The sequence below is a fragment of the Sceloporus occidentalis genome, unplaced genomic scaffold (assembly GCF_023333645.1).
Source record: "Sceloporus occidentalis isolate IW3139 unplaced genomic scaffold, rSceOcc1.0.p SCAF_15, whole genome shotgun sequence".
Lineage (NCBI taxonomy): Eukaryota > Metazoa > Chordata > Lepidosauria > Squamata > Phrynosomatidae > Sceloporus > Sceloporus occidentalis.
The window spans coordinates 17,076,667-17,148,755 of NW_028316995.1; the positions used below are offsets into that span (position 1 = coordinate 17,076,667).

The window sequence follows — 72,089 nt, forward strand, 5'->3', positions numbered from 1 at the left end:
AAGAGGCTGACAAAACCTAGGCGCCAGGACAAAATTCTCTGTCGCCATGGCGACCTGGCGCCTGGGATTTGTCGAGCCCTGAATTAAGAGCATTAAACCAGTCCACTATTATGCTTAAACCTTAGCCCTATATATTTGACCCTCTTTCTTCCATCCATTGGTCTCAAATTCCCTATTGAACGTCTATGCATTTGTCCTGTCTCTATGGCAACTGGACAAACTAATGGGATTTCCAAAAACTAAATTGTTGGATGAATTTTGTCGAATCTCAAGATCACCCCCCCCCCCCCAAAGAAAACATGAACTTTCCACCGGTGCCCATGTCTAATTTTAAGATGTTTCAGACACACAATGTATGGAATGAAAGCCACATTATTATAGTTTGCGTACATAAATAATGTGAAATGAACACAGAAGACTTTAAAAAGTATAGTAATATCATAAAAAATAACAGTTTATATTTGTTATTCACAGATTTGTACACGATTGATAAAACCAAAAGGCACACAGATATTTTTGGATTAGAACAATTTTTTTTTTTGCTATTCTGTATTTAGCTCACGTTCAATTTCACATTAATGTTCAGAGCTGCCAATTCAGCCACAAAATAGCGGAATACATAAGGTACAGATATTGTGTCAACTGTATCAGAACGATTACAAAATGTACAGTGATAATTTCTATTGCGCATAGCAGACCAAGATGCAGATGGCTTTTCCAGGAAAGGAGACAGCAAGCTCCCACATTCCACGCACACATGTGCCACAGACCGATCAGAACAGTTAAAGAGTCTGTCGTGTAGAAGGAATGACGTACCATGGGCCAGCAGAGCATCCCGTTCCATCTCTCCAAAACGTATACCTCCTTGAATATTCCTGCCACCTACAGGCTGGTTTGTTACTTTATCCCTTGCACCAGTTGTCCTGACTTGAAACTTATCTGAAACCATGTGGCGCAGACGTTGATAATAGACAACGCCAATGAAAATGTCTGCCTCCAACTCCTGGCCGCTAATCCCACTGTAGAGTTTTTCTGTACCATAAAAGTTATAACCTGCCGCCTTCAGCATCTCACCAAAATATTCCAGTGCAGAGTTGTCTTCAGAGAAAGTGAAAGGAGTAGCATCGTGGCACAAGCCATGAAGAGCTGCCGATTTGCCGGCCATGCTCTCAATCAACATCCCGATGGTCATTCTCGATGGGAAACCATGTGGGTTGAACAAGATGTCTGGCACCATTCCACTTTCCGTGAATGGCATATCCTCAGAGGGCCAGAGTTTACTCAGAATGCCCTTCTGGCCATGTCTACTGGCAAACTTATCCCCTATGGTAGGATTACGGGGGACTCTCATAGTGATGCAGACAGACTTAAATTTTCCAATGCCAAGGTCATTGCTGCACACTTTGATGTTATCAACAACACAGTTTTCTTTGCTCCTGAAACAAGAGAGAAAATAGGTGTTTATTTGAGCACAACTATAACGATAAATAAAAAAAGTCCCATTTATATGTACAGCTAAAATGGTTGGCGCTCATGGGTTCATTATAACAAGCTCCTTTGTCTTTGGAAACATATGTACAAGCTTGGCACACACAAACATATCTTCTATATACAAACATATCTTCTATAATGCTACTACAGAGTGTTGCACAAATGTGGTCCACAAACTATCATGTTTGATTAGAAAGCTAGATGGGGGGCACGACGAGTGTAAATAAGAATCAAATCATAAATGCCAGTTGCTATGTGGCAGCTTTGTAAGAAATGATAAACACTAGGGCTGCAACTAACGATTATTTTAATAATCGATTAGTTGGCCGATTATTTTTTCCATTAATCGGATTTTTTTTATTTAAAATAATGTAATAAAAAACTTACAATTTACACTTTCATCTCTTTATCACAATGGCATTTCTCTATTCACCTTCTTATTTTACTGACATAATAATAAAAGCTACAAGAACCCAAACAGTGTTTCTCAAACTAGGTTTTAATACAAAGTTATTAGTAAATATTAATTCATGTTAACTATGTTTCATATTTAATAAAAACTATGAGAAAAGCCTTGTTTATATTTTCTTTTATTTACCAAACTGCCCCCAGTTATGCACATCTGACCCCCAGCTTGCCACTCTTCCCCCATATATGCCTTATACCTCCTATATGCCAGAGATTCCACTGTGCCCCCTGATATGCCTTATACTCCTTATATGCCAGTGATATGCAACTGAACCCCCTGGTATACCTTTTACCCCCAGATATGTCTTATGCCCCCCTGATATGCCTTATACCCACTATATGCCACTGTGCCCCCTGATATGCCTTATAATTTCCAAAATGCCACTCGCCCCCATTTATGCCTTATACCTCCCTATATAACACCGTGCACCCTGATATGCCACTCCGCCCCCCATAAATGCCCTGCACCACCCTGAAATTCATTATACTCCCTGATTCACCACTCTGCCTCCCCCAGATATGCCACTCTGAAATTCATTATACCCCCCATACACCACTCTACCTCCCCCTATACACCTCTCTAACTCACCCATACACCACTCTGCCCCTCTGCCCCCTCCCATACACCACTCTGCCCCTCTCCCCCCTCCCATACACCACTCTGCCCCCCCCCCCCAACAGCCTCTGTTACTCCCCTTCACTTCCCCACTGGGGCTTCTACAATATGTGATGCTGGCACTGCATCGTAGAAGCCCCAGCGGAAGTGGAGGGGAGAGACGGAAGCTGTCCGTGCGCATCGCACGGACACTCACCGGCTGACAGCGAGGGGAATCCAGGTCCCCTGCAGTGTTGTGGGGGATCTGGAATCTAGTGTTATAATCCGATCTCTGTTTGAGGTCAGATTATATAAAGAGAGGAGTTTTTCTGAGCATTTGATCTGAAAAAAACTTTATAAATCGATAAAAATCGATTCGACTAATCGATAATGAAAATCGTTGTCAACGAGTTTCATTATCTATTATCGATTTTATCGATTAGTTGTTGCAGCCCTAATAAACACACATCCCATTTACCACCAGAGGAAATCAAAATTTGCAAAGACCACTACTCAGCTTGAAATAATCATCACGGGGAATCATTGAGTTCAGGTGTTTCAGCTGCTAACATGTATTTAAAATCAAAGACATAGGCAGCCATCTCCATAGACAAACATTGGCAGTAGAAGTTCATGAAAGTTCTTCCCTGCAAAATCAAACCCGGCCACTGTAAGCACTATTATTATGAAGTGGAAATGTCAACAGCTCAGTCAGAAAACGGCAGGTAATGGTCTACAGCTGTTTTTCAGGGTTTGGGCTAGGCCTCTTAATTCCAGTGAAAGGTAATGCCAATGCAAAAGCATACAGACATTTCAGACAATTGTATGTTTCCAACATTGTGGCACCAGTTTGGAGAAGACCCTTTCCTGCTTCGACATGACTGCGCTCCTGCACACAAAGCAAGACCCATAAAAACATGGTTTGAGAAGTTTGGTGTGGAGGAACTCTATTAGAATGCATACAGCCCTGACTTTTTGTGCCACGATTGGGGTGTCTAGCCTATTACCAGAAAATGGAAGATGTAGTAACCCTGCAGATAAAATGACAGAGCACGCTATCTTTATATCATGAGACATCGAGAAATTTTGCAAATCCTACTTGTAAAAGATGACAAAGTTCTCTCCTGTGTTGAGGTTTAGGTAGCCATAGTAGGGTTCTCCAAATTGCAACACAGATCCCACCGGGGGAAGACCATCCTCATCAAGCTTGCCCTGCACTCTTTCATCTTCAATTTTGATCCCAAACACCAAGTTGTCTTCTCCAGATTTAACTTTCTTAGTAAGGTCAATAAAGTCTGTCTTGTAGACACTTCCATGTCCAAACCCTCTTTCCCACGATGACTTGTTTAATATCTGATAAAAATGCAAAAAATTTTACAAATAAAACGAAGCAAACATCACAAAGAACAAATGAAAACATACCCTTATTTCAAGGATACTGAATATACACAGTAGTTTATAGAAATGTGTATTACGTTTTTGAAGCACAGCTGCTTACCATGGCATCTTCCATGTCATAGCCTGTATAGGAGATGACCGCTACAATTGCATTGGTGCCAACAGGGTAATTATCCATCTCATAATAATCATACATTGATGGTCTCACAAGAGGACTCTGGGGGGTTTGCAGGCGGTACAGTTTATTGTCAGAGCGATCTTGATAAGTCATAAGCGGAAAGCCCATGGTTTGCTTACCTAAAACAAAAAAATGTTCATTTAACTGTAGATATGAAGCTTAAGAATAATTTTACTTTTTTACTTTAAATAATTTAGTCTTACAATACTTGAGAATTGCATCTTTATATATTAAAAAAGGACCAGAGAAGAACATCTTTGAAACAGATTTTTACTTTAAGATACAGTGCTACTTTCTTGCATTCATATGGTTAAAGCATGTTGTGTCACTGAACCTCTCATTCCATCCCAAAGCAGCTAAATGGTCTGCAAAAAAGATGAGATGCTTTTACATTAGAAGAGTAAATAGTTAAAGTAATTTAGGATGATGCCCTTATAAAACTTTTGTGAATCAACCTCAGCCTTAGCTATAGTGGTCTTTACATCATACTTAATAAGACAAACTGTCTGACTTACCCATCTGGCACTGGTACATATTCCTGGGGCTTTGGTTATGGTCTGAGAACGGAATGAAGTTGGCTACCACGCTCATCATACTGTGAGGAAAGAGCTCCTGGTGAGTGGTGACTCCAGGCACAATGTCACCCTCATATATGGCCACATTCAAGAAAACCTAGAGAGAGGTTAAAAAATAAAATAAATTATATATATTAGCTGAAATTAAAAAGTGATATACATCATTTTCAGCTGTTGGGTGACCAACACCTTAAAGGAACCCTCCAGTCATCACGGCCCCTTTACAATATCATGTAATTCACGTGCAAATTCAGAATAAACATAAATTTGCCTCTTTCTACTGTGGTGTACACCCATCCAGTGACCAGGGGTTCAGGTGGGTTTTTAATGAAAAGTAACATTTATTTTAAAGGGGGTCCTTTAAGTAGTCAATCAGTGGTGGGAAAACACGAATGGAGGAGATTGCACTGCGGGTGTAGAGCTGCAGTTTCTCAGTTATTTTTTCCACAGGTTGTAAAACCAATTTAAAAAAAAAAAAAAAAAAAAGTATTTTAACATGCGTTCTTTGTTGGCGAGGCTACATGCGGCAATAGAATATACCTACAGACAAGCAGACCAAAAAAAACCCCCGCATATTACAGACACATTAGCATTTTCTTCACCAGTCATACCTGTTCCAAGGAACCAATCAGTTCTTCTTTCCCCAATGCGAGGTTCCTCACAGGACGTACCATCCTACACGGTGTGGTAAAAATAAAAAGCCCAGGATACAGACTTGCTTTCCCAGTCATTGGAACGAGAACAATTTCAGTCCAAGGTGGAATCTTCCTTTCCTGTGTAACCTAAATTGGGAAAATGTATTAAGACAGAGCCGTGAAGACCAACGTGGTACAAATTACCACCCGGCACTACAGAAATTCCTGATCCACAGCACTGTCTACGGGTTTGGCAGGTGCGTTCTTAGCCTTAAAACAGCTTTTTTACCTCAAAGAAATAAAACTACAGCTTTTAAAATTCTGTATGTGAAAAACCATGAAAGATTTAACAATCTCATTTTGAACTGACTGCCAAACCCGCAAACGAAAACTTTAATGTCCATTTATCTTAGGGTGTTTAGAATAAAAACAAAGCTTTTAAAAAGGAAAGAAAAATAATCAAACCTTAAAACATCTAAGAGTGTTGACGAGGATGGGGGCTAGATCTTTCTCTACCCAGCCCACCATGGCACCATCTAACATAACTTCGTAGCAGTCTACAAAGGGCTTTCCAGGAATACTATCCACTGGAGTAACACCTGAAGGACAAGACATGTCCATTTGCAATGTGACAATAACAATAACACTTATTTGTACAGTCATTATAGTGATGAAATCTGAAAACATTGCCTGGATTAAAGAGTAGCAGTACCTAGTGAGCACAGCAAGAGCAACAGGGGAGCCTTGATTGAAGTCTGTGTCACAATCTCGCACACTGTTGTCATGTGGTTCATGAGGCCACAGGGCTCACCATCTGGTGTGTGCACTGGGCATAAGAATCCCCAGGACTCTGGCAGAAGGCGACGCACACTGGTGGTTCTCATCTTGGCAAAGGCAGCACCTCTGTGTACACAACGGAAGTGTGACAGATACCGGATAAAATTAAGCTTGTCTGCAACTACGGCCATACCGGATGACTGCAACATGCCAAGGCCTGAAATATGAAAAATCTGGTATTAGATCTGAATTCTGACATTCTTGGAGACATTACATGATTGATGTGAAAGCCATCCTGCTACACCGACATAACTAATAAATATCATTCAGAACCAATGTACTGTATAACAAGCAGTTCTCATCCATCTCTAATGAAAAGTTAACCAAGTTATGATGGTTAACCAAGTGAAACCAGTTACATGTAAAAAGAGCATGCACTGGTTCACTTATACAGCCTGAGAAGGGGCAGAGTATAGCACAGAAACTCACCAGATTTAGACTGGAGATTACCAGTCGCCAGCAGATATTCACATGGTTTTGTGAGGTCAGACGTAGATGTAAATACTTTCATGATGGATTCCGAAGTCAGGAGAAATTTAGATTTCTGGGCATGCTTATCAAGATTTAACTTTGCTGCAACTAACCAAGACGCCATCTTTTCCTAGAGTGAAATAAAGTAGTTGATGTGTAAAGGAAATCAAAATAATCACAAGGCCAAATGTTACACTAAAAATAGTATTTAGCCAATAAAATAATATATTTTCACTTTTTGCCAATTATCGGAGTGGAAAAGGTAAACAGAATTATTGCAGCTGCATTTTGCAATAAATGCAATTTGGTGATCCCGTGATGACCAACACTAACCTTTAAGAACATCAGAAAAAGTTGCCCAGGCGTTAGAACCTCCTGATTCATTAAGCTGTCTGGGTTTTCTTCCATACACTCATCTTTAGCAAAAGTGAAAAGCTTCCTTGTCATTTGACACAGCATGTAAAACTTCTCAGCGTTGGAATTAAGATGTATACAAATACATTGGCTGCAAAGGTGGCAGAAGAGCAAAGTAAATACAGATATAACTGTCCATTCTATCCAAACAATTAATAGGAATAACTACAGATGTTAGCTGGCTGCTCAATGACTATCTATCCTGTATGTCATTTCATCTGTTTTATTGTTCTAGCCAGCATCTTAGGCTGGTAAAAAGGATTGTGGGAGCTGCAGTTTGACAGTCCTGTTGGTAACGTCACAATAAAAAGGTACCACCAACTAGAACTATATAAATGTACCCAATCTTGGCTTATGATCGCTTCATCGTCACTGAGTTTCTTAACAGAGATTAGACTTTTATACCCCTGCCCATTGCTTAAAGAACAATGCAAGAACCTACAGGGTGAAAACAGTCAGGCTTACTTTATCAAAAACTCTGCAGCTTGTTCATCCGTATACCAGTCCGGAAGGTAGAACTTCACTCGGAAACGCTCGCCCAGATACTTGTGAACCTGTTTTTGACTGTAGCATTCCTCCTCCATAACAACCCTCAACATCTGAGTGACACAGTCCCTGTAGAAGGAATTATCTTCTTTGCCTTTTATCAACTCAGAAAATATCTGATAATCTGAAAAATCAACTAGTGCCTGGAAAAAAAACCCCCAAAAAATAAAATTAGATTATAACCGCTACTCAAACTAATATGTGCCAACGACAGCTACAAAGAACATTTCAGACTGTATAATAGTTCCTGCAACTGATTTATCACTATAATTTTTTCTTCACAAACAGCAATAAAATTATTAGATGGAACTCACAGGTATTTACATGCAAATAGGCCATTGTATTTAAATGTAAAAAAACTTTTGTTTTTTTTAACGAGTATTTAAGTACATCTAAAGGACACTGTGAATGAGTGCGTAATATTAACCTTTAGTGCAAATCCCAGAGGAATGAAGAAGAGTTCTTTCTGATAGACGAAATTCACCATGACCGAGCCATTTTCCAAATAATGTAGGTTCATATTGACAGCAGTATGTTCATCTCTGACACATCGCAAGGTGATACCTTCACAGTGTATTCAAAAGGCACAGTATTAACGTAAAGCATTTACAAGTCCAAGACAAAGGGAACACGGATAATACTAAAGGGGTACATTGATGGAGGTTCAAAGAACTATGTCATATGCCCTGTTCGATGAAAGGAAGAGTCATGGGGAAGAGTGTAAGTATCATAGCTTAACACATTTGAGCATCAAACATAGTAATATAATATACACGTGTGTGTGTGTGTGTGTATATATATATATATATATATAATATATATATATATATATATATATATATATATATTCATATATTCCCTGGACAATGAAAAAAAAGTACTTCAAACTATACTTTCTTCCTGTTGGCTACTACTGTAATTTTTAAATGCCAGAAATTTAAATTGACTACAACATTTTGTGTAAATGGTACAGCTAACAGATTATATATAGACATATGTAGACACACTGATATACTATCCCTCAATGTATTTTTACATTTCATTGTATGGTACAATAATTATTTAATACATTATTTACCATATTGCGTGTATCCAGGTCCTCGACCTTTCCATTTGGGGCGAATCATTGCAATGGGAAAGTTTCTCCGAGGCATGATTAGCATTCGGATAACTTTTTCTATCCCGTTCATTATGAAATAGCCTCCCATTTCCTTGTGGAGAAAACAAAAAACAAAAAAAAATTGATATAACGACAATAAAATTTCATAAAACTAAAGAAAACGGAGACAAAAAGTATAGATAGTGTAAAGTTGGAGCATTATTCCTTCAGTTGTGGTATGGCCATAATAGTTTGCATTATGACACGACAAAATCTCGTTTTACCTGTTCTTCCTCGTGGTGCTCAATTAGTTGTTTTGGCGAAAGACCATACAAATTGCAAAGCTTTGATTTCACCATGATGGGGACATAACCAAAGGACTGTTTGATGACACCTTTCTGGACTCCGTTTACAGACCAGCTTATGTCAGCCTAAGAAGGTAAGAGCATAAAACAAAACCAAAATAGAACACATTTTAATTCATAACCCATTTATTCTCGGAAGAAAACTGTGATGCTAAACAGCAAATTGCTATAATGTTGATCTTTTGTGTTGTTGTCCAGCAATAGGTAAATGTCTACATAAGTTATTAATAATTACTCACGGTCAGTTTTCCGCGATAAGTGCTTCTGCGTCCTCTGCATTCGGCTGGGAAAATCCTCTGATCCTTACATATGCCTCCCTTAGGCACCATAGGTGGGTTTATAGAGGCATCCACAAACGCAAATGAAACTTGATCGTTCCTAAAAGCAAACTCTAGTGGACGCGTGGACTAAAAGAACAAATAAAAAGATGCATTTATATATATATTAATTTAGAGTAACGCAATAAGAAGCAAATGAAAATGTATGTGCTACTGTTATTCTATGACCATGACAACGATAAGAGATACATAAGCTAAAGTTCAAACATGTTTTGTATGCACAAGAGGTAACGTTGTGATTCAAATTATATATATTTATACTTCCTTTTCATCTGATTCGTGGGGGGTCTGGCCACATTTTAGTGCTGATCACCGGATTTACCAAAATCGTGTACATTTGCAACTGGCAGAAATCTAATACACACATGTATCCTTATTGTTACAATAACCTACGCGGTATACAGTTATACTGTTTTATGACTGACATCGGTAGAAACAATATATGTCATTGTATTAGTGTCATGGAATGTCATTGTACTCTGGGTACAGATGCTATAAAAACCTGTGGGTTCCAGATGTGAATATACTGCATGCATGGCAAGTAACACTATACCAGGGTATACCAGCAGCAATGGGGCGGACACACATATTTCAAGTTTGCCTGAGCATTGTGGGAGTCGGGTGGTGCAAACTTTACTGGCTAAATGATATTAGGGAGCGAGCTAGCTGGCACGGAATTAAGTTAGCCAAGAAGTTTATTTTGATAGCACAGCGCCGTTATGGTGCCCACCTGCACTGCCAGCCTCAGCCCCTCTGTCATAGCCTGGTTGAAGGAGTCAATGTGGGCCCGTGTGAGCTCCTGCACAGGAGGGTGCTGGACTTCCCCCGGCTTTCCATATCGAGGGTCAGTCAATTTCTTCAGACTGGGCTCGCTGGGTAAATGTTGCCACTTCTTAGCGATCTCCATCCCGCTGCAGCTGGGGGCAGGGCGGGGGTGTTAAACAGACGAAAGAACCCCCCCAGAGATGGATCCGCGTGCTATTCCAATATCCCCGGCTTCCAGCACTCCACAGAGCAGCACATGTGCACCAAGCAGGAAGACGTCCGTCGCACTCACATGGCCGAGTGACGCATTTCCGGCGCCGTGTCCCCGCTTCCTGTTGCCAAGCTGGTCAAAGTGACAGCTCGTTCATTCGTTTTCCGTGCTGACCGGCAGCGGCTGGGACTCTGTAAGCGAGCGGCCGGGATATGTGTATGTGATGAGTGGATTACATTGCTTAGAATTTGTCTTTATATCACACCTTGCACTGCTAATATGTTGCTGCGTGCTACATCATATGGCAAGGAGTGGGTTAAAACACTTTATGTATAATCTATCTATATCTATCTATCTATCTATCTATATATAATATGGCAGTGCATATTTCCTTCCTGTTTATGGGGCCATAGGATGACAAACAGCTCTTTCATGTGTCCTATGGGCTTTATTCGCTAATGGGAGTATTGACAGGAGAGTTGTGGTTTCAGCTCCTTGACTTCACTTTACATTATGAAGAGCCAGCGCCAGGGAGCTTCTGCCTCCAGTGAAATGGTCGGGAACCTTTGAGTTAATAAATTCAGGGCCAGTGGCTACTCTGAGGCCCCCCCCCAACACCTATAAGCTACAGTAACATTGCTTTATGGTAACATTTGTTACCATTTTTCAAATGTATTTGTCCTTTGTATTGCATATTTTGAGAGTATTTTCAGATGTTTTTTTTTGTTTCTTAGCAATATTGCCAGCTTGGTAATCAATTTTCTCCATGAAACCGAGTTGCAGACCTCAAATTGCCGACACTTCATGCTGGTGCCCACTCCGGTGTAGTGCAGTGTTGTGTTCACCTTCCGGAAAAAGTCACAATCACTCGCATACATACATATATACACACACACATATAAAGTACATGCATACACACACATACATGACAACAGCTTAGCAGATACCTTTTATTTTGGCAAGATATATATATATATATATATATATATATATATATATATTGTGGGATAAATGCAGCAATTTAAAGACTAATCTGCATTGTTTAGCCCTTATTTTCTCATATTTTAAGGGATTGTAGGGCAGTGGCAGCAGCACAACATGGGTTCTATCTGAGAAGCCAACAAACACCTTGCACTTGTCCTGGTTGATCGAAATGTGTATAAATATATATGCATGCATGTCCAAACACCTTTAATCTAAACGTATATAAATAGATTAAACAGGATACATACTAGGTATTTGGTAGTTTTTCAGATTATACTTCTTAATTCCTGTGGTGGGATCATGAGGTCTGTCTTATCTCTGTATCAGTGCTCCATCGCAGTGCGGTGTCTTCAGTGCTGAACACCGGGATATGTCATCATATCCCGATGCTCAGCTTCAATAGCCGTGGTAGCAGTTAAACAGAGGTCTGTATGAAAAGTAACTGCACCATGCCATAGCTTTGCCGTCTCTGATTTAGTCCAAGACTGAGCAACCTTAGACACTTCAGTTGCTGCAGACTTCCTGTGATGCTAAAAGACCATCAGTGGGGCAATAGGGCCAAAATTCATAGTGCTGAAATAAAGCACAGAGACGCTGATTTGTATTTTGGTGGTATGTAGCCAAAAGTCATCCATCGTTGCTCTAGATTAACATGTAGTGTTTGTACGGTGTAGTTGGTGGCAAAAAGGCGTGCTGTAAATGTTATATATCAATGATAGAGATGGTAGGATTTAAATAAAGGATAACTAGGACTATGTGCATGTAAGAAAAAAAAATGTATCCTTCATTGAAAACCTACTGTCGCTATTGATGATGCTTTGAATTACGGGGAGGGATAGGAGAACCCCTGGACAGCGGATCAAAACTTCTTCAAGGGAAGTACTATTTGGATTTTTTTCTATTAAATAAATTCCCTGGTCTGAAAAAGTAGCTATTTTCATTAAAAAAGAAACGCCTTTAAATGTGTGCTTTACCTGCTGAATTAAGTAACACAATTCATAGCAAAAATCAAATTGACAGATCTGGTAACATTTCATTTTTTTACTACATTAATACAATTAATATTTTGTCTAAGTGGAATAGCACTTTATTGTATACCCATGTCTGTATGCTGCCATTTGTAAGTATTTAGGGGCATTAACAGACGGGTACATCAAGAAAAGCACAGGAGAACCAGCAAACCTTCCGGCCATAGTGAAACCTGAGAGGTTTTTTTAATTAAATTCAGTCAGTTGAATCAGACTTTTAATTAAAATACTGTAATACAGTAATATTCTGTATCTGATATTAATTTACAAAGGAACAGTATTTTTAATTATATTTACTTTAATTCCAGGGTTATATAAGAAAGGAAACATTGCATAAAGCAACATACTGTACCAATCGTTATTCTCAAAAAATGGTTCTCGATGGAATTAAAGCTATAATATTCGATTTGGATAACACCTTGATTGACACAGCTGGAGCAAGCAAGCAAGCAATTGAAGAGGTAATCAATTTTTTGTTTTCCCACATAAAATATATGTCCATTAATTCCTCTTTGCTATCCCCAGATTTTAATAAATTCAATACCTGTGTAGTTTTGGATGAATATTATATAGTTATTTCCTGAAAAGAATACTGATAATATGAACAATTATAAAAAATGCTTTCAATAAATATGGTGTATCATTATATGTACATCACTCAATACAATACTAGACATGTGTGTGTTAGCTGTAAATGTCATATTGGATCTTGCACAGCTGCTTTCTTAGGCATTATGCTATACAATGTCTTATTGTTACAGGTGATGAAAATACTGATTGACAAGGAGCAGTACACAGAGAAAGATGCTCATATCATTTGTGACAGGTTCCAGGCCAAGCTACTGCATGAGAATCTAGATCATTCTAAGATGACCATCGATGATCTCCGGATATTGCACTGGGAAGAAGCCCTACAGTCCATCAGGCCAGGAGATCACAAGGAGGTGGCCAAAGTGTGCTACACACTATGGAAAACAAGCCGCTTAGAACTCATGACTCTGTCAGAGAGCATCAAAAATATGCTCATTGAACTTCGAAAACAGGCACGTTTGGCTCTTCTAACTAATGGAGAAAGGCAAGTCCAGCGGGAGAAAATCGAGGCCTGTGGTGCCAGTCACTTTTTTGATGCTATTGTGGTGGGTGGTGAGCATGCTGAAGAGAAGCCAGCACCTTCTATCTTCCTTCACTGCTGTAGCCTCTTAGCTGTAAAGCCTGAGGAGTGTGTGATGGTCGGAGACAATCTGGATACAGATATAAGAGGTGGACTTAATGCTGGCTTGAAAGCAACTGTCTGGTTAAATAAAAATTCATCTTTCAGCAGTAATCCCTACGTTGTTCCTCACTACACTATAAATTCGGTAGTAGATCTACCTGATGTTTTGAAGAACCTAAAATGAGAGATACTTGGACCAATGAACCGAGACCTAAACTGATTATTGGGAATATTGCAATTATTTTGTTAATTACCTCTATAGCTGTGTTTTAATAAATCATTTAATTATAATAATCAACTGTTTTTTTTGTAAGGACTAAAGCAGTAGACTCGGGAGAATGCAGGGTACTGACTAGGGAAAAATTGGAGATGGGCAGATCACAGGATAGGGGATAAGCTGTTGGGGCAAAGGACTGGAGACCACTTAAAAAAACACACAGGGGAACAAATGGGAGGAGGTGAGGTCACAGAGACATGGGGACACAGACCATGTAACATCTGAATGAACACAGAAGTATGCTATTGAGTGGGCACATAGTTAGTGAGGTCTGTGTATTTATGTGCATTTGTATGTGGTGTAAAATTACTCATTCCTAGATTTCCTTAAACATTTGGCCAGCCCCGTCACCAAGTACTGGATTAAAAACAAGTTTTTGCAATTTAGTTTAGTGCTGTTTTTTAAACCAGTTGTAGAATGTCATGTATGTTATTCACATGTACATATTCTAGTTTTTTTTAATGTATATATTTATATTAGCCCAATCTAATAGAGAAACACTCTGACTCCTTATCATACGGCCTTGTTGTAAACAATAAGATGGCTTAGACTCAATCACCCGGTCTGACACTTTGACTAATGAAAGTCTATGGAGGAAAGAATGTAATTGTACAAGCAGAACATCATTAGCATTGCCATGAAAATCGGCTCAGTGTGGTATTTGAGCAGAGAAAGGCATCCAACCGCAATGGCAGGTCTGCAGATAAAGGGGGTTTATAGGAGCAAGGCAAAATAAAACAAAATTTTCGACAATGCTAGCCTACAAATTTTTTTCCCCCCGTGAGACTTCATTTTAAGATGGCTAATCTTGCAATTTGGATCACTTTTGATGAACAGCCGAAGCTCACAGAGATATACCATCTCTCCCAACTGCATTATGCAGCCCTTCTTGATGGAGAAAGTTCTTATGGTTGGCTTTTCATAATGAAATCAACAAATTGAACATGTGAATCTTCTGCAAGACATGCTTTAAGTAATAGACCTTTAAGTAATAGACCACTAAGGGGAGTTTGCAGGACAGCTAAAAGTATTCTCCATCCATCCTATGCACTTTAGCGCATATCATCGCTGAGTTTTACCTTTTTTTTTTGCTTTTATTTCCACTCATCATTCATCATCATTGGTGATGGGGCAGTAGACGGTCCCTTTAAAAATCTAATCTCTCTGACTACTCCCCGCGTAATTAAGGACCAACCCCGGTAAGCATCTCCTGCAGTAGAGTTGCGGTTGCCATCTCGGTGATTCTATGCTTTGTGCAGGAACAGCATGCTAATTCTTTTGTTAGCTGCTGGGATTTGCACCTAATATAATGCAAATATTTAAGTTGGTACCAGTCATATATTGGCCGCCATTTCTTTTTCTCCAGCAACCTTACCATGTCCCAATATTATATTTTTTTACTGACTTAAATACACACATGTAGGATATGCATATGATTTAATTTCATAAATCAGTATTAAAAGTATTAAACCACAATGGATCATTAATCATAATGAATCTGTAATATGTTTAAAAAAATAAAACGTCTTTTAATAGGTACTTGACATTTGTATACTGAAAATAGAGAAGCAAATACATTATTCATAAGCAGTTTGAATTAAAAAGGGAGAAGATGCAGTGGATCAATACAAGTATAAATGCACGTTTAATATTAGCTGTTATGTCTCTGCCCCATTTGGTATCCTGCTGAGTTTTGCACCTTATACTGGCACTAATGTGCTTAATATAGAGAGCTGATTCAAATACATTTAGGACTCCATTGGCTGCACCATCATGAATGATGTATCACTGCACAAAACAGCTGTCAGCAGCCCCCCTCGCCACCCCGAGCCTCTCCCCGCCCCCTGCTCTCTGACCCTGAAGCTCAGCCTCCAGTCACTGGGCGGGGTTACAGCAGAGCTCCTAGGGTATAGACGTTAAAGCGGTGCAGCTGCTTCTCCTCGTCTATGAGATCTATAACTGCAGATCCCAGGGATCAAATCAGATCTGAAGCGGTGATCCAGACCATCTGGAGGCGGCACTAGATACACAGACCACACATGGATCCGAGTGTGAAACTCTAGAATGGTGGGAAGGAGAGGGACTGCTGCAGGACTGCGATCACTAGCACAATAAGAGTGCCCACAACCTTAACCCTTGTGCCTTAGACAGAGGAAGGCTCGGTGCCCGCACCGCTGCATACTATGTACACTTTCGTGGTAAGAGATGAAAACAGCACGGTGTATGCTGAAGTGTCTAAAATCCTCCTTGCAACAGGACAATGGAAAAGGCTGAAGAGGGACAATCCTCGGTTTAACCTGATGCTGGGGGAGAGGAACAGATTGCCTTTTAGTAGACTGGGTAAGGCTTCATTTATGAACCACATCAAATCTATAGCAGGGTAAAAATTCCATATAACCGAATCACCAGTTCCCAAATGGCACTAACCAAAAGTTCTTTAGGGTGTGAGTGGTGGTGGCATCTCAGAAAGTTGGCATTGCTGTGTTCTGGAAGCAGCTGCATTTGGGTGTTGCCTTCTGCAGTATGAGATGCATCTTAGTGACTGCAGATCCAGGGCTGTAGGGCACTACTTTCCAGCATGCCTTGTGTCCAGCATTCCATTTTTTGTTACATATGTATTTCTAAAGTGCCCCCCCCCCCCCCATATACTGCAACACTGCATGGAGATGTACTTGGGGAATTAATTCTTATTGTTTGTTTTCAGGAAATGCAAAAAAATTATGCCATTAATTGTTCTGATAACAGTTAAAACAAAATGATTTATTAAGACCGGTGGTAGAGAAGTGTAACAGCCTCCAGAAGAAGTGGTTGAGGTTAATACAGTGAGGAAATTTAAAAATGCATGGGATAGGCATAAACCTATCCAGAATCAAACAAGAGATCAAGAACATCTTTGCCGTTTTCTTTTCTCCTAAATCGGCAATTTGCAGTGCAGATGGCAACATCTTCAAGGAGATGCTTTAATCATCCAAGAATGGGGATAAGTTGAGTGAGTATGTATGTATGTATGTATATATATATATATATATATATATATATATATATATATATATATATAATTACACATATACAGTATATCATATAATAACACTGATAGTTATGATGGCACTTGTCAATTGGTGGGATATATAAGGCAGGAAGTCAACACTTCATCCTCAAAGTTGTTGTGTTAGAAGCAGAAAAAATGGGCAAGCGTAAGGATCCGAGCGACTTTGACAAGGGACAAATTGTGATGGCTAGGCAACTGGGACAGAGCATCTCCAAAATTTCATCTCTTGTGGTGTGTTCCTGGTCTGCAGTGGTCAGTACCTATCAAAAGTGGCCCAAGAAAGGAAAAGCAGTGATGGGCGGCCAAGGGTCATTGAGCACGTGGGGGCGAAGGCTGGCCCATGTGATGAAATCCAACAGATGAGCTACTATAGCTCAAATTCCCTAAAAAGTTAATGCTGGTTCTGATTGTTGGGTATAGGGCCATGTACCTAGTCCAGTCAGGGTGCCCATGCTGACACCTGTCCACTGCTGAAAGCCCCTACAATGGGCACATGGAGAATACATGGCACAAGGATGCGTCCATGGAGGCCCCACTTCGCAACTTACAGGACTTAAAGAATCTGCTGCTAACGTCAAGGAGTGTACTTAAGTAAAATGTATATTGTTCACAGCATTTTACTTCATGCAAATCAGCATGTCTTCTATTGAACTTTAGGAAGCATACGTACAATTTGCTGCCGCTACTTTCATTGATGTAAATGGCAGCGCTACAGGACTTGTGCAGGGAGTATACGTAATAATGCTTCCTGCCTTTTAGTAGAAACAGACAGGCAGAATTCTCATATTTAAAATCCTAATGGCACGAGAGTACATAAACCAGTTTGAATGCAAAAAAATACATTGGGGCCTATGGAAAATGGACTACAATATTAATAAAAATTGGGACAGAGATGGCCACTTTCATGAAAGTCACTTTTTTGGTTTCATGTAACACTTAAACCTAAAATTCGAGTACTTGAGTACATGTTTCGGCGTTTCCCTATTCATCTGATCATTTGCACAGCCTGTTTAGTTACGTTGCAGGGCTGCCATTAATGGGGTTTAACCAGTACTTGTGTATGCCCCCCCCCCCATTGGCCCTTACGAACTTCTGTGCATTGGAGCCTGGTGTGGTGGCCTTGGCCAGCTTTAAGGCATGGGGCATGGAGTACCATGAGGTGGAACAGGGCAGCCCTGTACAATATTTTCTAATGGTCACATTGTCACTCTGTACGGGGCATAGGCAACATTCTAAGGAAAATTTATGTTTCGTCTGAAGGCGATGTGCATTGTTTTAGAGTGCCTCATTATCATAAACAATGACCTTTTTTTATACTATACATGCATCCCTGAGCCCAAACATTTTTTTAGCACAATTAAACCTGTTCTGCTTATTGGAATTATGCAGAGCGATTGATACCGTTTGCTGTAAGGTATTGTTGGAGAATACAGTTAACAGCTGCTAATTGTGTCCTGTAATTACATGGTAGAGATCAGGACAGTGCACCATATGGGTTATTTTCCTTTTTTTCAGGTTTCTGTTCATACAGATATAATGGTCATGTCATGGGGCCTGTGACTCCATACGGACACACCCTACAGCAGGAAATGTGATGTGTGGTGCTCAGTCTGCTGCAGCAGGATGCACTTATTGGATGTACAAATAACCTATTTTTTATATTTTTATGGCTATGGCTTCTTTCCATTCCATCTGTTAACCCTTTAGCTGTGGCTTCCAGTCTCGCTTTTAGCTGTAAATTGTGCTATAATTGGAAGGCTGAGGAACATGCAACCTCATGTGACCCTTCTCATGGTTATTCTTGAAATAATTTAGCGCTGGCAAAGACATCTTATTGTGCTTATGAAGATAAAACTCATGAAAAGACACCTCTTGTAGAAGGAATACATGCTTCAGGGTTCTGTCTGATGAATGTTAAGCCTGAAGCATTCATTATTATAAATCACCACAGTAATTTCAGGTAGAGGTGCTTGGATATTATAAAAATAGCCTCAGCAGATCCCTTGTGATTACTTATATTGGCCCGGTGAATGTTAGAGAGGTGCCTAGAACTATTTTGGTATGCTTATTCACTCCTCTGATACAAAAAATATCAATTATTAGTCTAATTGTGACCATTCTGCTTAGTCTGTCTATTTTTCCCAATGTAAAGACTCAGAACTTAATCAGTCCTTGGTCTTGTCTTCGATTCAGAACAGAATTATGTATTCTTGTGTGGTGTGGGGAGTAGACTGACTTTTTGAATATCTCCTCTTAAGCACAGTTATCTCAATTGAAAATTGTAATTCATTGCTGCCCAGCACAAATCCTAAAACAGATTTGCTGAACATTAGTTCTTTGTGCTTTTATAGCCATTTCTCATCATACACTTGACCTTCTTTTCTTTAGCCTGTTTTTGGTATCTATTATGTACTTGGCATATGTTATATAAACAGACATTTGGAAAACCAATAACCATTTTAAGGTCCCTCCTTAATTCATAATGCACCTTACTTATAGATATGCCACTCTGCCCCCAGATATGCTTTATGTCCCCTAGAAATGCCCCCCCCCGAGTTGTCAGTGGACATCCGGCGCGACATAACCTTCCGGTACTCCACCATAGAAGCACCGGCGGAAGGGCCGGCAGCAGAGGGTGTCTGCGCGCATCACACAGGCGTTCACCGGCTGCCAGAGTGAACGTCTGCGTGATCCGCGTAGAGAATGAAGCGGGTTAGAACTGCCTTTCTATTGGGCATTACACGGCCTAGCATTAATGTAACATACAAAACATCCTGTGGCGACTAATTTAAAATTCTTAGGTGAGAACTCACTTTTGTTTAAATGTGCAAAAACTTGACTTTACTTTGAATAGACCAGATAAAAAAATGTTATGTTTTTTCTGAAAACTATTGATCTAGTGCGTATCTGAAGATTGTTTTACAAAGAGTTGTTTGGCGGCCAAGTAGTCGCGTCTCTCTGATGACACATCGGTTATCTTTTATTTGTTTAAACATTTTATTTATGTATACTTGCACAACTTCCTTACTGGCTTTCTGTTTTGTTTCTTGCCACAGGTCATGAGCCTGGACTTGTACAGCTTGTAAATTATTATCGGGGTGCTGATAAGCTCTGTCGGAAAGCTTCCTTGGTAAAGTACGTTGATTTTCCTCACAGAAACACTCCCTTTCGCTTCTGTGGTACCTGGTACTTCCTGATGTTAGGATTGTTATGTATTTATTACATACACCGTGAGCAAAGGGTGGATGGTTGAGTGTTTTCCCAAGAAATGTATTTAGTTACAATGCCACCCTTGCTAAAGGCAGCATCCCCCAGCCATGAGTCTACTCCCCTCTAACTATTCCGTCCTTGTTTTGGTTCTTTCTTATCCAGATTAATAAAGACTAGTCCTGAGCTTTCAGAATCCTGCACATGGTTCCCGGAATCCTATGTGATTTATCCTGTTAATGAAAAAACAGCAGTTGCACGTGTAAGAAATGGCCTCCAAGACCTCATGAACAACTCTCGCACAGATGAGAGAGAAGAATTCCTGGCCTCGTTCAATGAGAGAAAAGATAGTGGAAAAGGAAATGTGTGGATTGCCAAATCCTCCTCTGGTGCTAAAGGTTAGTACTTTGCTTCAAAATGGTGTTGACACACACAAAATAATAATTGTCTACATTTTGAAATAATATCACAAATGCATCTTTCAACCATAGCCTGATGTAGTCCAACATTATACCAAAAGTTGACTTCCAGAACCTAACTATATTCGAGGGACCTCCACACTGCTTATCTTTCACTCAACTTTACGACTCGGTACGCTGGGTCCACAGCAATGCACCCACTGACAGGGAGCCACCACATCTGAGATTCCTGCCAAACAAGACATAAGTCAACCCCTAGTCGGAGAAGGTGCATAGCAGCTAGGCCTCTGGAACTCTGGTTGCAATGGCAACATCTAAGACCTATTTTGCCACTGTAAACATGTAACAGACCTGCAATACAGCCAATTTTTTTCCTCTAGGAGAAGGGATTCTAATATCCTCAGATGCGAATGAGCTTCTCAACTTCATAGACAATCAAGGCCAAGTGCATGTTATTCAGAAATACCTAGAGAGCCCTCTGTTGCTAGAGCCAGGTCATCGCAAGTTTGATATCAGGTATTTATAACCTTTTCAAATAGTCATATTAATTCTGCATGTGAAGGTGATTGCACATATCGGCTCATCTTATTTTAGATGTATTAAAAGCTAACCTTATACACCCAAAATTTGTGGTTTGAAAATGGAAAAGAATACATGTTCTGCTAACTTTTTTGTTTTTGTTTTAGGAGCTGGGTTCTTGTGGACAGTCAATACAATATCTATTTATATAGAGAAGGGGTGCTACGGACTTCCTCTGAACCTTATGATGACTCTAACTTCCAGGATATGACCTCTCACCTGACCAACCACTGTATCCAAAAGGAACATTCCAAGAACTTTGGGCGATATGAGGATGGGAACGAGATGTTCTTTGACGAGTTCAATCAGTACCTTGTAAATTCCCTTAACACCAATTTAGAAAATAGCATCTTAGGACAGATAAAGCAAATAATAAGGTACTATTTCAGTACTCCTTTTTTTATACTTCTTTGTCGGCATAACCTGCTATATTAAAAACCTTTATTTAGGAAATCATTTTGTTTAACACAATTTACTACTGAAAACAACACATGCCCTATCATGTACCTAGAAAGCAAACATACGGTACTTTCCCTAAGTTGACATGGTTGTTGCTGTCACATGGTGTCTCGCAATGCCCTTACTGATTACTAATTTTACTATGATTTTTGAGACCACTTGTTCTTCTCTCCGTACAGAATCTGTTTGAGCTGCATAGAACCTGCAATTAGCACAGATCACCTCCCCTACCACAGTTTCCAGCTTTTTGGCTTTGACTTTATGGTAGATCAGGATCTGAAGGTTTGGTTGATTGAAGTTAACGGAGCCCCTGCCTGTGCTCAGTAAGCCAATTTATGTCATTATCATTGGGATGTTTAGTTTTGGGTCTGCCTAAATGAATACCCCTTAAAGATACCTGTGGTTATATTTTGATCCCAATTTTCTATAAAACCCCCCAAAAATACATAGGCTACATTGGTAAGGATTGCCATGGAAGTGTACCCATTAAGTTAAGACCTTGATATGTATCTTTCTGGTTTTTTTGTTAGTAACTAATAGGGGAAGGGTACATTTTTGCAAAATCTATAACTAAATGTTATTAATATTGACTTGTTTGTTTGTTTTAAAGGAAACTTTATGGTGAGCTTTGCCGGGGTATCCTGGATTTGGCCATTTCCAGTGTCTTTCCACTCAGTGACACTGCAGAGACGCAGATCAAGGAGACTGTATTCATAAAGCTGTAAAGACATTGCCTTATCTACATGCATACACACACACACATGCATGGCTGCCACCTATTTATTCTTGGAGGTCTAGATTACTTCTACATTATATTGCGTCATGAATGATTAAAGGACTCTTGCTGAAAAAGTTTAAGAAGAAATGTTCTACAGAAAAGACAAACCAAAGTGAATTGGACAGTGCTTAGCTTTTTCATGCCAACATTTGTTTTGTATATATTATCTTTTTTTACACCTTTTTAATTATTAATATTTTTAATTTAATTTTAGTTGAAGGAAACATGTTTTTAAAGCTGTGTAGTATTGGGTGATGCAGGGGCACAATGTGGTATGATTGTATTTCTGTCTTGAAGCCTTTTTGACAACACCTAGGGTAAGAACATAAGCGAGTGGATCAGCGGTGGCATCTGTATTCATGTAAAGGAGAGGTAGGATTGACTTCTTGTAGTTGCATAATAGTGCCTTAGATCGTCACATAAAAATTGCCTCTTTTTTAATGCTGACTTCTCCTGGCTGCAATCCTTTTGATACCTAATACAGCTGATCTTTTAGTACAGTAACTGGCTGGCACATTTAAGATAGTGAGTCCACACACACACACAGAATGAGCAATTGGAGTCATTTTAAGCCTCATTCATTTTAATAATCCAAGCTTCTGATAATTCTCTTTATTTAATTTGTCAGTTTTTAGAAACCTTTGTTCCATGTTGCTATGAGGCAGCCATATTCCTTGCAGGTCCCTTTTTAAAGTCCCAGAGCCCAGGACGGTCACACAGGCACTCACCACATAGCCTGATTACAGAATACTTTACACCAAGCAGCACGTAGTTGCCTCACAATGCTCCAAAAGTCTCATGTTGATCTTTTGAATCAGTTTGCCTTTTTCATTGGAGTATGGAGTTATTTTTTCATTTTCTAAATTCAGAGGTGTTTTCAGACTACAGTAGAGGAAAATGCATTATGCCTCCTATGTCCCCATAACATCTTCGTTAACCTACTAAAACTGTGGTGTCTTTTGCTACAAACAATGTTTTTCTTTTTTGTCCTAATTCTGAACCTGAGACTGTCTGCTTTTAGGTCTCTCCTTTGTTTCAATGTATATATTTCATTTTACCAGTCAGTATTAAAGTGTATCCAAACATATCACGCTTACACAGTTTCATTGTTAAGGTTAGCAAGAAAAATAAAAAATATACATTATGTCAATATGGACGTGTCTGAGACTTCTTTGCTTTATATAATAAGGTACAGTATATGACATGCAGGTACACACACAGTTATACACCTGTAAATAACACAGATCACTTAAAAAAAAAAAATCTTAAAAGTTATTGTGTGTATTGATAACCCGCTTTTTAAAGCATTAGGTCCTAAAGGCAATCTTCTTTATCTAAGACATCTCTATTCCCAAAAAAGTGAAGTAGACTGTGATTGGAGCTTAGCTGTATGCTCTGCTCAACACAACCAAGAAATCATACAAACCTCTGCTGGATAGTGCAGTGTGTGGGAAGAGAGACCGGCACAGAGTTACAGTGCATGAGTGAGGGGCTGTTGTATCGTGTTGCGTGCAGTGAGGAGATGCTGACGGTAAGGGCCGTCCTTAACATAAGGCAAAATGGGGTGCTTGTTCTGTCCTATGTCGGTAATTGAGGTGCCTAGTGGGAGGTAAGCTGTGAGCAAGAGAGAGAGACCACCATAGTGACAGTGTGCGTGGGTATGGTGTTAGTGTATTTGTGAGCGTTACTGTATGGTTTTAATGTAAGGTGCACGTGAGTCTATGTGTTAGAAACCACAGGGTTTGAAGCAGCGGCCTTGCATATATCTGTACATGTCCTTGTCAGCAATAAGTGGGTTTGGGGCCACTGGACTCTCTCCTTCCCTAGGACATGACATCCTTTTTTACAATTGTGGCTAATTTTGTTATCAGGGGCCTCTGTATACCAGAGCTTCTCCCAAGAATCCTTGGTGTTTGCCTGTGCTGATTGTATTCTGGTTTATGACCCCTGCCTCTGGACTCCATTTTGATTTCTCCTTAATGTGTGTGCGTATGCCAGCATATGATGTTAGAGTGTGTATATATTAGTGCACGTTGTTGAGTATATCAGTATATAGTGTTAAGAGTGTCAGGGGTGAGCCTATGGCTAATGTAGTCTGGGAAAAAGGGTAGATAAAGAGGAAAAGAGAGATTGCTTATGTGTAGTGTGTGTTTTAGTGTATGGTGTTATAGCAACGAAGGACGCCAATCAATGTTCAAGCTAAACGTTGCATTATAAATCTTGGAATGTAATGATTTTATCAAGATCACTAAAGGTCACATTATGAAGAACAAATGTTACATTGTCTGTGTGCGCATAAATGTTTGTGTGTTTTCTCTTCATACACATGTCTTGAATGATCTATCTAAATGTTATAATCAAAGGGCCTGTCCCTTAATACTAAAGGATGTAGTTTATCCAGATGGTCGTTTTCTAGAAGTACATGAAACCTAAAATACACAGTATATTGGAATGCAAGGCACCTGATTTGAACAAATATTGAACTTTTAAATACAGGGGGGGGAAATAATCCATCGGCAGTCATGTCGTATTTGGAAAATAAGACACAGGCAATTTAAAACTTGCTTTTCTTATCCTTTGCAAAAGGACTATACTAGAGCTTAGAAAGCAGGCCTTGATGCAGCATGGTGGACGGGACGTTGCAGACATTTGGCTTGCCAAACTGCCAGGCTCTATCCTATGCAGCGTGTATAGGGGATACCGAATTTTGTTGTTGGACTGGATCAGTATTTGGTTGCTTTGTCCTTTAAAAAAAAAAATGTATTTGTGCTTCCAGTCCTAGAAATTTACATAACTGTTTAAACTTGAAATATACATTGTTATTTTTTAATACACGTACATTTTTGTAATATTATGTATCACATATTTTTCATTTTTGTTTCTCTGGCACTATAAACTGCATTATAATTTCAATCAAGATACCGCTAGTAGATACATCGCCATTTACATAGCCTGTTGTATAAATTATTAACATGAGAAAACAGATTAAATTAAAATAAAAACATTGAAACGTCATTTAATCAGCTTTTACTGTTACATGGTAGCTTCGGCCTAGTCATAAATAAAGCATCGTACTTTAGAGGAACCAGATGCGATGTCATGTTACGAGCCCGATGACAGAGGTTGCTATGAGACCACACAGTTTCTATGGTTCACATGAATGGCATGTCATCCTCATTTACAAAAGCAATACGTTTACCCGTACTGTGTGAATGGACGGACAAAAGAAAATGGTAAGAAAATACTTTTATGGATATGTCTGTGTTTTAACTTGGACCTTTCATCGTGCGGAATATGTACCAGCCACAATCATGTTGCTTTATGACTACAAAGTATTCTGTAGCATTGTTAAGCAGTTTTTCTTTGCATTATCATTATACAACAGGTAATGCAATTAATAAAAACATCAAGGGACTATGTATTTATGATGGAACAAAAGTTAAATTTTTCTGAGGACTAGGTTGTTCGTTTATCACAAATCTCATTAACTATACAGTGTAAAATACTAGCTTTTTTCTTCTCAGGGAAAAGGGGAGAGGAGATAAGAATTTGCTTGTCTTGTTGAGAACTTCCTCAATAACCTACCCAAGTTTCCAACAACGACAAAGTTTGTGTGAGTTGCACCTGTAGAATCCACATTAAAGATATTTTTTTTATAGAAAACTGTGACCAGATATTCCCTTTTTACGGATGTACTAATAAAAGTGCATAATTTGACTGTCTCCTTTCAGTATAAGTTTACTACAAGTGTTTCTAGCATAAGTGGAAATATGGTGACTCCACCAGATCTGCAACCATTCTGGTAGTAGGATCTTAAATACATATTTGGTAATTTATTCTTGATAAAATGTGTTTAAAATATTTGCTTTTATGCATATAATTGTAATGCATTATGACAATATTATGCAGGATGCAGTCGATTCCTTCTCCTACTGTGACATCAGCTCGGTTTTTATTACCAAGACGATAGAACGTATTATTTCTCCAATGGCTGTGCAGCTTTGCCATTTGATAATTTCCCTGGAATGTAATGGATCCAAACACAGTGGATTACGTTGGGATTTAGAGAAGGTTGCAGAGGATTTATCCAGAGCTACCGAACATTTTGCTCATACAGCTATCAGGTACTGGTTATTAGAAATTGACTAAATAAAATAAATTTGTTATTCTTCTGATTTAAGTGATCAGGATAAAAGTTCATTATTCACATTATAATACAGAAATGCTATGAAGAACACAATTTGGGATATGTGATGGAGTCCTGTACTCGGACTAAGTACCTCCCCTATAGAGATGTTCCTTACTGCTGAAAGCTTAATTGCTCAAGGGATTAACCCTTCATATTCCCCCAAGCACTAGCCGAGACTTAATGTAGGGGTAAAACAGAACTCGGTTTATTGAAGACAGCACAGCTATTTATACACATTAAGACATGATAGGATTAAGGGTATAATCTCATCAACCACCAGACAGACTGGCGCCACCATACAGATCTAAGGCTAGCAATGCCTACCCAACAAAGAGTCAATATTTTGGGATGATCCTGAGAGAGCGGCATCAATCCCAGGGTACCAATGGAGAGCTCATTTTCCCAGAAATAGTCCGCGGCTAGGTAAACCCCAGTCCTGTAGATTGGTAATAAAACCAGGGTTCCCAAACAAGCTCCCTATCCCCAACCACCACCGAGTGTTTCCTACCACAAGCTTAATGTATCCTCAAAAGACCGGCGTGGTGGGAAAATGGATGTCCGTAGCGATTTCAATTGTCGGCGGGCATTGACGCGGTTCCTAGCCTCCGCACAGTTCCAAGAATCAGCGGATAGGTCCGGGTCAGGCACCAAGCAGGGTGGTGGTGGAATCCGACTAACATTAGGGGTATACAGGGTCCATGAGCTTTTAATCCTTAGGAAAATCAGGGATGGGGTGTAACACATGAAAACAGGTATGGGCCAAAATAACAGATGGGCTGTCACAGGATACAATTTAAAATAGGGATGTTCCAAGGTTCTTACAAGATCAGGCTAGAAGAAGGTATGGCTACAACTGAATTAAAAGGGAGCAGGCAGGACTGATTAGGGAGAGTGCAGAAACATATTCATTTATCATTATTCACTTATTTATTTGTGTGAAGCGACCACACACACACACACACACAAAAACATTAAAAATGTTTTCCATTATTTTTCTTTTTTATGGAAGGAATTATAGTTTAAGAAACAATTTACCTGATTTAATGCTGTTGGTTTTCTATACAGGCTGAGTGCACAGTGTGATGACAAATGTCTAAGGGATGAACTGGACCAGACAGCAAAATCAGTTGTAATAACTGGGAAGAACATGTTATTAACTGTTCAGAAGCTCTGCATACAACCCACTATTCTGAAGCACCAAGAAGAATTCATTATAGCAGCACAAAACATCCTGCTGGGAATCCTGAAGGTGCCGTATTAGCCATAACCTTCTTAAATCTTAACTCTAAAAATACTACTGTTCATTTTACATGTTTTACAGCATAATTTTAAGATAATAGATAATACGATAATTTAATAGACAGGAAGCGAGTAATATACTTCAACCATTCTTTCCTTACACCTAGCAGAGTTAATAAGAAAGGAAAAAAAGACGCAAAGGTGTTAATCTAATAGTTATATACTACTGACAAATCAGAAGGCATCTAATCATCAAATGCCTACTACAATTAGTATATTTATAAAGTAGAAGAAGGATGTTTTATTACAAACAGGAGGCTCTCATTATGGAAGCTTAAGGCTAAACATAGATATAAAAATAGTTACATGAGCTCTCCTAAATTGATTAGACATGCTAGTATGGCCATCTTTTGCTACAAATCTTAAACAAAATATAATTTCTTGTTTTTGAGCTAAATATATCCAAACAAATTACACTAACTGAATAAACAAACAAGTGTATAAAAAAGAAAGAAAATCACCAATTCAGTGAGTGAAGAAAAGAATTAAATAATTAAGTGATAAAAAATTAAAAATCTCCTACACGTTCTGCAGCACCCAACGAAAAAACACTCCTCATAAGTGTTCAAAACAGAATAAACTTCACGGGATTGGGGCGCAAGTACATGTGGAGAAAAATGAAAAACAACAACAATAGTGCAGCAGAAGGTGAACACTAAATAGTGTAAATATGCGATGTACTCACAAAAGTTGTAATATTGGGAGCTCTTTAACTAAAAACCAACGGGCTTACGATCTTCTTTCAGTCTGGAAGCATATAAAGCAGAAACCCAAATGGTGCAGAATCTTTTTATCCAAAATTTTAATAAAGTAAAATAAAACTTACAAGACTGGTGGCATAACTCAAATGACGTTATGCTAGATAGACCATATATTGTAAAAATCCTGAGAGTGGGACCGGAGATCAAGCATCCACAGATATATCAGGATCCAGGAGTAGCAGCATACACAGCCATATACTCAAATACAATAAAATAAAATGAAATAAAACAAGTTCTCAACGCGTTTCGCCGTGTAAAAACGGCTTCCTCAGGAGAAAAATAAAGTAAATAAAGTCCATAGTAAGGTCCGTTATATAGGCACTTCCTAGTAGCGTAATGGCGTCATTCCGTTTCGTCATCACGTAACCACACTCAGACGTCCTCACGATCTTCTAATTCTACTTGTGTTGTCTCGTTTTCTTTGATGAATAAAGTTTTTGTGTTGTTCTCGTGAGCTGGGGGCAGTACTCCTCCTCGCGTCAATATGGTTATACATGAGTGGGGGATGACGAGCCGCTCGTCATGCAACGGAGTGCCGAACGGAGAAAAAAGGTTTTAAATAAAATATATATATTATCCCAATGTATTATTGTGTTATCATTTTGAAACGATCATATAAACAATAGGATCAACGATATCGATGAGAGAAAGAGATGTAAGATTACAAACATAATCGAAAGTGCCAGCTGGTGAGTATAATAGTACCCATAGTATAAATAGATCAAATAAAATAAAATAAAAATAAACCCAAAAAGAACATAAAACGGGGTGTGATAATCATAATCAATTATAATCAATTAAATATGAAATGAAATTGTCAATCTATCCCAACATACACTTAGTGAGGCTGAACTATCCTTATTAAATAAAGGTTTGAAGTTCGCCCCAAATAAAGGACCAAATAGTTTTGACCTTTTTATAGATGCACAAAAATACATTAGGAAATTAACTGTGAAACGTTTTTTATTTACTTTATTTTTCTCCTGAGGAAGCCGTTTTTACACGGCGAAACGCGTTGAGAACTTGTTTTATTTCATTTTATTTTATTGTATTTGAGTATATGGCTGTGTATGCTGCTACTCCTGGATCCTGATATATCTGTGGATGCTTGATCTCCGGTCCCACTCTCAGGATTTTTACAATATATTGTCTATCTAGCATAACGTCATTTGAGTTATGCCACCAGTCTTGTAAGTTTTATTTTACTTTATTAAAATTTTGGATAAAAAGATTCTGCACCATTTGGGTTTCTGCTTTATATGCTTCCAGACTGAAAGAAGATCGTAAGCCCGTTGGTTTTTTGTTAAAGAGCTCCCAATATTACAACTTTTGTGAGTACATCGCATATTTACACTATTTAGTGTTCACCTTCTGCTGCACTATTGTTGTTGTTTTTCATTTTTCTCCACATGTACTTGCGCCCCAATCCCGTGAAGATGAATAAACAAACAACACAGGTTGTAGTCAGTTTTGATAAATGGTTATGGTAGAAGTTGACAGATCCACCATAAAGCAGTTGCTTATGACGCTTATTGGCTACAATAAGAATGGATGGGAGAGACTAATGAAATACTTGCACCGATATAATTTATAAATACATTTAGGGTAAAAATTTGGCTCATTCTCTAATTATAAAATAAATCTCGGGAAAATTGTATCACATTTAAAGATAAAAAATATTTTTGAGAATAATCTTCCAATAAATTACCAATGTATTATGTTCTTTCAATAGATCCTCCAGCTAGAAGATGATGCAAATGTAAGAAAGATTTGTCAAGCTGCAGACTGGGTCCTGGATTGTCTAATATTTTTGCAGACAGCAGACACCATGCCACATCTGTTGACTTACTTTAATGAATTTTCAGAGGCTTTGCTTTTATTAACCAGTGTAACAGAAAGACGAATTAATGATGTCAAGGATTCTTTGCACAGGGAGCATTTGTCGGGGACCCTACAAACACTCAAAAAATGCGTTCCGATGCTACATACAGCAACACAGAGCAATATAAAACATAGACAAAATGATCAAATGATGGCTTCAAAAGAGTATGTCTTTGATCTGGCTTCAAAAACAACTCGCAAACTGAAGTTTTTGTTGACAACTGGGACGGTCCAATATGACCAAGTTAAAAAGAAGGCATTGTTTTCTCAGCAGATATATGCTTTTTCTGGTTTACTCACCAATGCATGCCCTGCAAAGCTGCTGACCAGTGACATTGACTTCCACGTAGGAACCACAGTGTTCCACGCTATGTTTGTAGCCGACTGTTCGAGACAAAATATAAGACTAAGGCTGGTGAGGCACTGTCACTGTATTTTAGAACTTAGAAAATTATTATTTGACCAGTTAATACAACTGCAGGAAACGCCACCACTGAGAAAACCAAACGTTGATCTAGAGCAGGTGTGTTCCACTATCAAAGAACAATTGGAACATCTTAATTATACTTTGGTCTGTGCGATATTATATTTGATTCTAGATAATTTCACTAATGCCAAAGATCCGTTAAAGAAATTGCTGAAAGCTTCGCTAAAGGCTAGAAGCAAAACAAGTTTTTATCTTCAACATCCATTTGCTTTAAAAGCCTTCCACCCTCTTCTTCAAGCATTTCACAGTCACTCCAACCAGTTGTTAAAAGTAGCAAATCTTGTTTCAGCTCAATGTTCTGAGGACAAATCCGTGGAAGAAATACGGAATTGTACTGAAGCCTTGTGCAAAGTAAGAGATGAGGTAATAAGTCTCTTTGTAGACACTAGCAAAACACAATGTATAAATAAAATCATTAGGCAGGCCCATTTTATATATCAAAGATGGGCACAAGTGACAGAAAACTTGCTAATGAGTTTTGATGACATGGTGACGATACATAAATTCCTAGACCTATCTGCTACTGAAATGGCGGAAAAAAGGCATGTCTGTGAAAAGTTACTGGGGAGTCCGAAAATTGAGACATTTCACCATCAGGCTGCTGACCTTTGTGGTCTATCCCAACACGTTGCTCAGGTTATTAACCGATATGTTGACCAAAGCAAAGATCCAATATTCAGGAATGGTTTACGTGTCTTAGTCAGGCAGTTTGAAAGCTCTGTAACTGAAACCAAAACAGCTATAGCAAAGTGTGTGGAATTAATCTCATCCGGAGCAGCTCTGGAGGTATTCTTGGAGAAAACTAAACATTTGTTTGAAACTTTTCATAATGTGCAACAAGGAGTAAATGGCTATAAACATCCAGACTTAATGAGTCCTCTGAGGACAGAAATACAATCAGTCCATCGGAAGCCAATATTTATTGATTTCAGTGAGTCAGCGATGCCACAAGAAGACACAGTTAAGGCTTATCTGGATCCTAATGTAGATTTATTTTCACATGAAGGACTTTTAAGCAAACCTCTTCCTTTGACAGTTTCTTCAAGCAAAGAAATATTGAGTACCATGAATAATATAGAAGTAGAACAGCATGCAGACTTACATTCCTTGGTCAATGACCTAATTATGGCAGTAAAGAAGCCTGAACATGAAGAGATTCACACCTCCTGTTCTGCTCTTATTCACATCGCTAACACTTACATTGAAGCAGCCAAAGAGTTATTCCCTCCTGGAGAGGCACCTGACACGGAAACTGTTATTAACTATAAGGACACTGAGAAGCTTGCTTCACATCTTCTTTCATTTATTAATAATAATGGAGCTATGAACTCATCTCTCGGTATGGATAACCTTATTCAAACTGCTATGTTCCTCACGCATCACATTGAACACTTAAAATTAAATCTTATACTATTATCAGATTTCTGGTATAATTTCTGTTATCAGTTATTCTGTTTTCCAAGTAGCATTGACCTTGCCAGAAATTCTCAAACGTTTAACAGAACTATGAAGAATGTAGCAGCAATTGTTCATTTAATATGTGAATGTAACACTGAATCAGAATTCACACTGTTTTCTGGAAAAAAGGAGACCCTTATTGCAATTCAAACTAAATTGACCAAACTGCAAGGTATTGGTAAACACCTGCTGACCAAAGAGTGTTTTGGTGTCAAGCGAGATGACAAAGCCCTACTGGAAAGTAATTGTATATTGTGGTCAGTTACCATCCAGCAGTTATTAAAATCCATAGATGACTTTACGGGTAGCAATATTTCATCTATTCCGGAATCGATAAATTTAGCCAAAGTGAATATTACAGAAAGCCAGAGCTTTGTCTTTATGTGCGAAACATCTTTATGGCTTCAAGAAACAGCAAAAATATATGTTGCCAACTGCCTAGGAGAAGGAACAAAGGATAACATTACACGTTTAATGGCACAGGTTACATCAGCCACTGAAACCATTTTAAAATTAAGGGATACTAGAAATATGTCTTCTGGTCCAGCTATATTTTTAAAGGCAGAGTGTTTGCTTTTACAACGAGAGCTTTTCATCAAATCAAAGTTACTTATGTACCATCTAAACAATATATACCAGGAAAGCCAATACTTAATGCATAATGTGGTCGATCTTGCAATCTCATTGACCAACACTTTGGTCAGTGACAAGATAGCTGTAAAAGGAGTTTTTGAAAAGAATTCATGTTTGCTGATTGACAACCTAACATTTTTAAAAGAAATGCTTGACAAAGCTCTCCCCTTGAGAAAGCATGCAGAATTAATATTTTTGGCTGAGCATCTCTTTTTTCTTACCAGTCATATCTTGACAAGAGCGAAGGCTCTTCTGGAAAATGGGACATGTTGGACAATTTTTATGATTGAGGCCATGTCACTAAACTGGTTGGCAAAAGCCAACCAGTTAACATTACATCTTCAGCTGTATACTGATTTAGATGACACCACCTTGGCTTTAGTCCAAAAATGTTTAAAGGGTTGTGGACCATTACAGCCTGAAATAACTGACAAAGCAGTTTTACTTGAAACCGGAGGTCGAAAAAATTCAAGAAGTTCAACTGATATAAATTTAAGTGAACAAAACACAGTTTTAGAGAATGAGAATAAAGCTTACATTGAGCATGAACAAAGCTTCATTACAAGCAAAAACCCTAATGTACTTTATATCCAAAAGACTGGTGATGTTGAGGAAAGTGAATATGAATTCAATTATGCTCATGGTTTGTGTCAAAGACAGCAATCTTTCAGAAAAGAGCTAATCATGTCTGAGCAGAAAGAACAAACAGAATTACATGAACAAAAGAGAAGAATAATATCATCAAACAAGACATTTATTTTGAAGCACAAGGTGGAACCTAATATTCAGCAACTGGAAATGTGCAACGCAGAAACTCTAGATGAATCCAATAAAGATGCAGCACAAACAGTCGATAGGGTATCCGATAAAGCTATTGTTGAACAAGAAGGTAAATGTTCACAAAATGAATCAACCAAACAGAAAACACAGAATTTCCATAAAATCGAAAAAACAAATGAACCAATCGTAACTTTCCAGAAAGAACTCAAAAAGGAAATCATTAAAGATCAGGAATTGTCCAATGAGAAAGCACATATAATGCCAACCGAGTCAGAACAAAATATACATTTTGAGGAAAGTCAGAGTGATTTTTGTAAGGATGAACAAGAAACAGGCTGTTTGTTACCTGACAAAGTAGTCAATATAGACAAGGAAGAAGTGGATTGCAAGAAACTCCAAGTTATTTCATCTCAGGAAGAGAGGGAAACTCCAGCTACTGTAGAACAACCTAAGGTACCAAAAGACAATATTTTGTATTGAATGATTAGAACATGGTTAAAGTCTCACACAGCCAGCCTAGTCCGTAATGCCCCTCTAGAAAAGTGGAGGCCTTCTAAAAGAATACTATTTGTGAGTGTATTTGCCTTTTAAGAACAGTAGAAGTATTATTAAACACTCATCTACAGACACCAGACAAGCCAGAAGGCTTGCTTTTCCCTCAGAAATCTCATGGTGCTTTCACAACCACAAGGGATTCTGGGTAGGCACATGCAAATAAGGTTAACAATTATCACCTTTGCCTCTATATCCACTTTATACATGGATCCCTTGAAAGTAATTGCCCGCTGTACAAGACAGCCTTTAGACAAAACTCAGGAAGAGGTACAATAGCCAGATCACCACTCATGGACAGCTGTTTCGTCCTTCATGGGACTCGTCAGCATGAGGTTGTGATACTGGCTTAATAGTTGAGGCTTGGGGTAACTTATGTAATGATACCTTTTAAGAACTAATCAAGGGTCAGCTTCTTCCAGATAATTACTACAACCTTGTGAGAATTATGGGAGAATTAGGCATTGATTACATTTCTTCCAGTGCACTGGGCTTTTGCTCAGCTGGGCTAATACCTGGCAACAGGGGCTGGCAACATCACGCAGAACCCTGATATGAAGCACCGACACTTAAAACCTCGTTTACAAAGTGTATCACTCCATTATTCGACCTCTTGCCAGCCATCCCCAGGATTATACCTGTGTGACAAACTGGTGGGTGATAGCATCCCAACATCAAAGGCTCACCACTTATTTTTATGGCATCCCATGTTAGAATAATAAAATGGTAATAACAATACAGTTTAATATGTGTCTGATAATAGCGATGAGGACATGCAAAAAAGTATATTGTATACATGTGTGAGGGTGAATGTGGGTATATAAGCAAGTTGGGAGAGCTTGATTGACATGTGCTTGATGAAGCTGCACCCTATGCCCTGTATCACAATTATAAAATGTGGCCACCCTTTTTACAAGTGGTTTATTTGCATTATGTTTTTCATTTTAGATAATCTGCATGCCACAGGAATACATACTTGGACAGACATACAACGTGGCTAAATGTCCTCTGACGGAAGAGGTGGAAACTTGGGAGGGTGAGAGCAATGTTGTTGGTCAAGTCGCAAGAGAAATGGCGGCTCATATGTCATTCATGACACAGTATCTTAGTAGGAAAGGACCCATCAAGGTACTTCTTCTGATGCTAGTCTGTTGACAGTAGGGGTGGCTAACTTGTCACTATCTATATGTTCTGTAATTATTCTCTGCCATTCAGAGGTTGGTCAGATCTGGTTTAGCATTATGAAGCTATCCAGAGGAATAGAGCTCATATTGAACTATTAGGAATTAAAAATGTTTTGTACAACTTTACTACAAACACCTAGGTGAAAAAACAGACTTTGCCCATTGAGATATTGATATTTTTGTGTTAAAAAATAATCTTGAAAGACATCAATAAAATAAGAAGTCTCAGACATATGTTGGTTAGAGAGGAGACGCCTGGCGTATTACAAGTGAGGTGTAAGCAACAGGTTTCATAGACGAGAGAGTAGCTGCCTGTTGATGTTCTCACATAAATTACTTGTATTCCTATGCATGCCTTAGATTGACGTGTTTCTCTGAACTTCTTTTTTTCACTGCTTTGCAGTGGGAACAAAAAAAGAATATTAACTTTGTAATACTTTTTTCAATTTAGAACACCAATGAACTTATTGCTTCTGCTAAATGTATAGCTACACACGGGAAGACATTTGTAAGATATGTTCGTATAATGGCTAAAAACTGTATAGACAAAAGAAGTTCCGCTGAGCTTTTGTCTGGTATGGCGCAAATTCAAACCATCAGTAGGCAACTCTCCATTATCTCAAGGTAAATATTAGTGTGCGAGTTTTGTGGAGGTTACAGCAGCCTATATGTAATTTAAGGCAGTGGGAAGGGAACAGCCACCCACGCCCCATAGCGGACTTAGGTATGTAAGTGGAAGGAAAAGCTTAAAGGATTTTGGTCAAGGGATACAAGGAGCAAATGTTGATGATGAGATGGGGTGATGGCATTTGGAGAAAATGTAACATATTGTTCTCTTGCCTGATATTGTTTTCCATGTGCTTTCAAAAGAATTGGTACATTATTTGAAATTCAACAACATTCCAACTGTATTTACATTTCTCTTAAAGGGACAGCTAAACATCAGAAATTGCAATGTTTGTTGTGTACACGCAGCTCCTAAATAATAAGCCTAAAGCAAGATATATATATATGACTAAATAATATTTTGACTTAGAGTTTCCAATTTTACTAGGACAAATGCAAAGCATTAAATAGGGGAAACAAGTTTATAATTTAGAGTCCGTGGAAAGGATTGTTCAGAGTACCATATATACCACGGCGTAATAAAGCTTCTGAACGTGTGTGTTTAACATTTTAAAAAGCATACTCCCGGAAGAGTGAAGATGCCGTAAAAACATTAATGTAACAATGTAATTTTTAGCAGAATTTTAGTATTAAAAAATTAGCAATTGGAACATTTCCAACAAGCAAAATAAATACAGTACAATGTGTTTCAAAGCTGTTTGATAGCAAAATACACCAGGGGAAAAACAAGCTAAAGAAAATGGGTAAAAATATTGCTTAACAAAATGTTATGAGGAAAGTTACTTTAATCAGAGTAGTTGTTAAACCATACACAAATTAAACAGGGGTCCTTTTTTAGGTCTATAATGAAATATCTACCATAATTTCCTTTTTTTGGGACTTCTTGAATTTTTAGTGTAAAAGCAGCCACAGGATGCGATGACTCCAATGGGGAGGACGTGCTGGTTAAAAACGCGCAGAACCTGATCCACAGTGTTTTACAGACATGGAAAGCAGCAGAAGCTGCCTGTCTTGCGGTAAGCACAATATAACGATTAACACACCAAATACACGGGAAATCCACAACCTCCTACATTTATGGAATTGGGAGTCTGTATCCTGTAAGCCACTTTCTTGATTGTTGTAGATGTAACCCATTTATCCCCCAGCAAGTATCCATATTTGTGCTTATCACAATTATTGATACCTACCTGCACATTAAACAGGTATGGGAAGGTGTTTTTTCCCTACCTATCCCTCTGTTAATTTTTTTTCACTCACACTTAGTTCCTATTTTATGAGACTAGGCCTGTCTCATCATTCCTCCCACAGCCTCCATAAGGAGATTGAGGGGAAAAGGCTCCCTGGCAGCATATGCACCTAACTTTACTTATAGCATATCTAATGAAGTTCTTTCAAAGAGGTGCTCTATAGGTTTCTAGGCTTCAGGTTGAGCAGTGACTGTATATATTACACTCATGCACTTATTGGGCTTTGAGAAAGAAGAAAACAAACGCGGACACCATCACATCATAAGTATCAGTATATCTTCAAAATTATGTTTTTTTCAGGAAGCAAAAGTTATTTTTAAAATTTACTTTGCTTTGATAAAATGGGTCCAGCTCACTCTGTGTGATAATTCTCTCTTTTTTTCCCCCCCATAGAACACAGGAAGTTCTCCCCATGACGAAGAAGAAGCAGATGTTGCGGCTTTCTGTGCTCATTTGCGGAAGAGACTGTGTGACAGAAGCAAAGAACTTACAAACTCCAATATGTAAAATATCTCCATAAAATTTTGTTACAACTGTCAAGAACAGCAACTTTTTAGCCTAACATATCAATACTTTTTTCCTACCTGACACAGAATGCAGGATCCAATGCAGGGGGCGATCGACTTGAAACTAACCTTAGGGGAGCCATCAAGATATATCTTACACTTAAGCTGTTCACACATGATGTATATGGCGACAGTGAATGGACATTCAGAATGATCATTCGTTATATATATATATATATATTTATTTATTTTTTAACCGTTTACCAAGTAATCATAATGTACACCTTAATGTGTATGACTACCAAAGCAGAACAACTTTTTTTTTTTTTTTTAATATTTAGTTAAAATGTTATGGACAATACAAGTACTGAAATTACATAAACAAAACCAAAATTGAATATATTTGCATGCAATACATACACATCTACTGCTATACTACTAGCTTCCCTGTGGGGGGGGGGGGGGGGGGAATAAAAAACCCAAACAAATGATATTGCTTTTAACAGCACATGACTGGTCAAGTTCTGTACTATACTTTTTGTCTATGTACATGGCTTCATAAAAATAATTTAAAACACAATTGAACCTAAAAAGGTACACAAGGATGTGGTTTACCTATACTTTGCATTTATCAACAGCAATAAGTAATACACACTGAAAAATGATCTTAGCCTTTTCCAGACTGATAGCTTTAAAATTACAGGCTTTCCAGACACATTTTTTTTTTTTACATGGAATTTGTAATTTACACAGTATTGCTCGATACAATAGTTACAAATATTGATGCAAATATTTAAAGGAACAGTCTAGTCCCCAACATGTTTTTCTTTTTAATACATACATTATAGAATCAAATGCATTTTACGGCATGCATATAAATGCTAGAAAAGGAGCCTTCCCATGGAGGCTTCTGAAAGCAGGAAAGCATGAAAGGTATACTTTTGGTGCTTCCATTGAAATCAGTGGGAGTTGGGGCAGCTAATCAGACATATGCTAAAACATCATTATTACTCAAATACCATTCATGTGATTGGCTGACGCTATTCCCGTTGACTTCAATGGAAGTTCAGCTCTTATTGAGTGAGAGCGCTACTGTGTGCATGCAGAAAGGACACACATAGATGCTCCCAGTAGAGGCAGATGGGAGAGGGGTTAAATGGGACAGAAGTCTTATTTTTTTAATCTAATGAATGCACCAATTTACATGCAGTAAAATGCATCAAGCAAAATTGACTCAAATATGAAAGTAACATGAAAATGGGCTAAGTGAACCTTTAAATATTCTTAAAAAAGAAAACAAAAACAGAAATTTTAGCTTACATTAATTTACAGTTACACAAGAGGCATATATACCAGCATATATGTATTTACACTCATTGTAGGTGAATTATGTACATATGTTGATGCATATACATTTATAAATGCACAAATCTATCTTTATCTACATTTAATATATAAATAGAAACATACATACACACACACCTGTTTTCCGCATTATGTTCCATTTTACAATAAAAGTGCTTTCTTTCATCAACTTTGTTTCCTACCACAACTACCACTAGACTCAGAAAAATAGTAAAATACCCCAAATTTGCACTTGGTATAACATGCATCTGTATGTGTTTCATATTAAAGTATAAGAGCTCAAAATGTGTTTGTTTATAATTTACAAATAAATAAAACTACAGAAGTCAATTACAAAACAATTTACAGATCAATGTACAACGGGCATTAAAGATTACACTAACAAAATGGAGAAGCTGTGGGATCAAATGTTTTGAAAACATCTTTTAATGGCTTATCGTCTGACTCCGGATCAGCACTACTGTCCTGCATCGGATTTGCCAATCCTGCTGGTTTGATTTGCCTCAGTTCATTATACTGTGGCCGGATAAGGCCCGTCAATGCCTGAACTGGTAGGTTGTGAACAGCTGGAGCAGTGGCTGATTGACAGTCCACTGGAGGTGAAGGATCTTTGTTTGCAGTACCAATTTTATTGGCAGAAGAATCAGCAGCTACATCTCCACTTTCTTCCGAACTCTGAGGTTGTTGCACAGTATCAATCTGTTCAGTCCCATGTTTGATTGGCTTGTTAAAATTTGACATCTTTTTCTGGTGATCTCCATTCTGCCCTGTAGTAACCAAAACCGAATCCGAAGCGGGTGTACTGTCTCTAGGATCATATAAACTGATATTCTTCAGTATAGGACTAGGAGCTCCCAATCGGACATTTGAAGAGGACAGCTTGGGAAGGTAGGGTGGCAGGGCATCTTGATCAGATTTACTTACAGCAATTGATGTTGAAAAACTAGATGATCTTGGTGCCAAGTGAGGATCAGTCTTTAGAGAACTGGACTCTTTGAGGATTCCATGCTGGTTGTCAGCGCTGGGTGTTCTTTGAGGCCTGGAGTGAAGATTTTTTTTTAGCCGAGGATCTCCCAGTTTGTTGCTTACCACACGGGAATCCGCCTGGTCTGCTGAAATGCTCCTGCTGATCCCACCTGGGTGTTTAGCTTTCGCTTCCAACCTTGGATCTTGTCTTTCTAATCGTGGATCTGTCGCAGAGTGGTGCAACTCGTTTGCTAGATTTCTTGACTTCAGCAGCCTCTGGTCAGCTATCAGTGGAGGCAACGGCAAGTTAATGGATGAAACCGGATCAGGTTTAGGTGGAGGCACTGGTAATAAATCTTCAGGTGCCCATACTATTAGTTTGGCAAAATGTGGTTTGGCCAGTAAGATGTCCATTTTAATATGACTAAACTGCCTCAGTTTACAACGAGGATCTCTTAGAGATACACCGGGTGGTGTTTCTAATGGAATTAGAACAGCTTTCTCCCTTAATTCTCTCTCTAACTCTTCCTCATCGTCATCCATTCCTTTCTGCTTGACATTTCCAGCAGGCTGTGGGTGGTGGCTATCAGACCTCACACTACCCCCTGTGGTTATCTCACCAGGTTTGATTTTTCTTGGGTGTCTGATAACTCTTGGATCATTGCACACAGTTTCTCCAGGAGTTGGAAAATTTTGCACTTGAGCAGGTGTTGTTCTGGGATCATTGGCTTGCATCATGACAACCCTGTCTTTTGTCAGTCTTGGATCAAAATTTACAGTAGTTTGCTGTTCAGCTGAATTATTCTTTGTAAGTTTTGCTTGATTTCTTAGTGTTTTTAAGATTGACGTAACGCTACTTCCTTCTTCTTCTTCACTACTTGTATACCAATTTGTAATATCTTCTGGAGAAGAAAAAAGAAGAAAAAGAAAAAAAAAAAGACATTGACAGTTGGTCAGAATACATCTATGTTATAAGACTCTACCCATGTGCTTTAGAATAAGATTTTTATACTACATATTACACTTACCTACAATTAATATGTTATATTTTAATGTCATACTTGGTACTAAAGGCACATGCTGTTCTCAGTAACACACTACTACATAGAGGATAGGAACATTAAGTAACAATATTGTGTATACCTTCATCTCGGCTCATCGACCTTTGTCGCTGAATCACATTTGCTTCTCCCACATCAAGATTTTTCCCAATTCTTATAAATGAAACTTCATGTGTAGCTGGAAGTTAGAAACACCAGATCAAATTATACAACATTGTATATTCATTTAAGAAAAATACATTTTATTAATGTTTACAATTAGTATTGCTTACCATTTCTTCTAATAAAAGTAAAAGTTTGTGTACTTCTACTTGTCTGTTTTAAACAAGATAAAAGCTATTCCTAAGAGGAAACTTAGAATCAGATGTAAAAAGATATCGGAAAAGAGCCCAGACAGAGGAAAAATACCTATTGCAACCTTTACAGCAAAAATGTTTGTGCCCAAAAATCTAGGACCGTATTGAAGATACCGTCCTTATTTATACAGTCCGTGCTTCATGGATAACGTTAGATATCTTCTGAACCATTTCCACCCCTGTTCAGTTTTGCTTAATATTTGTACATTTACTATTGGGTTTACTATAAACTAACCATGCCCATGAAGGGTTCACTCTGTGAACTTGCCCAAACAAAAGCCTGTCATCTGTACTGGATTAAATGCACTTTTTTTCAGATAAGGGACCATTGAAAGCGATAATAGTGGATAAAAGGGGCCATTGAATGAGATGTGTGTCAACTTGCCTATATGGGTGGAATAGCATGTATTAGCAAGAAAGAGCCAGTATTTAGAAGAAATATTAAAAATGTCCTTTGTAAGGAGAAACAAAACTATAGTATTGTGTATAAACAGTCTGTAATTTGGTTACACAATTGCATGAGTTGCTTTGAATTTAGCTAATGTATGTTGCATACAAAAGGGATCCATGGCATACAAAAGGGATCCATGGCATAAAAGGCTATACCAGAAAGTATGCATAACAGCCAACTCATGTTTGTTAAATAAAACTCACACAAAGCAGTGTTGGAGGGTGGTATGCTATGGACAGCTTGCTGAGAATAGAAATTTTCATAGAATCCAGACTTATTTTGCAAAGACTGATAACTGTTCTGTTGCATAATGTTCTGCTGATCCTCTGTGTTTTGAAGGAATGGAGGTCCTTGCAAACCATGGTTATCTCTCTGGTTATTTTCTGAATGACCTTGCATTCCACATGTGCCAAATGGGATAGTCATTCCAGTCATATCTGGGTTACCAAACCCGGGTACCGATTGCAATGGTGGACTTTTTGCCATGGGTCCAGTTTCTGGCAATGGTTCAGAGTTGTACATCGGTTGGTGATTTCCTTGGAACGGCATTCCTAAGAATGGTGGGCTGTAAAAATCTATGCTGGATGAAGAGAGACAAAAAAAAGGAGAAAGGGCCAATGTCACATTTATTCATTGCTAAAGATAGAATTAAGATCCAAAACAACATTATTTAATTCTCAACAACAAACCAAAACGTGTTTGTAACTAAAGTAGGGGTCTTCCCAGTCCATAGTGCTGCCCCTGGTTAATGAGATGTTGCTATGCTATTAGAAGTGAAAAGTGACACTTACCCATGCCTCTGCATGTTCTCCCCATCATGTTCATCTTCAAGCAGTGGCTCTTCCTCCATATTCAAAGCCTGCATTCAATATATTGTAGAATTACCGTATATTGTTATAACAAAACAAGTATATCCTCTAAGGGGAACTGGATCATACTTCTAATCAAAGCACAAATACAATAGATTATTACATTTTTTATTTATTAAAAATCCATTATACAAATAACCGTTCTTGGACGAATACAGTAATAGAACAGGAAGTTATCTCCCATTTCAATCTTACCTTATTCAATAACTCTCTTGTGTCATCCGTCAATTCATCATGTGAAAACTTGCAATGATCCCCCTGGTAGCACTTTGTCCCTGTATGGTAAAACTTGCATGGAAATTCACGTATTTCTTAAATATTAAGGATCAAACCACCCAGGGTAATTTTCCCCTATGCCATATGATTTGCTTCGCCATGTTCTGCAAACTTAATTGCAATCTAAATGAGCTAAATGAGAGCATGTTGGCTTTGGCTATGCATACAAGTGAAATATATATATATATATATATATATATAAAAGCCTTGTGTCATAAGGACAATTGCACTCCGCACATTATGTTGCACCTACTAGTTAGCGCATCCATCGATGCAGAACCAAAGCAAAAAATTAAGAAAAATACATTGATTGCAATTAAGTTTGCAGAAAGTAGTCAACAACTCGTATCTATGCTAAACCGGCCTTCTCATCCACATGTGTAAGGATTACAGGGCCACATAAACAACTGGAGAAATATCTTACTCTGAGATACTCTTTGAATTTCTATAATACCAAGATTTTTACAAATCAGGGATACACGTTTTGAACATATGCACAGTTGACTATTTCACCCTTTCGTGACCGTTTTTTTTACCCCCCTAATATATTATATATTGTGCTTTGAAGATATTTTCCGTCTAGCAGGAAGTCTGTGATTTACAATTAATATGTCATAAAACTACTTTTTTTTTTGTGCAATTTTACATAGAATTTTTATCATTCCCAATATTCATGTTTTTTTAATTTTATTTTATAGGGGAGATCTCTAGTGGGAGGGGCATGAGGTGTTTGGACTACCTATTTTATAATTTTTTTTACATTTCTTTTTTGACTACTGATCCCATTTAGAACTTCAGAGAGACCTCAGGGACCCCTTATGGTGACATCACTGGAGTCTTTATTTGTTTAACCTTCTTACTTTTAATGTTTATTTTTTTATTTAATTTAGTTTGAAGAATGCATATTAAAGTCCTGTATTATTTTTTCATGCTGTCCCTTTAAACATTCAGTACAATTTACATAATTATGAAGCCAGCAGTAAGCCTACGTTTAGCCAGACCAGCATAATGCAATAGATACATTCAAGTTTTGGCTGTGTGATGACAACCAAAGGAATAGCCAGTAAAACTGTTCCTTGGCCACTGGAGGAGTTCCAGTCTCCAAAATAAATTTTGGGTGACCATATAAAAAAGGATATTATGCATGTAGAGGCAATTCTCTCCTTTGGTACAATATCCTAGTATGTAAAACTTGCAGATTTCCTTCCTCTTCTCAATTTCTGCATCATGATCAAATTTACACTGCTCTCCCTGAATAAAACAAAACAAGATAAGTGCAATGTCAAACTGCAACGACATGAAAGCAACATTTTTGGATTTTCCAGTTTGAACACAGGAATATCTATTAAAAAATAGTAACAAAATGACTTGTTTTATAAATACAGGACCTCCTGGGCTATTTGCAACCCTCAAGGCCTGACATGTAACACAACTGCTTGTGAATGGCATTCCCACCCAGATTTCCAAGCAGCAACACATTCATGTTACTGGGTGTCTGAATGATATATTCTCAGAAGTGTTAAACATTTCAACTTCCGGACATCAATATGTAATATGAAGAGCCAGCTCAGTAGAGAAGGGTTATCCTTGATTATAGGCTTGACGTCCCAGAAATCTTTCTGTGTAAACTATGCAGGGCCAAATCAGGACCGGATTTTAGTTCTTTAAAATGTACAGTAATATCAGAGATTTTTAAACTGTGCAAACTAAGTTTTCGGGAATACGGGGTGTATACGGGATGAGCACGGCAAGTACTGCATAGCCGATTAATACGACTAGTGCAGCAGAATGTAACACAGAACAATCTGGTTTGTTTAATATATTTATTTTCAGCAGCATGCAAGGCTCTACCTTATTACCTTAATACACCGCCTGGCCAGGAAGTATTTGCAGATTTGTTTCCCTTTGCGCTCCACTGTATGCTGGTTAATGAAATCTTGACTCATGTTCATCCACTTTTTTCCAGGCTTGGTATCCTCCATGAGAAAGAAAAGTTTAGAATATCAACAAGGTAAGGAGAATTCTGTGGTTGCACATATATATTCAACTTACCAAAAAAAAAAAAAAAAAAAAAAAGGGGTTACAGTATCTCTTCAGCCATACATTTTTTACCACTGTTTTGTGGATTGTTGGTCTAAGTTCAGTTTTGAAAATGTGCTTACCTCTTGAAAGTCATCTTGAAAGTATGCATTTGGTCTCTTATGCATCCCTCTTCCTCGTCCATGATCTTTCTGTTTCTTCGGAATCCCTCGACCACGTCCATAGGGAAACCCTTTTGCTTGCTGCTCAGGGCCTATAAAAAACATGATAAATGGTTTCCTATTAGAATTATACAACAATGTGTATCTAGTAAGATTCTTAAAATGTTAGGGAGAAAAATTTGAAAACAAACAGACTGGGGCTCTCCTCTGAAAATATATTAGGTTTCAAACTTAGTGAAAGCTTCAATTAACTATAAAATAGCCGTTTTCTGAAACTGAAAACAATATATTCAAACAATCCTATTTCTTCTATACATGCAAGATTGAGGATACTGGGTGAATCGAGTGCTATGAGCATTTATTAAATAAACCAGAACTAGTTAAATTTATAGCTAAAAAAAAGGCAGCAACAGTTACCTTGATTTCCTTTCATATTTGGATTTTTAAAAGGTGATTCAGCTGCATTTGAACTTTCTTTAGCTTGTCTATAATGCTTGAGCTGCTCAGCAAAATCATCCTCCTCCTCCTCTTCCTCATTATAGTCACCATCATTGAAGTTACCAAAATCATCATACTTGTTTACATTCCTTTTGTGCTGAGCTTTAGGAGAAGTCATATAGTTCCCCAACATAGGAACAGGCTGAAACAGAAAAAAAACCAGACGGCTACTTGCAGTTATCTTCGGGTGACCAAGATATTTGCTACAAAAGTATGTGGACATCTGACCATCGCACATATGTGAGCTTGTTGAACATTCCATTCCAAAAGCATTTGCATTCATATGAAGTCTTCGGCAAAGGCTTTCCACAAGATTTTGCACTGTGTCTAAGAGAATTTGTGCCCATTCAGCCAAAAGAGCATTTATGAGATCAGGTACTAATGTTGGACAAGAGGGCCTGGCTCACAATCTGTTCCAATTAATCCCAAAGGTGTTCAATGGAGATAAAGGTCAGAGCTCTGTGTGGGCCACTCAAGTTCCACCACACCAAACTTGTCAAACAATGTCTTTATAGATTATTTGTGTACACAAACACACTCATACTTTAACACAAAAAAGGGCTTCTCCTGTTGTAGCGTTAACATTACCCTTTACTGGAACTAACAAGCTTAAACCCTGAAAATAACTCCTGGCGTCTGCCAAACCCAGGTTCGTCCATCAGACTTCCAGATAGTGAAGACTAATCACTCCAGAGAACATGTTTTCATTGCTCCAGAGCCCCGTGGTGATGTGCTTTATACCAAGTTCCCAATGCACAGTACTTATGATAATGTTGCTTTCAGAGGCATACAAAAAAGAGCTGAGATCTTCTCAGTTATGGACTACCCTTGGGGCAGGATCAGGCCGATATGTTGATTGATATTTTTTCTCTGTAATGGGACAAGAGAGCTAAAACATAAGATGCTCCCAAGTGGGGGAAGCGCCATAGGACAGGCAATAAAGCAACATGTCTGTTTTTGGTAAACATCTCTGATGTGTTTTGTTTCCCCCTTCAGTGATCTCTTGGGCCCACCCCAAGTGTAAAGGAGAGCCCAGACATGGATCTCCTTGCTCTCTTGTGCCTAGAGGGATACTAACCAGACCCCACAGACGAGGCCAACAAAGGCCGAAACGTACATCTGGGGTTATTGGTTCTCTTGTGCATGGGAAATCAGCCTCAAATTTCAATTCTAGGTTTCCCCTTGGGCAAGATCAGACTGATATGTTGATGAAGATTTTTCCTCTGTAATGGCACAAGAGAGCTAAAACTTGAGATGATCCCAAGAGTGGAAGCACCGAAAGACAGCAGTCTACCACTTTGTGGCTGAGATGTTACTCCTAGACACTTCCAATTTACAGTGGACCAGGGCAGAAAGTTCCAAAACTAACTTGTGGAAAAGGGGGCATCCTTTGACAGTGCCGAATTAATAGTCCCTTGGTTCTTCAGTACGATCCATTCTACTGCCAATGTACGTCTATAGAAATGGCTGCCCATGTGCTTAATTTTATACACCTAAACTCAATTAGAAGGGGTGCCCCACATACATTTGGTCATATAGTGTACATTTCAAATGCTGATAACCAGCACATATAAAAAGTTGTACACCACAGAATATAGGATATAATAATAATAATAATAATAATAATAATAATGAGAGAAAAAAAAAATTACTTGGTTACACATGCTACATACTGCAGAGCAATACATTATGGGAAGGGTATACGTATCCTGAACAAAGGCCTATTCCCAAAAGAAACCTTTTTTCTGGGGTTTCGTTTTCAACAATGTGTATTCCAAAAGCGTTGGCCACACAGCTTGTGACCACAGCTTGGGATAGCGCCATCATATTCCACAGCACTGTACAATGGTATACATGTAACCTTCTACAATTCTTAAATTAACTTGTGATGAGAGTATATAGTATCAATCTTCCAAACTAAAGCAAAAGCTTTCATTAAAAGCCTGCAACCGACAAGGAACACAGCCAATATTACAAGGATAATATTGTTGTTGTTGTTATCAAATTAATGCTGTAGTAGTTGTTGACAAGACGGTAGAATGCTATAAAAAGCGCATAAGTAGCACAACCATAAAAATGTCTTCAAGGACCTAATCAGACAAATGTTAGAGATGCATAAGTTTTTATGAAAGGACATCTGCATTTCTTTTTTTTTTCCCCACACATTAACGCTTACCTGAGAAAACAGAGTATCAAAATCCTTGTGCATCGATTCTTTGTGTGGTCTTTCTGCATGATCGGTATCCGAGTCATAGCTGTACTCAGAGCTGTTGTCACTATGCTACAAAACAGAAAATACAACATGAACACTGCCAAGAAGTCATGTTTATATGACATAACTCCTAGTATTTATCCAGTTCTATATACAGTTGCTGGAAAGAGTACATATTTATATCTATAAAGAAGTTTAAATTCTTTATGCAGCAGAGCAATTACCTGTAAAGTATATTAGCAAACAGCCCCCTCCTACCTGATACTACTCAATTTTGTCGAATCAACATGGATAGTTAAGTCAAACTAGTTTCACACCTTGTGTTTCTCTCTCCTGCGACGCTTGTCCTTTCTCTTTTCCTTCTCTTTCTTCCGCCTCTTTCTAGATTTTTTGTGCGTTTTTTCATTTACAGGGATTTCAGATTCTGTCGTTTTTGGGCCTTCCACTTCAATGCCTGCATCTTCTATCTCACCATCTTCCAGTTCCCCATCCTCTCTATAGAAGAATAGGTCATATTCAGAATACAAAAAAGGCAGCATAGTTCCAGTATGTTCATAGTTTTGCAATAGTTAAGTTAATGCGCCCAATGCCAAAGTAGGTGACAGCACACATATATCCCAGGGTAGACACAAATAAGAAGAGATTCAATTATACAAATATGCTTTAGAAACAAGACTGTTTAATGTTGGTTTTATTGGGAAGGTTTTTAGAGTGGGGGCATTTGTGATGTTACAGTCAATGATCCCTGCTGGTTAGAAGGGATCACGAGTTTTTCCTGCATGCTGGCCAGTTCAACTGGTACATCAGCAGCATGCCGACGTGGCAGCAAGCAGTCATATACAGGTGCCTGTCCCGTAGACTGATCCCTACCCACATGTAAGAATTAGGATTTCTTCTACACAGTGGTTTCAACTGCTGACCACTTACCCAATTTATGTATTTTTTTTTATTTTAAACTTCTTATTTGCATTTTAATATTAACATTAATGCAGACATAATAAATTGTTATAGTGGGCATATTATAGGCATAGTGACTAATTGTATGGTGCATGTCCATATACGTAGAGGAAGTAATTTTTTTCAAAACTTTATTGGCATAGCTGTTCATCTACAATTACTGGAAAAGACAAAAATAGTAACCATCTCCAATTTAACCCCATTCTAAATCGGATTTGTTTCTGAACTTTAACTACTCCCTGCATTCATCTGGTATTTGAGTAGTTGGTTTGTGTAGCAGAGGGTTGAATGACCAGTTGGCGAAAAATGGTCTAAAATTTGTCAGTAAATTTGGAGGAATTAGTTAATCAACCATATAGCGAAAGACTGCTGCTAGGCTGTAGTCCTTCAGCTCTGGAAATTTTAGACTGCCAACCTACTCCTCGGTTGCTGCAGCCCAATCTGCAATTTTTTGCCTTCCCTAAAAAATTTCGAGAAGCAGGCATTTATTAGTTTCTCATCTTTAGGCTGTAGTAGGAATTGTAATAGCTAAAATCACAAAGCAGCCTAGGAAAATGTATCTGTTGTCACTTTTGCTACCACTACATTGAGGTCATACAGTAGAGATGGGCAGCGTGGAATTTTGACTCCTGAATAGTCTATATATGAAACACTGCATATAATTCCATTACCACCAGGGTCAGGTAATCTTGAGCTATGAACCAGTATAAGGTCTTTTGTTTTGTTCAGATTAAGTTTACAACCCACTACAGGCCCACGTCTATTAAGCAGCCCCAGTACTCTAGGGAGTGTGACCCTCAGTTCTGTGATATAGTGTTAATACTGCTAGCTTTAAGGGTTTGGAAGTAGTAAAGATGTTTATTTTATTTTTTTAACTTCTTCTTGGAAGACTGAGAAACTTTGTTTCCTTGCACTGCCAAACACAATCTGTGCGATCAACCAACAGGAGGAACAATCAGAGATCCCAGCAAGGTGTAGACAGACCCTGCTTGTTCTCTCCTCCAAAGCACGGAAACCAACCAGAAGGGAATGCTTGAATGCGCGATCGGGCATTCCTGATATAATGGTGTACTGGTACTCGTACCGAGCACTGTTACAAATGATCTGTCAGCAGGGGAGAGTGCAGGCAGTCAACAGACAGCGTTCAAAAACGTTGAACAGACAACTCTCCTCTAAGACTCCTTGGACCCAGTTTTTCCTGACACTGGTCACTACACTATGCCTTGCCTGGGGTAACTGTACTACTTACAATTAAAGTACGATCGTTCCAAATAATAATATATAGTAAAGATACATTTGCAACTTCTCTTGATGCTGTTAAAGATTTGCAATAGTCTAGTAGTTTTTCATGTATCTCTTACTTGGCCATTTTGGTTTATTGGCTGTTCCTGCCATTGTGTCTTTTGAAACTTTATTTTACACTGTTCCTGCATCCATTATACACATGTTTATACTGAAACCTTATGGAAAAAAATATTCTTCTTAAAAAGATCTTTATGTCAATGAACAGAGCATAAAAATTGTTAACGTTTTTAAAATGCCCAACGGTTAATTTTTAATAAATGATTTTCGGTTACTTGTGGTGCATACTATAATAAGGCATAGAACTATACACAGAATGCATGAACCTGAAATGAGCCCTTTCTGAAACCAGTATATACTATGTACACAGGGCCATTCAACATAAATTTAATGTGTGACACAAGCAACAAAGCTGCCTATACATAAATAGACTTGATGGCCCCAAAGCCAAACACATTTGCCTGCGTGCCAGCCATGCACAGTCAATTACAGTCAATGAATTTACACTTTATAACCGTGATCATTGAAGGACTGAAAGACTTTGGTAAGACAAGATTTACCAGAATCATATTAAACCTTAAGAACAAAGAGACCTTGATCTCCTGAACTCATCATACTGCAAGTAACAACACATCCCAATACTTTTTTGTGTTTGTTTGTTTTTGTTTTAAGATGTTTGGTTATAAAATATAACCCTTAATTTCATAATCTCACTGCCTGTATTCTGGAGGTATCAAGGATTATCAGGTGAAATCAAAGAACCTGTACTTACTACAAAACATATTGGGAAAATTATCCTTTTAGCGTTGAAAGAAACAAATGTATGTCACAGGTTTTGTTACAAAGCATCCTCCTATCAGTTCTACCCTAGCTGTAAGAAACAAGAAATTCTATCCAACCTGGAACCGAAGTTTGGTTACTTAAGAGCTCACACACATAAAGCTTTTATACATCCATTGGAGTTTATCACGTGGCTAGTTCCTACTAAAGACTATCTGACTGATGACCTTCCTGATGGCGACAACCATCTCATTGCAGGTTCTCCCTGACAAAGTGTTTTTATTTTTACACTTCACACATAACCCAGATTATAATCTATTCTATTCAGATTCTAAAGAAAAAGTGAGAGGTGGCTTTACAGTCCATAGAGACTCATCATAATCTATATGCAGATGACAAAAACTTGGATATTACAAGCCCTGGCCCCTGGTCTCAAACTGCTCTGTAGTGCGGCAGTTCATGTAATAGTCTTATTAGCAAAGATTAATTCAGCCACCTTTAGAAATGGGCAATTGCCATGCTAGACACCACATCTACATCGGGTAGAAACAGTAGACACGTCATATCTTTTGTATAAGGTTACTACCTAATCTTCATTGCAAAACAATAGATTGTAAACTTGTAAGACCAAGGGCCTCTTCTCCTTTTGTACCAGTTTTTCTGATTGTGAGAGATTTTAAACGATCCCACTGATTGTAACAGCGTAATGTAATAAACTGTAATGTAATGTAGCGTAAAACAGACCACTTGGATATCTAAGATGCTGTTTTTGTTTTCCTCACCATAAATCAGTAACATTTGCTATTTAAGATTCCACCAGCCATTATAAACACTCCCTTTGGGCATCATAGGGCCCAGACACCATCTTGCCAGCAACCAGCATGCCGGTAACAACATGGCTCGAAACCAATACTAAGAATACACTGACAAAGCTTTGCCAGTATTCTTCCTGGGGATTTTTTTTTTTTAAAGATGCTTCCTGGTGCCTGACCAAACAGCACAAAGCAGAATACTTGATAATTTCATTAATTTTCTTCCAGGTTCTGTTTAAGCACATGAGACATCTCATCAATTAATGTAAATCTGCATGTTTTATGTATAATATGCCTGATAAGGGGAGGGGCTAAATCTGCTGTGTGCTATCATGGGGGTGTACCTGGGGTGATGCAGAATTCCCTGAACCGTAGACATGCAAGATTGTGTCCAGTAAATATACATTATAACAATGCATGGGGTAATGTATACACACCTAGTGCGTCTCATACACAAATAACACATCTTTCTTTCACAATGCCCAGCTCATGACTTCTCTTTGTTACACACCAATATAAAAGGATAGTAAGCATTTTCCCATAATCCACCCCACATTTTCCCATACATTAGACAAAGTATATATATAATATTACTCGACCTTTCATCCCCTGCATGTTCAGAGTCTGTCATGTTTTTGTGAAGGGCTGGGTTTGGGGGTCTGGAGAACAAGCTTTCAAAAGCCATGTCTGATGAATGATGACAAATCCCTTTTCGGGTTTTTCTTGTTGCAGACTATTTATATATTAGATTTGGAACGCGCAGGGAACGTGAGCCCGAGACTACACGACAACCACGCATGCGCGACGAGAACGCCATTAAAGGCCAACTGCGCGTGCGCGTAGGGGCCGATACGTAATACCCTGGAAGTGCTTTGATTGGTTGTCTACACGTCGCTCTGACTAGCATTCTGGTGTGCGTTAATTGCGTCGTACATTTTGGCGCTTTCCCTGTAGGCCATTAGGGAGTAGTGGTTTCGCGCTTTGCATGTTTACGTTGGCCCAAGTGACGCGCATTCTTGAAGAATTTTATTTTTATATTTATTTTTCAAATAATTGAATAGCAATATTGTGTGCATCTGTATTAGAAGGCACGAGCACTAGTGGGATTGTGAAATAAGGATGTTTCTATTAAGTGATAACTGACAAGCAATGTTTTCCTCACGAAAGCCCTTCGCCCATGATTGTCATGGAGCAGACAAAAAAAACCTTCTGGATTATCTGTACGTGCTTTAGAGGAACATGTTTGGAGCGCGTTTAGGGGCGCCAAGTGGCTGGTGTCTGACCATTCCTTTTTTTTTTAGGGAGAATGTGGTTGCAGGGTGAAAATGCGATGCGTTAAACACAGTTGCGGTTTTTGCGCGGACAAGTTTTTGTGCAGGGTGCGTGACACCACGGATGTGTTGCAGGACGTAAGGGTGCTTATATCAACATGCCATCCCTAGAAGCACTTTGCATCAATGTCGCTTTAGGCAGTTAGGTTAGCTTAAGCGCCTCCCACAGTGGGCTTGTGGTAACCATTAAACACCACTAGATGGCGCTGGTCATCTGTAAATAACTAACGCTTAAGACGAGCTTTGATAAATCCATCCTAGCCTACCTTCCATCCAGGAATAGTCACAAAATGAGATTCTTTTGCTGTAAGCTGCACCCATGTACATATATTTTTATAATATATACTTATGAAATAGTGTATTCTAACTAAAGGTAATAAAACCTCAAAATGATTCTGTAGATTTATATACACATCGATCAGCTATAACATTATGACCACTTGCCTAATATTGTGTAAGTCCTCCTTTGCTGCCAAAAAAGCCCTAAACCTTTGAGGCATGGACTTCGTTAGACCTCTGAATGTGTGCGGTGGTGTCTGCTAAGACGTTAGCAGCAGATCCTATAAATCCTGTAAGTTGTGACATAGGGCCTTTATTGACGTCATCCACGTGATGTAAAAGAAAACATTATTCATCAGACCAAACCATCTTCTTCCATTGCTCCGTGATCCAGTTCTTATGCTCTCTTGTCCATTTTAGGCGCTTTCGGCAGTGTAGAGGGGTCGGCATGGGCACATTGACTGGTCTGCGGCTATGTAGCCCCATACGCAACAAACTGCAATGCAGTGTGTGGTCTGACACCTAACTGTCACAACTTTTTTCGTCAATTTGTGCTACAGTAGCTCATCTGTTGGATCTGACCACACAGGCCAGCCTCTGCCCCCACCCCCAATTGCATCAATGAGCCCATTGGCACATTGTTCCCAATAGCAGCCCATTACCCTGTGGCCAGTTCACCGCTTTTCCTTCTTTGGACCACTTTTGATAGGTAATGACCACTGCAGACCAAGAACACCCCCACAAGAGCTGCAGTTTTGGAGATGCTCTGACCCGGTCATCTAGTCGTCATAATTTGGCCCTTGCCAAAGTTGCTCAGATGCTTACACTTGCCCATTTTTCCTGTTTCTAACACGTTGACTTTCAGGATGAAATGTTTACATGCTACCTAATATATCCCACCCACTGACCAGTGCCATAACAAGATTATTAATGTGATTCACTTAACTTGTTAGTGGTCAAAATGTTATGGCTAATCTGTGTATTTAGTATCATCTCTCACGGAAGGCTCTATGTCATTGGCTCCTGGAGGGGCCTGAGGGCCAGCCACCTCCCTACAGACTATGGGCCCTGGCCTTGGAAGGGGTTCTGTTTTTGGGGAGGTGGGTATAGGGTGTTTACTAGACTTGTGCATTCGTCTTCAGGCGAACATGAAAGTGAACACGAAGAGTGCGCTTTCGTGTTCGTTCGGAAGACACGAACAAGAGAGCAGCGGTAAGACGAAGACATACAACACGAAGAATCTTCGTGATCGTCTTCGTCTACTAATCTCCCTGGTCCCTTCCCCATCTAGTCTACCTTATCTTCGCGGAAGCGCAGGCGTTAACGGAAGCGGAAATCCGTAGGTTCGCCATCAGGGGTTACAGGGCAGTGCGAGTGAGCCTATTGGTCGCCTGCAGGGACTTCCTCTGGCATCAACCAATTGGTTGATGCTAGAGGTAAAAAAAACAACCTGGGACCCTGCTGCAACAGTTAGAAGTCCGTGCCATTTAATTGATAAAGCAGGGACACTGCTGGTCTCCCTGCCGGACAAGTTGCGGTGTTAGGATTTTAAAAGTCTGTACGAGCGACTCTATTGGTCGCCAGGAGGGGCCTCTTCTGCCATCAACCACGAAGACCTCCCTGGTGCCCAAGTCTAGTGTTTACCATCCTCCCCACAACTACAATAGTGACCTCCTACTGTAACGGACTTACCTGTGGCTGCTACGGACGTAGCAGCTTCCCATATTCTCCGCCGCCGGAGAGGATCCATGTGCTGCTGAGCCAACAAAGATGGCCGACAGGCGTCCTGTATCCTGCAGCGCGTATGCGCCCGCCACAGCAAAGATGGCAGACAAAGTAATCCCTGACCACACCAAAAATGTCGACCGTTACAACCTGCGGTGGACTGCGCTTGCGTGACCCACAAATTAAAGGGACATTATCCTATTTCCTACTTTTACCTGCAAGTAGTAGAAGGCGGGGTTTTTCTGTCTGGGGCTATTCAAGGACCCTTAAGCTACCTACTCATTGCCTGTCAAAGAGATTAATTTCCTGTTTCTCTGGGCTCTGTATGCGATTCAGTGTTTCTCCAGTTCTGACTTCAGCTTGTCTCATGGTTATCCTGTCCTCTCCAATCCTTGACTTCGGCTTTGTCTCTTGGTTATCCAGACTTCTCCAATACCAGACCTCGGCTACGTTTTTGGACTCTGCACCTATGTTTTCTCGCCTGCTCTGGTTCGTGCCTAGGTTCCGCACCGTGGATCCTCAGCTTTTGTTCCTGTCCAGTCCGTGCCCATTACATCTACTCAGCTGAGGTGGGCTGAGTGGAAATACCGAGCCATGTGCAAAGGAGAATATGATGAAGAACTTTGTGTGGTCTATTGTATGTAAATGACCTGCTTGTACTGTTTAACCCCTTCGTGACAAAGGCTGATTTTACTTTTTGTACCCTTCGTGACAATGGCCTTTTTAACATTTCTGCGCTGCTTGTGTTTAGCTGTAATTTTCTTCTTTCCCGTTTACTGAACCCACACACATTAGATATTGTTTTTTTCAGGACAAGAAGGGCTTTCTTTAGATGACATTGTTTTGATTGTATCATATTATTTACTACTAAAAAAAGTATAAAATATGGTGAAAAATTTAGAAAAAAATGACTGTTTCTAACTTTTAGTTGAAAAATCTTTTACTCATCTATAAAAGGTAATGAAAAAACCTGCTAAATAGATTCTACTATTTGTCCTGAGTTTAGAAATACCCAATGTTTTTATGTTTTTTTGCTTTTTTCTACACATTATGGGGCAATAAGTACAGGTAGCGTTTTGCTATTTCAAAGCCATTTTTTCCAAATCTGGTAATTCTTCCCCCATGTGCCATTTCGGGTATCTTTGAACCCGGCCAATGCAATGTACCCCATCAAATCATATATTTTTAAAAACTAGACAGCCCAGGGTATTCCAAATGCTAGTATTTTAACTATTTCCATGCACCATATCTACCACCAGTTTTTGTCAAACTTTGTGGTAGTCATTTTTTTGCATTTGTTTTGTCACACACATTTTACTTCAGGTATGAATTAAAAGGTTCTCGTTTATGTCACTATCACAAAACACCCAAATATGTGTTCAGCAACATCTCCTGAGTACAGCGATACCTCACATGAATGATTTTGCCTGGCCGTTTGGGGGCAAAAGGGCCACATTTGGGGCATGCGCATTTTTCAATGTTGAACTTTGGCATTTGGGGATCCACTGCCTATGCCCTATTTGGTACATCTTTGAGTCGGGCCATTTCAGTGTGCCCAATAAACCCATATATTTTTGAAAACTAGACACCCCAGGGTATTTCAAATGCTAGTATTTTAACTCTTTCCATGCACCATATCTACCACCAGTCTTTGTCAAACTTTGTGGTAGTCATTTTTTTGCATTTGGTTTTCCACACACATTTTACTTCAGGTATGAATTAAAAAGTTCTCGTATATGTCATTATCACAAAACACCCCAATATGTGTTCAGCAACATCTCCTGAGTACAGCGATACCTCACATGAATGATTTTGCCTGGCCGTTTGGGGGCAAAAGGGCCACATTTGGGGCATGCGCATTTTTCAATGTTGAACTTTGGCATTTGGGGATCCACTGCCCATGCCCTATTTGGTACATCTTTGAGCCGGGCCATTTCAGTGTGCCCAACAAAACCATATATTTTTCAAAACTAGACACCACAGGGTATTTTAAATGCTGGTATTTTAACTCTTTGCATGCACACATTTTACCACCAGCATGTTTTCAAAGTTTGCAGTAGTATTTTTGTGTGTGTATTTTTCCCACACACACCTACTTTATGTATGAATTTACAGCTCCTGGTATATGCCGCTGTCACACGACACCCCATAATGTGTTCAGCAACATCTCCTGAGTACAGTGATACCCCACATGCATGGGTTTGTCATTTTTGTGGGAACTAAAAGGCCACATTTGGTACGTGTGCATTTTTCTAATTGGAAATTAGGTGTGTGGCCATCCTTCCCCCGGTGTTAATTGGGATGTTGTTGAACCTGGCCAATTCAATTTACCCCATCAAATCATACCTTTTTTAAAAGTAGACACCCCACGGGCATTTAATATGCCAGTATTTTAACTCTTTCCATGCGAGAATTGTTTTAAGCTAATATGCTAATTTTAGGACTTGCTCACAAAAATATATTTTTTATATATATATTTTTTTTTTGTCTTTTTAAAAAAAAAATTTTAACATTTTTTTTCAACTTGGAGGTTCCCCTGATAGTGACATCAGTGGGAAATGATTTTTACATTTTACTAGTTTTTTACTATTTTTTTTCTAATTATTATTAATTTTATTTTATTTTTTAATTTATTTTTACTAATCACACTGTGATTAGAAAGCTGGGTTCCAGTGACTTGCATGGTGAATGCAGTACCTGTATTCAACCTGCAAGTGGAGCCAAAGTTCTCTAGATGGTCTGGACCATCTAGCGAACTTTTAAAATTTGTTGGTTCCTGTTACAGGGCAGCGGCCATCTTGCTTGATGGCGAAGATCATCGGCAGCTGCGGCTGTGACCGCTCTCCGGAGCGGTCACAGCCCATCGAAAGGTAAGTGTTTGGTGTCGCTGGATGCCTCCTGATCGAGGCATTCCAGCGACACCATTTAAGTTTAGGAGGCGATAGTTGCTCTGGAGGAGGTATATCGACGACATCCTCATTATCTGGAAAGGGACGGAAGATAACCTACACACCTTCATACAATATGTAAATAACAACCAGGTGAACCTTAAGTTCACGTCCAACATTCAGACAACCCACGAATTTCTGGACGTTGAGTTATTTATTGAGAATAACAACATTATGTCTAGGAACTATACTAAACCTACTGACAAAAATGGGTATATACATTATACGAGCTGTCATCATCCTCAATGGCTGGATAATATACCCAAAGGGCAACTCATGAGGGTCAAACGTAATTGCTCTAAAAATGAAGATTGGGAGGAAAAAGCAGAGGAAATAACGAAAAAATTTGTAGAAAAACAATACCCAATGGAGAAATTAATAAATAGCTACCAACAAGTAGAAATTATGGACAGACAACAATTACTTACAGAAAAAAATAAATCCTCAGAAAGAAACAAAGAGAAGGATTTTAGTTTTTCCTTCTTCACTAAATATAACACACAGGCTCATAGAATAAAGGGGATTCTTAATAAACACTGGCACATTTTACAGAATGATGAAATCCTGGGAAAAATTTTGCCAACAAAACCTCAAATAATTTTTAAAAAGACGGGTTCTTTAAAAACTATTTTGGCCCCGAGTGTCCTACCCAGACAAAACACTAATCCGGACTCTCAAACATTTTTGGGTACTAGACCTAATGGTTTCCACAAATGTGGCAAATGTAAGATGTGCACCTTTTTGCCAAAAAAACCTGACCATTTTACATGTAGCAACACAGGTCGCACATATACTATTAAACATTTTATCAATTGTTCCACAAAGAATGTGATATACCTATTACAGTGTAAATGTGGTCTACAGTATGTGGGACGAACCATTAGACCCATGAAAGAAAGGATTCTTGAACATCTAGGGAATATTAGGAATAAAAACCAAAAACATTCGGTCCCTAGACACTGTAATACATGTCTCTTATTTTCGATTCAAACCTTACAAATAATTGGTATAGAATGGGTATCTAAAAATTGGAGGGGGGGGGACACCACAGATAATTTATCAAGAAAGGAAACAGAATGGATTTTTAAATTGAAAACATTTAAGAATGGAGGATTAAATATGGAGCTAGATATCTTAGCCCACATTTTTTTTTTTTTTTTTTTTCCCCAACCCCAACTCCAACCCTAACCCTAACCCCAACCCTAACCCTAAATAATGACAACTACACATTGACTGAACATTTATTCATTTTATTATTTATATTTATTTTTATATGTATCTTTATTACATTTTTCATTAAGTTCACAAATACCATTCTGTACAATTTTTATACATTTTTTATACATTCATTTGTCATTTTTTACATTCATACACATTTCCATATCTTTCTTAATTATTAGTCTTACAATTCAATCCCTTATTTCTTTTGATTACATCTATATATGAACAATATATTTCACAACTCAGTTCATGTTATTAATCCCCCAAAACACATATATACATCTACATAGAACATATGTATATTACCGATTTTATATATCCTTAGATCGGTACACAATTATAATATTTCCTTTATTTCATATCAATACACTAATTCAGTACAGTTCACGCATATATACACATACAAGATCCCATTCACATACACTCATCTATGGAATTTCTTTACAACCTCCTTAATTAATTTATATTAATATACATAGATCATCCTGTATACTTACATGCTTTCTTCATTCATCTCACTATGCGGGATCGGTGAGAATCACGCCGATCGAAACCCGGAGGTAGGGCATCTCCCCACTAGAAGCCGCTATGCCAGACGCTGATACGCCGTGCCGTCAGACCCACGGACTGACGGGACGTGGAGACGGCGCGAAAATTTAAAAAGACACCGGCAACATACCTCCGAAATACTCCTGATGAAGCCAAACAAGGTGAAACGCGTTGAGTTTGAAACCTAGGACTACTTTTTATTTTTTCTGGACTTTGGATGATTTTCTAACAGCTTTTTTAAAAGCTCATTGCACTATATATATATTTTTAAATTTCATTTATTATTATATATATATATTTTTTAATTTCATCTAAAAAGGCTTTTGTAAAAGCCCCATACTGCAGTTTTTAACATTTTTTAAAAAGCTGTTTTTTCCGCTATAGAGATCTTTTCCATTATACATGGGGAAAAGACTCTGAAGAAATCAGATAATAAAATATTATTTCACTATATCTTCGGTGTGTAGTATCCTCATTTGTGGAGAACCCCTCTGCTGTTGGGATCCAACTACAAGGACAAACATCTTGACACTACGAGCACAAATCATTCCACCTAAGCGTAAGTGTAACTCCATCCTTGCGTTTTTTCCACCTAAAAGCAATATTTCACTATTGGCTCTTCTTATGTATTTTGTCTTATATATACCGCATCCATAACCCACCTGGTGGATGGTTGAGCTACTATCTTGATCGACTCAAACAGAATGTGAGTGCAAAGTTTGGGATATATTGATTGCAATATATATCTCTACAATCTACACTATCATTTGTTTTTTGTTCTGTTTCTTATTTTTGGTTGAGATACACGAGCGCCCCCTAGTGGATTTCTGATTTAACATAGGGTTGGACAAGCATGAGCTTGAATGTTCCACATACGTACAGACGTTTCAATAATTTCTGATTCAAAAAACTCTATTATTTCAATTACAATCAATTTCAATGTTTAATTTGGTATGGATGTGTCATAAACTATTTTCAATAATTAGAACACAATGCTCAGATTGTATTTTATTTCACATACGGTGCTCTGTACGGTGAAGGTTTTTTGCTCACCATAAGCATACCAAATGTGTGGCTTGATGTAAATTGCAGGCAGTCAAACTCTTATCAGAAACATGGTCCTTTCCATCAAGGTCCAGGAGAAGGCTTGTGATTGTATGTAAAAAAAAAAAAAAAAAAAAAACACTCAGTGGGGCGTTATCACCTATCATTTAATTGGAGTTTTTCCAGGGACTCACACAGCAGGTGCCATAGAAGAAGCTTAGTTCCTAATGTGTTGTGTTAAGGATGCTTTGTGATTTGCCACAGGTGGTAGGGAATAGGTCAATCCTCAGTCCTCACTGTCTTGATCCCCCCAACCCTTGGACTTCTGTAATTTCTGCGCCCTTGGGACAGTAACATATTTTTAAATGTATGGTGTGATTACTGTCGGTTCTCTATTTTTTTTCTTTCAGCACTTTTGCTTTCAGATGTACTGTTGGTTTTTTACAGTATGCAAATGTTATCACTGTATGTACTTGGTTAAGATGCTGATGTTTGTGTTCTGTGCTGCGTTGTCATTTCCCTTATATGTAATGTTTGTTAAGGTCTTGAATAAAGTCAATAAATCTGGCAGTGGACACATTTTGTTAAGCGCATCTATTTTATTATTTGGTATTTTATGGCACACACATAATTGCTATCAATGATCCCTGGCACCTAATGTTATGTGTAAAGGACTCTGTGGTGTGCTAGGAATCACCTGATCATGAAAAGAGAGCAGGTTATAATCCAGACTCTGTATAATCAGCTCCTCAATGACTTTTCTCTCTTTGATAGTCCAGAGAAGGAGGACTTGTCTCAACCCATCCTAGGCTTACTCACTTTTTCAACCCTTTAGTTCACCCCACACCTCTAAAAGCCCACACCCTTGATCCCCCCACTCCCCGCCCACTCATCACACCTTAATCCCATTGTCTAAGTGCTTCGTAATACCAAACCGTGTTTTAAACTAGTTGACTGGGAGTACAACTGTGCTAGACAAAACCACAGTGGAGCCAGTTCAATTTTTTGGTTAGGGATGGAAGGATAGGGGTTATAAACAAAGAATGGGGACTGTGTTGTTATGGATTTCCTAGCATTGGTACAGGATTTTACGCTTTATCAGCAGAAGCATGACACCTCAGACAAAAAAAGAAAACAAATAAGCTATGTGCCAATGATAGTCCATCTCTGCTTTCTTAAAGCTATGTGTAGCAGACAGATATTTAAATGAGGAAACCCATATAGCAGATGAATCAAAAAGCAACATACTGTACCTAGTGATTGTCTACTGTCGCCTTATGCAACCACTTGGTGACCTCCACTATTGTCACCAACTACGTGAAGAACAACACGTGTGGCTTTACTGTATTGGTTAATTCCTGTCTAAATGTTCTTAATAGCAGAGTTTTAGGTATATTTCAGAATTTTTTATTTTGCATATAAATTCTAACAATGAACATCTCTGCAGTCTAGTATACTGACCATCAATATTTTATTTTTTTTTATCGCCAGGGACCCATGAATGTGACTCTTTTATTTTCATAGATACATGGCACTGTTTATTATGTTTACAGTTCAGCTTAATAGAAAGCAACATTTTACACTGCTACAAAAAAATAATATTTGGAGGCCATAATTATGGATTCTACTATAATGAAAGTCTATAACATAGCATAGTAACATAACAGCAACCAAAACACTTAAATCGCTTTGTTGTCATGTTCACTAAATGTATAATAGGATTACTGAATATCTAGTACTTTGCCTATTTTCTGGCTTTTATAATGATCTGAAATCATGACACTGAATCTAATGAAGTACAGAGAGCTTTTCTAGGTCTTAATTATTATAATCCAAGTACCCGTGAGATTTGATCATTTTAAAGAGATGCCAACTATTGAAACAACCTCAAAAACAGTATTTCTTTTAGAATACATTTCAGAATGTGTTTTTATCATATGAAACAGTCAAATTTATTAACATATTCCTTATCAATAGTTTGCATTCCCCTTTGGATATGGGTTATGGATAACCTTTCCAATGAATGTTTAAATCACATTACTACCGTATATTAACCTCTACTACCTTAGATTTGGTGAGCAATTTAAATGTTTCAGTGTTTATTTTGTAAGTTTTACTACTGAAATTATTTGTTTTATCTACACTTAAAAACTATGTGAAGCTGCTAGCAACATGTAAGTGAAAATAGCAGCAACCAGCATTACAAGAATAAGCATGGGGTAATGGAAAATGCAAAACGGGAGTAAGGCAATATATAAATTAAAATTTTCATCCATTGTCTAAACTTAGATTACTCTTTAAGTGGCTGAATGATAAATAATTTGTTGTGCAACAGCATGGTTAAGTTTTTTAAGGATAAAGCATACCATTCATATAAAAGGCAGGCTCTAATGCACATAATGCATGCATTAACACTTTAACCAAGTACATACAGGCATACATTTCTGTACAGTTCATAATGGATGCAAATATTTATTAACAACATATTACAAAAAGTACAAAAAGCAACACTAATCACACAAAACATTTAAAAGGACATTTTATTGTCCCTGACAACCCTAATATAGTATCAGTAAATGCTCCATTAAAATCAGTGGGAAGACTTTACACATGTGCACTGGAGTGCTGGATCTAAATGAAGGTGATTACATCACGAGCAGGGAAATGCATTAGGCCAAATTTATTTCCTGCAGGCCATTTTGCTGGGGGTGATTAAAGGGGAAAATGTATTTGGTGGGATTCTGCAAAATCCCTCCTCATGCATTTTAAAAATGGCCCACAGCAGGAGGGGACACCTGATGTTGGAACATTTTTTTAAACAAGCTTAAGATCAGCCTAAACCACAAAGTTTCCTTATTACAACCCATTAGGCACCAGGCTTCTTCAGAGACACCCTTGGTGGGAGTTCCTGGAAAAAGTCCACACAAAATAGAATGACAGGAGATTAACTCTCCCTCCACTAATTCTTTAAGATTATTTCCCAGGATTTTGACCAAAGTCTGTGTAAAAGGGCACTGCCAGAACAAATGTAGTAAATGTAGTAAGGTCTCCTCTGCCACGGTTTACTATGGGCTGTGTCTGTTACTGTACAGTCCCCTGGTACACATAGCAATCCATGTCATGTTTCTATTGGTCAGTCTGCTTGATGCCACATTAGTCTAAACTGTCTAGCAATTCTAGTCAGGAAGCACTAAAATGTGTTCTATAAAGTCTGTGGCTCTTATGACCCTAGTCATCCTTAGGGGACCACAAGTGCAGGTTAACTTCTTTCAGTTGGTGTTCTCTCACAAAATTACTAACATCCAGGTATACGTTAATTTTCGTGAATACATTTACTCAGCCATGAGTTGCAGATGTTTATGTATAAGTGTATGTGAGCATGAATGTCTATATTTAAGTGTGTGTGAGCATGAATGTGTATGTATAAATGTATGTGAGCATGAATGTCTATTCATAAGTGTGTGTGAGCATGAATGTGTATATATAAGTGGTGTCAGAGGGGGTGTTAGAATGAATGTGTTAGTGAGAATGAGTACGTTTATGTGTAAGCCTGCATATGTGTATAAGCATCTGTAAATTTGTGTAACCGTGTTTAAATAAAGTATGTGTATGTTGGAGGAGGAGCAACGGGCAAATACGGCACACACAAGCTGTTTGGGGGCAATCATGGCACAGACAAGCTGTTTAAGGGCAACCATGGCACAGGTAAGCTGTTTGGGGGCACTGACAAGCTGGTGGCAAAGGTGGCACTGTGGGACATGTTCCTTAGGGAAGTTGCTCTACTGTGATTTCTAGTTGCGCCCCTGTTTCCCACTTTCAGTACAGCCAATTGTAACGTTCACCCTTCGCTGTATGGACTTGGTTAAACATTGTATTACTCATTTTACGTTTTCAGCCACAAGTGGCCACCCTTGCCACTCAGAACCACTCAGACTGGTTATCAGGTCCAGCTGCAGTTGATTTCATGATCAAGACAGCCTTTATAAACCTGCCCAGCCCTGCAGTCTGGGCCTTGACATTGATGTTTGAGGACTACCTGCTTTGGTTCCTGCTTTGGTTCCTGCCGTGTTCCTGAGTTGCGGCCAGCGCCCCACTAAGTGGACTCCCAAGTCGAGTGCCTTGCAAGAGGGCAACCTGCCGTGTGCCCTGCAAGTGGGCAACCTGCCGCGTTCCTGAGTTGCGGCCAGCGCCCCACTAAGTGGACTCCCAAGTCGAGTGCCCTGCAAGTGGGCAACCTGCCGTGTGCCCTGCAAGTGGGCAACCTGCCGTGTTCCTGAGTTGCGGCCAGCCGTGTGCCGTGTTCCTGAGTTGCGGCCAGCGCCCCACTAAGTGGACTCCCAAGTCGAGTGCCCTGCAAGTGGGCAACCTGCCGTGTGCCCTGCAAGTGGGCAACCTGCCGTGTTCCTGAGTTGCGGCCAGCGCCCCACTAAGTGGACTCCCAAGTCGAGTGCCCTGCAAGTGGGCAACCTGCCGTGTGCCCTGCAAGTGGGCAACCTGCCATGTGCCCTGCAAGTGGGCAACCTGCCGTGTGCCCTGCAAGAGGGCTTCTAGTCGTGCCGTGTGCGCCCGCATCCCGAGGGCTTCCTGCCGTGTGCGCCCGCATCCCGAGGGCTTCCTGCCGTTTGCGCCCGCATCCCGAGGGCTTCCTGCCGTGTGCGCCCGCATCCCGAGGGCTTCCTGCCGTGTGCGCCCGCATCCCGAGGGCTTCCTGCCGTGTGCGCCCGCATCCCGAGGGCTCCCTGCCGTGTGTGCCCCATCCCGAGGGCTCCCTGCCGTGTGTGCCCCATACAGCGGGCTTTCAGCCAAGAGACTTTCCTTGTTGCTATATTGTTGTACCATCATATGCAATACAACTCTTAATCCGCATCTTCAGTCTTTGATTTATTTCCTGCGCCTGTATCCCCTGAACCTGGGCTCCTTATATACCTGTGTCCTCGGTTCATGACAGAATGTCAAGGCCAATACAAGGAGTCCGCGGGGATACCTGCAGTACTGGAATTGTTGGCGGAATGTGTACTCCAATTATGCAAATCGGTAAGGACCGTGTTACAAGCCGAGTGCGTGGACACAAAGACCAAGACCCAGACACAAAGAAAGATGATGAGACCACAGGTCTGTGAGCATCCGGAGGCTGCTCCTTGCGGTGGGGGTATGTAACGTTCACCCTTCGCTGTATGGACTTGGTTAAACATTGTATTACTTATTTTACATTTTCAGCCACTAGTGGCCGCCCTTGCCACTCAGAACCACTCAGACTGGTTATCAGGTCCAGCTGCAGTTGATTTCATGATCAAGACTTTATAAACCTGCCCAGCCCTGCAGTCTGGGCCTTGACATTGACGTTTGGTTCCCTGCTTTGGTTCCCTGCTTTGGTCCTGCCGCGTTCCTGAGTTGCGGCCAGCGCCGCACTAAGTGGACTCCCAAGTCGAGTGCCCTGCAAGTGGGCAACCTGCCGTGTGTCCTGCAAGTGGGCAACCTGCCGTGTTCCTGAGTTGTGGCCAGCGCCCCACTAAGTGGACTCCCAAGTCGAGTGCCCTGCAAGAGGGCTTCTAGTCGTGCCGTGTGCCCTGGAAGAGGGCTTCTAGTTGTGCCGTGTGCCCTGGAAGAGGGCTTCTAGTCGTGCCATGTGCCCTGCAAGAGGGCTTCCTGCCGTGTGCGCCCCATCCCGTGGGCTTCCTGCCGTGTGCGCCCCATCCCGAGGGCTTCCTGCCGTGTGCGCCCCATCCCGAGAGCTTCCTGCCGTGTGCGCCCCATCCCGTGGGCTTCCTGCCGTGTGCGCCCCATCCCCAGGGCTTCCTGCTGTGTGCGCCCCATCCCGAGGGCTTCCTGCCGCATGTGCCCATACAGCGGGCTTTCCGCCAAGAGACTTTCCTTGTTGCTATATTGTTGTACCATCATATGCAATACAACTCTTAATCCGCATCTTCAGTCTTTGATTTATTTCCTGCGCCTGTCTGTACCAACCCCAAGCCATCATGCATCGTGGGGTACAGACAGAGCCCCTCGTATCCCCTGCACCTTGGCTCCTTATCTACCTCGGTTCGTGACACCAATTTAGACAAGTTAAATAAGATAAAGAATTTCTACACCAATTTGCATGCACTAAAATGCACTGGGTGTTATATAATGCACATATACATTTATAAGATTTTCTTAGCAATTTAATGTGGACATTTCTGCAGAGATGGTTGCCTTCTAAAATATATGTTATATGGACAAAAGTATTGTCCATGTAAATATGTAGTCGGTCCCTCCATTTCTGCTATAACAGTCTACACTCTTCTGGGAAGGCTTTTCACAAGATTTTGAAGTGTTTCTGTGGGAATTTTTGCCCATTAATCAATTAGAGCATTTGTGACATTAAAATTAATTGACATTAATATGTAGTTGGTCCCCCCCTTTGCAGGTAGAACAGCTCAGCAAAAACTCTTCCGGGAAAGCTTTCCACGATATTCTGTAGTGTTTTTGTGGAAATTTTTGCCCATTCATCCAATAGAGCATAGGCACTGATGTTGGACAAGAAGGCCTGGCTTGCAATCTCAGTTTCAGTTCATCCCAAAAGGTGTTCATTGGGGTTGAAGTCAGGGCTTTGTGCTCTGTGTCCCCTTTCAGCATACCAAGACATTTTGGACAATGCTATGCTTCCAACTTTGTAGGAACAGTTTGAAGAAGCCCCTTTTCCAGCGTGGCTGTGCCCGAGAGCACACAGCAAGGTCCATACAGACATAGCTGGATGGTGTGGCAGAAATTGACTGGCCCGCACAGAGCCCTAACCTAAACCTCATCAAACACCTTTGGGATGAACTGGAACAGATTGCGAGTCAAGTACATTAATGTCTATCTATTTAAAATGCAATGTCATAAAAGTCCCTGTTGGTGTAATGGTCATACAGTATAGTGTATGTTGGTTTAGATGAAGTGTTTCATCTCACTTCAACTCACTTGCAACGGATGGTTTAGTAAATTAACCACAACATGTTTTACTGTGTAGTTATTAGTGTAGAGCAGATCATTAGTTCACATATCCTGAGCAGTTTTTTTATTTATGTAGAAGTGTATTAAGGAGGTTAAAAGAATATTCAAGTAGCTTGTCTGATGGAAATGTATATGTGAGTTGTACTAAGAACAGCAACAGTCCCATATATGTCTTCATGCAGGAGAGCAATGTTATGTGGCCCCCTGTGTATCTCTCAGACAAGTACACCCATTCATATCATTTTAGCACAAAGTTCTTCCACAAATACAGGATTCAAGGATTATATTGTCCCTTCACAGGCATGCACTAAACTTTGTTCATAGGTCATGTATAAATTCAGAGGTGAATCTGTAATTTTTAACTAGTTAAGTCAATTAGGGATTATTGTGACACTTCTTGGAACTATTAAGTGTTGCCTTATGTTTCGTTCTCTGGATATTTACAGCTTTTAGTCATAAAATGCAGATGTGGGACAGTTACTAATATTATCTTTCCTTCCCTTTAATATGTTAGGCCTATTGGGATATTTGGAGCTGGTTTACATGTTGAGGGTTGTTTTTATTTCCAAGTAAATGCCAAATTTCTCTCAAAGGTACTCTATTTTAGTCAATTTCTTTTGGCAGATCTTATACTACATCCGTCTTGGAAGTGAAACAATATGACACACAGTTGCAGCTTGTTGTCAGCAGAATCAGCAGAGAGTTGAAACCGGGCTTCTGGAGAATTTAATAAAATAAGTATTATTAACTTTAATGGTCCACCTCGCACATTAGGAAGTATGTGAACAAAACATTGTTTCTCTGTGTTTTTTCCTAACATTATGTGTAGTACCTGTGAAAAGGGGAAACACTTGGTCCTCTGGCCTTAAGGTCGAGAGGCATCTTGAATCGTAAAACGTTTTTGAGCCCCCAGGGAGGCCCAACCTTGGCATGCAGCGTATTTCCGTTTAGATGAGGGATACACCTTTTCACTAGTTGTGGAGTTTCTAGTAAGCACATTGGAACCATCAATATCTTGTACAAGTGGTGAATTCATTTTTATAACACCGGTGAAGGGCTAGTAAAAGAATAGTACTTTTTTTATTTTTGTCTTTGCAATTTACACTTTTCCTTTGTGCATTTAAGAATATTGCTTTTTATATTTTTTATTAAAAACAATATGGGGTGTGTAATGCAGGGATGCACTCTAAACGCTACTGTGGGGCTGACTTCCTGAAAATTCAGGTCCCCTGTGGCTCCTCCTTAAAGAGTTTGGTACACAGATGTCAACGCCACATTTACACTCGAAGATGTTCCAGTAATAAATCCAGATATATGGAGTTCCTTTAGTCTGAATCCAGCAGTTGTTACTGACTATACATCTTCCCTCTAAGGTAAATAGTAGTCATATCGGTACTGGCACAGGGCCTTGTTTTGCAATTTAGGTGAATCAAGTTTAGTGACTAATGGGTTTGGTGCATTGTCCCCACCACCAACAATAACAGAACATTTTCAGGGCATGAAGTCTGAGGGTCATAGTGTCTCACGATTTGGTCCATCTAGGCACTCGGCACAAGAGTGCTGTGCATGGGTAAATTTTTTTCACTTTACATGCACGGCTTGGTAAGCACGCAATGTACACTTTTTTATGTGGATTTTGATTTTTCCTCTCCATTACTATTACTAGACCTGTATTACATTTATGCTGTTTGTCTCAACAAATAGAATCCAGAGGTGCAAGCATGCAATGGATCAACAGTTTTAGAATCTTTTGGAATGATTTCATTAGTAGTGGTCCATTGCTATGTTTGACTCAAAAATAAATTAGAATATAATTACAATATATAAGATATATAACTAAATATGCATTTGTTATGTAATCATCATCTGTATGTAATTATAACATTGGCTTTTCTGCAAACAACTGCATTACATTTCTTTGCTAATAAAAAAACATTATATTTTATACAATTGATTTTTGTTCATTTTAATAACATTGGAATATAAAGCACAATAAAGTAAGTGTTTTTGATGGTCATTTTCTCAAGTTTAAATTAACATCTAAAAACTAAAATTTGGGTCTCATATATAAAATAATGAATATCTAATCCAAAATAAAACCTTTCATGTGTCAATAAACAAAAGAAGTAAAATATAGAAATAATAGTTCCACAGTTCACAGAGATGATATTCCACTCCTTAGACACTCTGAATAGTATTTGGTGCGTCTTTCCATACATATACATGATAGTTTCTCTAAAATATATAAATAAATATAAAATAAACAAACAAATATATATATATAATATTACTACTATATATGTATAATATAAAAGTGGTGAGCTACTCTGTAACCACACAAAATAAAGTACAGGAACGTATCTCATAATTCCAACATGATACAATGCATTCAGTATATATAAAAGAAAAGAGCAAATAAATACATAATATAGTGTAATATGTATATTTAAAAAAACAAAACAGGGATAAAGTCCAATGCTCTGTATAATGTGCCACCACTAGATGAACAGGTATCAAGCTTCTTGGTATTTTCTGTTCATCAATTCTCAAAGGTATATACAACAAAACAGAGAAAGCAGAAAGAGTGATATCAAATTTATTTCAACAAATCTAAAAGTACCTACATCAACATAAGTAGCAATGACCACCACATAGTCTAATCGTCGCTATTACCACCTCCATTGAAGAGCTACAGGCTGTCCAGTGGATATCCAAAATGAAAACAAAAGTAAGTCACCATTACTTTTGGGGCTTCCCTATGGTGTATGGAAACCTTATATATATATATATATATATATATATATATATATATATATATATATATATATATATATATAGTATTACATTAAGATAAAAAAGCTCCCTGGCAGGAAGTAGGTCTTAGTAAGTATAGAAAAACTGGTGAGCTGTAATGCAACACACCTGCAGATTGTTGTGGACCCCTCTATGGACCAGATAGATACCAAAAACTGAACTTGGAACTGCTTATGGTATTCTTGCCCTGCGATTACATTTAGTGTTGTTGACATTGGACAATGATTATACTATTTGCTGAGACTATACATTTAAGGCTGTGACCATTTAACTTAAGATATTTTTTCTTCACTTTTATCTAAGGGCTTCACACCGAGATCCTTGTTCTTTGGTTTTATTTGCTTGGGATCACATCATGATTCTTTCGCATTCATTCTAGCATTTGGAAAATATAGTTTTTTAAAAATATATCTGTACTATCCTTGTACAAAACGAATTCATACACACAGGAACAGGGCCGGCCTTTGGGGTGTGCGACCTGTGCGACCGCACAGGGCGCCACACTCCAGCGGGCGCAGCCGCGGGGTCCGCCGCTGCCACGCGGTCCGCAGCCGCCGCGGGGTCCGCAGCCGCCGCGGGGTCCAACGCCACCGTAGCGTACCGCTGCCGCCAGCAGCATACCTAGCGGGGGGGGCGGTCCGCACTGGGTGCCGCTCATCAGGGGGGCACCCGGCACCCCTCCAGAGACGGACAGTAATGTCCGCCGCTGGAGAAGCAGGCTCGCAAGGGAGCGGTATCGGAGGTCTTTAACAGACCTCCGGCTCCCTTGAGTGATTTTAATCTGGTTCAAGGATCTCCCTTGAACCCGGCTTAAAATCACTCAAGGGAGCCGGAGGTCTGTTAAAGACCTCCGATACCGCTCCCTTGTGATCCGTGCGGCAACAGCTGCTGTGCGCCAGGGTTTGTTGTCAGATCCCGGCGCACAACACTGAAGCCGCGCCCACCGCTGTCCGTGCCCTCTGACCCGGAAGAAGACAGAAGAACTGAAGAAGAAGAACGAAGAGGAGGAAAAGGAGCTGTAAGGAGAAAAGAGGAAAGGTAGGAAAGCATTCAGTGAGAGTGGATTGGTATATGTGTGGATTAGTGTATATGTGTGGATTGGTATATATGT

At 39.1% G+C, this 72,089-nt stretch overlaps 4 protein-coding genes across 4 annotated transcripts; 2 read left to right on the top strand and 2 right to left on the bottom strand.

The window, feature by feature from the left end:
- Window positions 1–553: 553 nt before the first annotated feature.
- Window positions 554–10,317, bottom strand: LOC149303333 (DNA-directed RNA polymerase I subunit RPA2-like). Its single transcript, XM_089481537.1, has 15 exons — window positions 10,141–10,317; window positions 9,312–9,479; window positions 8,992–9,138; window positions 8,687–8,819; window positions 8,036–8,172; window positions 7,528–7,751; window positions 6,982–7,153; window positions 6,607–6,778; window positions 6,053–6,334; window positions 5,806–5,939; window positions 5,317–5,487; window positions 4,646–4,802; window positions 4,053–4,249; window positions 3,654–3,907; window positions 554–1,436 (listed from the first exon to the last, which is right to left on the bottom strand). Exons 1-15 carry the CDS (start codon window positions 10,315–10,317, stop codon window positions 554–556), a joined length of 3,408 nt encoding a protein of 1,135 aa, XP_089337663.1.
- A 2,452-nt stretch (window positions 10,318–12,769) lies between these two features.
- LOC149303334 (N-acylneuraminate-9-phosphatase-like) lies at window positions 12,770–13,795 on the top strand. Its single transcript, XM_089481589.1, has 2 exons — window positions 12,770–12,859; window positions 13,160–13,795. Exons 1-2 carry the CDS (start codon window positions 12,770–12,772, stop codon window positions 13,793–13,795), a joined length of 726 nt encoding a protein of 241 aa, XP_089337715.1.
- A 2,276-nt stretch (window positions 13,796–16,071) lies between these two features.
- On the top strand, window positions 16,072–22,326 carry LOC149303335 (tubulin--tyrosine ligase-like). The gene is made up of 7 exons (XM_089481588.1): window positions 16,072–16,228; window positions 19,994–20,072; window positions 20,310–20,542; window positions 20,944–21,079; window positions 21,250–21,519; window positions 21,781–21,924; window positions 22,212–22,326. Exons 1-7 carry the CDS (start codon window positions 16,072–16,074, stop codon window positions 22,324–22,326), a joined length of 1,134 nt encoding a protein of 377 aa, XP_089337714.1.
- Window positions 22,327–39,729: 17,403 nt separating this feature from the next.
- Window positions 39,730–52,777, bottom strand: LOC149303336 (zinc finger CCCH domain-containing protein 6-like). The gene is made up of 12 exons (XM_089481526.1): window positions 52,692–52,777; window positions 48,559–48,736; window positions 48,200–48,310; window positions 45,949–46,171; window positions 45,493–45,623; window positions 45,190–45,306; window positions 44,470–44,581; window positions 43,250–43,359; window positions 42,977–43,044; window positions 42,389–42,765; window positions 41,461–41,556; window positions 39,730–41,219 (listed from the first exon to the last, which is right to left on the bottom strand). Exons 1-12 carry the CDS (start codon window positions 52,775–52,777, stop codon window positions 39,730–39,732), a joined length of 3,099 nt encoding a protein of 1,032 aa, XP_089337652.1.
- Between the last annotated feature and the right edge of the window lie 19,312 nt (window positions 52,778–72,089).

What these genes read in the sequence shown, in the direction of transcription:
- LOC149303334 (XM_089481589.1), top strand. Translation starts at nt 12,770, where the DNA reads ATGGTTCTCGATGGAATTAAAGCTATAATATTCGATTTGGATAACACC. An exon ending in GCAAGCAAGCAATTGAAGAG is followed by an intron (nt 12,860 to 13,159) that starts GTAATCAATTTT and finishes TTATTGTTACAG; the next exon opens with GTGATGAAAATACTGATTGA.
- LOC149303333 (XM_089481537.1), bottom strand. Translation starts at nt 10,317, where the DNA reads ATGGAGATCGCTAAGAAGTGGCAACATTTACCCAGCGAGCCCAGTCTG. An exon ending in GCTGCAGAGTTTTTGATAAA is followed by an intron (nt 7,154 to 7,527) that starts GTAAGCCTGACT and finishes CCACCTTTGCAG; the next exon opens with CCAATGTATTTGTATACATC. An exon ending in ATGACATGGAAGATGCCATG is followed by an intron (nt 3,908 to 4,052) that starts GTAAGCAGCTGT and finishes CATTTTTATCAG; the next exon opens with ATATTAAACAAGTCATCGTG.
- LOC149303335 (XM_089481588.1), top strand. Translation starts at nt 16,072, where the DNA reads ATGTACACTTTCGTGGTAAGAGATGAAAACAGCACGGTGTATGCTGAA. An exon ending in CGGAAAGCTTCCTTGGTAAA is followed by an intron (nt 20,073 to 20,309) that starts GTACGTTGATTT and finishes TTTCTTATCCAG; the next exon opens with ATTAATAAAGACTAGTCCTG. An exon ending in GGAGCCCCTGCCTGTGCTCA is followed by an intron (nt 21,925 to 22,211) that starts GTAAGCCAATTT and finishes TTTGTTTTAAAG; the next exon opens with GAAACTTTATGGTGAGCTTT.
- LOC149303336 (XM_089481526.1), bottom strand. Translation starts at nt 52,777, where the DNA reads ATGGCTTTTGAAAGCTTGTTCTCCAGACCCCCAAACCCAGCCCTTCAC. An exon ending in AAATATGAAAGGAAATCAAG is followed by an intron (nt 45,624 to 45,948) that starts GTAACTGTTGCT and finishes TGTTTTTTATAG; the next exon opens with GCCCTGAGCAGCAAGCAAAA. An exon ending in GAATTGCCTCTACATGCATA is followed by an intron (nt 43,360 to 44,469) that starts ATATCCTTTTTT and finishes TTTAAGAAATAC; the next exon opens with GTGAATTTCCATGCAAGTTT.